This window comes from Nomascus leucogenys, chromosome 17 (assembly GCF_006542625.1).
Source record: "Nomascus leucogenys isolate Asia chromosome 17, Asia_NLE_v1, whole genome shotgun sequence".
NCBI lineage: Eukaryota > Metazoa > Chordata > Mammalia > Primates > Hylobatidae > Nomascus > Nomascus leucogenys.
Genome location: NC_044397.1, coordinates 39,389,385 through 39,459,367, shown reverse-complemented (window position 1 = coordinate 39,459,367; position 69,983 = coordinate 39,389,385). Strand labels below are relative to the sequence as shown.

The window sequence follows — 69,983 nt, the reverse complement described above, 5'->3', positions numbered from 1 at the left end:
ACCCCTGAGGTCCATCCTGAGCTCAGGGTCCAATCCCTGGTGGTCCTGAGGTTGAAGATAAGCTCCCTGAGCTGCTCACCCTTCGGGTGGCTGACCTGGCCCAGCTTCTGTCCAGGAACCTCCTTAACCCCGATCCCAAGGGGAAATGCCAGCCCAGACCCCATTCTTCCTTCAGGCCAGAAGGGCCCCCCAAAACCCAGGCCCACCCTCCCCAGCAGCCAGGCCACGAGCCGAGTCCCGCCCTACCCAGTCCAGGGTGAGAATTCCGGCCACACGCTCCTGTGATGTGGTCACGTTGGAAAAATGTTAATCAAATATTCTCCTCCGTGTTTCTTTTCTTTCCCAGGCTGAATTCCTAGAAGACAGGAATTTATGGTGTGAGAGCTCCAGTCCCCGCAGACCCACTGCCAAGGTCAACAGCACGAGGCGGGCATCCCTGCCAAGTGGGGAGTGGAGTCGTGGCTTTAGGAGTTGGTTGCACGGAAAACCAAAGTACATGCATTAAAAAAGAAAAAAAAAAAAAAAAAGAAATCCCTTCTCTCCCTCAAGTTCCCAAACTGGGGCTTAAACAAGGTCTCCCAGCATGGCCCGGGCAGGCCTCTGGTCTGGGAACAGAGTTTCCCTTGGAGACAGGGCCTGCGACGCTGTCAGGGGGACGTCCCTCGGGTCCCTGGAGGGTCTGGAAGTTGCTCCTTCTCTCAGACCCAAGCTCAGCAGCTCGGCCTCACGGGGTGGGGGGCAGGATCTCTGTGGTGACCCCACCTCTCTGGCCAACCCAGGGCAGTTGACATGAACACAACACATATCATCCTGGGCCCTGTCACCAAGGCCCCTGAGGTGGGAGCCTGCTTCATCTCATCTCCCCTCTGCCATCTTGGTTCTGGGGTCTTGACTCTCCAGAGAGCAAGCTCCTCGCAGACCTGGGCACCTAGGTCTCTGGCAGCAGAGAGACTGGGGATGATGCCTGTGGTAGCGGAGGGGAGCGGAGGGGAGGAGGGGGCTGGAGACCACCCAGACTCAAACCCAGATGACCCGATGCTGGGAAGATAGCCTTGGCCCCAGCCCCGAGCCCTGCAGGTGTAACTGAGCATCCACGTGTCACCCATCTGCCTGACACGTGCTGAGTTCCACTGTGTCCCGGGCACCTGGAAAAAGGGGAAACCAAGGCGGAGGAGGCTTCGCCACTAAGTGGGACATGGAGGAAAGACTGATGGAAAAATGGAGGTGACTGTCACGTGAGAACCAGGGGGCTGGAGGGGCTGTGGGTCCCCGGAGGAGAGAGCGGCCGCCCTGGGGCTGCAGGGGAGGACGCCGGTTTGAGAAAGCTTTCTGAAGGGAGTTGCACCCTGAGAGGGGCCAGAGTTCACCAGGCGGACACTCAGTGGGAGAGGGGGCTTGCTTGGAAGGAACATTCCAGCTGAGGCCAAAGCATGTGCAAAGGCCCAGAATGTTTATACCTTGGTAAGACTTTTCATATAAATAAATTCTCAAATCCAAAAAACAAAACGGCCTCTGGCAAGCCACATGTCTGGGTTTCTTGCTTGGAAAAGGAAGCCCTGCCCTGCCCCAAGCCTGGGGACCACGCGAGAAAGTGGGGCCTGACACCTCTCAGGTCCCTGCCCCCTTCCCTGGCAGCCACACAGACAGCACCACACCATGCACCCCCCAAGAGAGTCCTCAAGCCCTGTTCTGTCTGTCCCCTCCTCACTGCCTCACACCTCCCCACCGTCGCCTCACTCCTGCTGGGCGCCTCCTCAGACCCAAGCACCAACTCCAGCCTGTTCTCTGCCCTGTACCAGGAGGCTGGGGAGTAGACGAGGGGCAGCCTCCTGGGGTCCAGCTTCCTTCCAGGGTCTCCACTCCCTGAATGCATGGGGTAGAGAGAGTCAGAACCTCCAGCTTCTGTTTTTTGTTGTTTTGTTTTGTTTTGTTTTCCCCAAGACAAGGTCTCACTCTGTTGTCCAGGCTGGAGTGCAATGGCTCATTGCAACCTCCGCCTCCCGGGTTCAAGCGATTCTCCCATCTCAACCTCCCTAGTAGCTGGGATTACAGTCACCCGTCACCACATCTGGTTAATTTTTGTATTTTTAGAAGAGACGGGGTTTCACCATGTTGGCCAGGCTGGTCTCAAACTCCTGGCCTCAAGTGATCCACCCACCTCGGCTTCCCAAAGTGCTGGGATGACAGGCGTGAGTCACTGCACCCGGCCTGTTTTAGTTTTTAAATCTCTTTTTGGCCCTGGAGTACAGAGGTTTCCTTTATCTAGTCCCTTCTATTCCCATCATTCCTAATCCACCACCCACACCCACAGGCAACCTTTCCAGTGCATTCAAGGTGTGCCCATTCATTCATGTGTGCTCTTGTAAAACGACGATCACTCGTGGCTACTAATGGGGACGGGGCTTCCTTTTGGGGTAATGCACATGTCTCAGAACTAGATAGAGGTGAGTGTGCTAAATGCCACTGAATTGTACCCTTTACAAGTGGTTCATGGTTAACTTTGTTATGTGAATTTTACCTCCATTTCTTAATATGTATATCACTGTTTTGGAGGGGTTTTGATTTACCCAAGTGGAACTGGGCTATGGATTATATTTCTGTCTTACTCTTTCTTCTCAGAGTCTGGTGGTTTTTTTATTTGTTTTGTTTTTTTGAGACAAGGTCTTGCTCTGTCTCCTAGGTTGGAGTGCAGTGGTGTGATCCTAGCTCACTGCATCCTTGAACTCCTGGGCTCAAGTGATCCTCCCGCTTCAGCCTCCTGAGTAGCTGGGACTACAGGTGCATGCCACCACACGAGGCTAATCTTTTTAAAAATGTTTTTGTAGAGATAGGGTCTCAATATGTTGCCCAGGCTGGTCTTGAATTCCTGGTCTCAAGCGATCTTCCCACCTCAGCCTCCCAAGGCACTGGGAATACATAGCAAGACCTCATCTCTACAAAAATAAACAGTTAGCCAGCTGTGGTGGCTCGTACCTATAGTCCTAGCTACTTAAGAGGCTGAGGTGGGCGGATCGCTTGAGCCCAGGAGTTCAATGCTGCAGTGAGCTAGGTCACACTACTGTACTCCAGTCTGGGCCACAGATGGAGAACCTCTCTCTAAAAACCAAAACAAACAAAAAAGTAAGATTCTGAAGTTGCTAGAATAAATTGTGGGAGAAGATCTTTTGACATAGAAGTGAAGGACTCCTGAAACAAAACCTCAAAAAAATGCATAAACCAGAAAGCTTCCCCCGCCAGCCTCCTGCCTCACCCAGAGGAAGTGGCGTTTCCTCCCGGACGCCGGCCTGGGCGCTGCCCACCTGGTGAGTCATGGGCCACTCTCTTCCGAGGCTGGCGGCCTGGTCCGCCCTTCCCGTCGGTACCCATGAGGGAGCACAGCCTGCAATGGCCGCCTTATCTCACCCTCGCCCATGGCCCCGCAGACATGAGGTCAGGGCCGGGGATGGGATGAGGGTGGGAGGTGGGAGGGAGTGGAGGGTCAGGGAGAGGTCAGAGGTCGCTGGCAAAGCTGTTGCTGCACTTTGGAGGTGAGGGTGGGGGGCAAAGCAGACCCTTAAGGGACCCCGGCCAGGCCCCAGGGCTGGGGGTGGCAAGAGGTTCGTGTCATCACAGTGTGGCCCAGTCAGGGGAACCGGGACAGGTGCACCAGGCCAGGGGAGAGAGGGCCCCAACCCCCAACCCCTTCCAGAATCTTCTTTCCAGGGGAGAGAGCACCCCAGATTAGAATTTTCGATTTGAGACAGTCCACACCCCTATCCCTTCCAGAATCTTCTTTCCAGGGGAGAGAGGGCCCCAGATTAGGATCTCCGATCTGAGATGGTACGCACCCTCTACCCCTTCTAGAATCTTCTCTTGTTTCTCCAATGGCCCTTTGAGGCCAATCCCCTTCCGGCCAAAACACATGGCCAGACAGGAAAGCCATTGAGAGAACAAGCAAGGGTGTGTCTGTGCCCACTGGGGTGTCCCCAGAGCTCTTTGGGCATCTGTGTCTTACCCCTTTCATCATCCGACAAAGGGTGACTCAACACCAGCGCCAGCCCCGTGCCTTCGTCCCGGGAGGGCTGAGTCCTTCTGTGGCGTTGGATCTGGGTCCCAGGGCTTGCCAGTTCTGCCGATGCCTGTCACCTGGGTGCAAGCCTGTGTGTGGGCCCACATGTGTGCCTGCAGATGTCTCTGCATGTGACATGTGCATGCCAAGTGTCCAGCTGTCTATCCCCTATGCTTAGTCTCTGAGTCTGGGCTGACTGTGCTGATGGCACTTTTTCCCGAAGGTTCCTGGTAACTGGAACAAGTCAGTGTGTTCTCCAGCCTGTTGTCGGGGGTCCCTGGGCAGTGCTAGGCAGCACCTTGTGGGTGGGCAGTCAGTCAGTCAACAAATGTTTATTTGGGGGTGTATATAGGCAGTCCTGGGGGCTTGCTGTCTGGTCTGCCTCCATCCACCGGGCTGCAGGGACTGGGAATGAGGACATAGTTGTCCCCTCTGGCCGGTGTTGCTGTGTGTCTCTGTAATTGAAGGTGCACCCTGGAGCCCTTCCCCTTCCCTGGGTGCCTGGTCTGTGGGGTTTCTGTCCTGGGTTAACAGGGGGCAGGGGAACCTAATCCATAGTCAATACCTCCCTCCATCTCACTCCCCAGCAGAAAACCCAAATGTGCATGGAGAAAGAGCACTGGCCCAACTGTCCCCAAAGTATAGAGACAGATGATTAAAAGATGCATACATACATGTGCATATGATATGTATGTATACACACACATCCATCCATCCATACGCATACATACACACACATCCATACATGTACATACACAGATATGATATCACATAGAATAAAATACTCCAACTGATGTCTGAACTTTTAATTAATTTTAATTTTTTTTTTTAGTATTAGTATTATTATTATTTTTTAAGACAGGCTCTCACTCTTTCACCCAGGCTGGAGTGCAGTGGTGCCATCTCAGCTCACTGCAGCCTCCACTTCCCAGGTTCAAGCGATCCTCCCAACTCAGCCTCCCAAGTAGCTGGGACTACAAGTGTGCTCCAGCATGTGTAGCTAATTTTTGCATTTTTTGTAGAGATAGGGTCTCATTATCTTACCCAGACTGGTCTCAAACTCCTGGGCTCAAGCAATCTACCTGCCTTGGCCTCCTAAAGTGCTAGGATTACAGGTGTGAGCCACAGTGCCTGGCCTGAACTTTTAAATCAAGATTTTATTTATTTATAATTATTTTATTTATTTTATCTTATTTTTGAGGTGGAGTCTCACTCTGTTGCCCAGGCTGGAGTGCAGTGGCACAATCTCAGCTCTCTGCAACCTCCACCTCTGGGGTTCAAGTGATTCTCCTGCCTCAGTCTCCCGAGTAGCTCGGATTACAGGCACCCGCCACCACGCCCAGCTAATTTTTGTATTTTTAGTAGAGATGGGGTTTCACCGTGTTGGCCAGGCTGGTCTCGAACTCCTGACCTCAAGTGATTTGCCTGCCTCAGCCTCCCAAAATGTTGAAGGTTACAGGCATGAGCCACTCCGCCCGACCTAAGATATTATTTATACAGAGACGTGCACACAACGTACATGAACTTGCATCAAATCAAATGGGAATTTTCACAAACCACACACATTGCTGTTGACAGCACTCAGATCAACATACCAGCGCCTCTGACCCCCATTTCCCTTATTCCCCTCCCAGCCCCCAATCTCCCCCTGAGAATAACCATTGCTCTGACTTCACCATAAATTCCTTTTGTCATTTTTTGATTTGATGTAAATAGAATCCTAGATTATCTACCCTTATGTTTCAGATTCATCAAAGCTGTTGCATGATTTACTTTATTTTATATTATTTTAGCCTGTGCATTCCCACGACTCTGCCCCTCTCCCGCCGAGTTCTCAGGAGCCCACCACTGGGAAGAAAATCCTAGGGGAGGCCAGGCATGGTGGCTCATAATCCTAGCACTTTGGGAGGCCGAGGTAGGAGGATTGCTTGAGGCCAGGAGTTTGACACCACCGTGGGCAACACAGCAAGACGCCGTCTCACCAAAAACTACAGAGAAAAGTAACCAGGCTTGGTGGCATGCTCCTGTAGTCCCAGCTACTCGGGACGCTGAGGCGCGAGGATTGCTTGAGCCCAGGAGTTCAAGGCTGCAGTGAGCTGTGATCGCACCACTGCATCGCAGCCTGGGCAACAGAGCAAGACTCTGTCAAAAACAAAAAAAAAGAGAGAGAGAAGGGAAGGGGAGGGGAGGGGAGACACAGAGAGAGAGAAAGAGAAAGAAAGAGAAGAGGGAAGGAAGGAAGGAAGGGAGGAAGGGAGGAAGGGAGGAAGGGAGGGAGGAAGGAAGGAAGTGAAAAATTCTAGGGGAAGCCTTTGCAAGGAAACAAACATCTCTTGCTCTGTGAAGCTGTGATCCACCAAGACAGGAGATGGCCTCTGGGGCTTCTGTTGAGCTCACAGATCTATGCCTTGGGCAATGGGGAATAAGAGACCACAGGGACGGGTCTCAAGCTTCCCCGGACCTTCCCTCGTCCTTCCAGGAATGTGCCAAGGAAAAGCAAGCTAAGAGCAGGTGCTAGGAGCAAACAGCTGCCTTGCAGGCAGGACGAGGAGCCTCTTCAGTCTGCAGCCCTATTGGAAAGGCTGGAAGGGAGAGCTCCCGTGGATGAAGATGCAGCCTCAGACCCCCAAACTGTCTGCACCTCTCTCTAAGACAGGATGGTGTCCGTGGAACGATCGACCCGTGTGCTCCCTTCCCAAGCCCTGGGTCTGTACCAGGCCCAGGGACACAGATGTGGACCACATTCCACTGTCCAGACAACTTTCTTCTTCTCCTCTAAGGCCCAGATTGAGTGACACCTCCCCTGTGATGCCAGCTTGACCATCTGTCCCCATCCCCCCTAGATCCCTGCAGCTCCTTCTCTAGGACTGCTGGTGCCTGCGCCCGGTTCTGTTTCTTAAGTAAGAGGTGATGCCCCCAGGGTCATTCCAGGATGCAAATCTGTCCATGTCACCCTCTGTGGAAACCTCCCATGGCTCCCAATGACCTCCACAAACACACTCCTACTCCTCCGTTGAGCAGGATCTGGGCCCCCGGCCTCGTTTCTTTCCACTCTCCCCTCCCAAGCTCCCACCCCAAGCCTCGCCTGCTATTTCTTGTCTTTGTACTTTTTGGACTGGGGCCAGCTGATTGCAGTGCTCCCTGCCCACCTTTAAACTAGCAAAGTTCTCTTTGTCTTCAAAGACTCGGCTGAAAATGCCTTTCCTCCAGGAAACCTTCCTTGATTGCTCAGGCAGGGCTGGTGCCTCATCTGACCTCTCATACCCCCGACGCATGGGCCCACAGGGTCTGGGCTGGCACAGGGCCCTGGATGTGTCCTTCCATGGGGAGATGTCAGGGAGCCTTGGCCAGATGGCCCAAATGATGAATGTCTCCCAGGGATGTGCCAGCCTTTCCTCCACACTGGGCCAGCAGGTGTCAAGGCAGTGGTGAGGCTTCGGGGCCAAAGCCAACCTTGGATAGCTCCTCTGATTTGAGCTTCCTCTGAGCCCTCAACTGCCCCCCTACCAGGATCCCACAGCCCCCTAATAGGGCTCCCCACCTGCCTCAGCTCATTCTCCACTTGGCAAATAGAGAGCGCCTGCTCACATGCAGATCTGTGATGCTCCCTGCCTCAAACCCTCCATGGCTCCCCAGTGCCTCACGACAAAGTCTCGGTCTGGTTCCCAGTGTCTGCTGCCCCATCCCCAGCCCTCACTCTATCAGAGAAAATAGGGGCAGGTCCCCAAACTGTCGCCCCCTTGAGCCCTTGTCCCCCACACTGCCTCCACCTGGAGAACTCATTCTACCCAGCCACTGGCCACCAGCACTCCATAAACCATTCCTGTTCTCTCTGACTGCTCCACCTCAGTCCCCCTGCAGTACCTCTTGCCACCCGTCCTGGGCCATGAGACACTTTGGGGCACTGCTTTTCACTTGTCTATCACCCACTCCAGGCTGTGGACTCAGGGCCGAGGCTCTACTTGGCTCATCTCCATGCCTGGGCCTGGCGCACAGTAAGTGTTTGTTGAATGAATAAGTGAATGCACCTATTTTATAGACAAGGCACATGAGTCCCAACAGAGCAGCGACAGTGACTCTGGGCCACAGTGGAGTGCAGGCACGGGGCTTCTATGAGAGATCCTCCGAGGGTGTGAGCTGGTTTCTGGGCCCCCTGAGATGTGGGACCATGATCCACCCACTCCCACCTCACTCTAGGTCAGGCCCCAGCAGGGAACAGCAGACTCAACCACCCCTCTAGGACCAGGAGGAAGGTGACCCCCGGAGCCATCTTTGGGGACCTTCGAGAACACTTCTAGGGCCTGGATCACCCGGGGCACCTGTTCTGCAGAGCCAGGAGCTTCTGGACAGGCCCCAGGATAACCTCAGGGCCCCTCTCTGCCTCCAGGCGGGGCAAAGGTGGGCAGTGCCAGGAGGGTGGGGTAGGAGCCAGAGGCGTTGGGGAGAGGCCAGCCTGATTTATGAGGCAAGCAGGGATGGGATCACTTGGCAAGGTGGGCATGCACGACAGACCCTCAGAGATAAGAGCCCAGAGGTATGCAAGCGATGTAAACAGCTGGGAGTGGGCACCCCAGCTCTCCCGTACCAGCCAGAGACACCCAGACCGGGGAAGGGCGAAGCAGCCATCTCAGATGGAAGAAGGCCCCATGGCCTCCCAGGACCGGGCCTCACTCCCACTCCAGCCAGCCTGGACCCCTTGTTCCACATCATCATTTCAACCGTGCCCAACTCTGCATCCTCTCTCAAGGCAAACCTAGTCTCAGAATTTTCCCCGAGTCCTTCAGGGCCCATCATCACTGCACCAGACCAGGCCACCCCACCTCTCACCTAGACCACCGCTTCCATTTTCCAGACCTGATTGTGTCACTTTGCTGCTGGGTCCCTGCTGCCTTCAGGAGGACACCCAAGACTCTTAGCCTGGACGTGAGCCCCTCATGATCAGACCCTGCCAGCCTCTCCTCCTTTGCAGTTCATCATGGCCCTCCTTAAGCTCAGCCATCCTGACCTCCTGCACTTTCCTGAGTGTGCCCAGCACTTCTTGCCACCTCTGGGCCTTTGCAGACATGATGCCTTGGCTCTAATAGCCTTCTCTGCTCTGATCTGCTGGCGAACTCCTGTGCAACCTTCAAAACCCATCTCATAGATGCCCTCCTCCAGAGTCATTCCTGCCTCTCTAAGGTAAGGTAGGGGCTGCCTTCAGCTCCTGCAGCACCCCCATCCCAATCCAGTCCTCTCAGTCATAGTACTCAGCATTCTTGCAAGCCTGCTACTCTCTTGATGAGGGCTCTCCAGGGCGAAGGCCTCAGGAATGCCCTCTGCAGGTCCCTGACCTCCACCTTGGGCTGTTGAGGACTCAGAATCTCCAAGTTCATGGCTGGGCGTGGTGGCTCATGCCTGTAATCCCAGCACTTCGGAAAGCAGAGATAGGAGGATCACTTGAGCCCCTGAGTTCAAGACCAGCCTGGGCAACAAAGTAAGACCCCATGTCTACAAAAAAAGTTTAAAAAATTAGCCAGATGTGGTGGTGTGTGTCTGTGGTCCCAGCTACATGAGAGGCTGAAGTGGGAGGATCACTTGAGCCCTGGAGGCCAAGGCTGCAATGAGCTATGATTGCACTGTTGCACTCCAGCCTGGGCGACAGAGCAGAACCCTGTCTTAAAAAAAAAAGAATCTCCAGGTTCAAAGCTAGAGGCTCCCACCTTTTGTGAAGAGGCCCTGCGCCAAGAGGAAAAAGATCCAACATCCAACATAATCCTCCCCTCCACACACACACTCTCTGCAGTCCCCGCTAACTCAGCCCTAGGCCAAGAGACAAAAGTACCCTGGCTATGACCCTTCCTTCTGCCTCAAGTCAGGCAGATTGCTTGAGGTCATGGTCACAGCGGCCATGTGAGGGGAATGACTGGGCCCACTGACAGAGGAGGAAACTGAGGCTGGAGGTAGGGAGACATATCTACCCACGCCTATAGCAAACAGTGGGAGAGCAAGCTGTTTGACTCCCTAAAGCAGCCCTTTGTCCAGAGTAGGTTGAGGACACACCCACTCCGGGGACATACCAGCTGGTGCCTGGGCAGGACAATCGGCAAAGCATGCTCAGTCAGGGGACTGGCAGTTGCATGCAAGGACCTGGAATGCACCGCTGCCTGCCCAGGGCTAAGGACACACATGGGCAGGGTCATACCAGTTGTCCCCGTGGAGCAGGGAGATGGATGTACAAGTTGAGCGCCCTGGCAGGAGACAGAACCACGGCATGGGTTATGTCATAGGCCGGGTGGCTGCAGACCGCCTGTGTGGATGGGAACACAGCTGCGGGCCCACGGCACAGCCACGCGGCGGTGTACCCAATGCAGACCCCTGTGATTGTATGCATGGCCCAGACTCCACAGAATGTGGCCAGTGTCGCCCTGGAGGGAGAATAGGGGGTTGGGAGCAGGTGGGAGCATGTGACCCAGTCTGGGGTCCCTAGAAGCAAGCAAGTCCTGAGCACTCGTTGGATTTGGACAGGACAGGGATGTAGGAACCACATTCTACCCAGGGGGAGTCAGGGAACAGAAGCCCCTCCACAGGGGGAGGTGGAAGAGAGAGAGTCCCAGGAGTTCAGGGACCCCTACCAGAGCCAAGCTGGAGACCCTCCCCCCAGGGGCTGGGCAGACACACACAGCCCTCTGATGCCAATCACCTCTGCCACCGAGCCCAGCAGCCACAAGGCAGGACTGTGCGTGCCGCCGCAAGCCCCTGCCGCTGCAGACAGCTGTGACCCCCTCCTCACTGCCCTCCCACCGGAATGCACAACTTTGGATGGAGACTGTGTCATCCAAGAAACATTCTATGTTTTCCTTGGTGCGTGCTCTGGGAACGCGGCAAGAACAGCCGTCCACATGGCCGTTTGCATGCTTGGGCGGCTGCCGGGCTGAGGGCCACCCATGCCAGTAGTGTCCTCATTCCGGTGGGGTCTGGCCTCAGCAAAGCCACTCCCTGCACCACCTGCCTGGGAAACCTGGGGGATCATCTCTGGGGCTGGGAACCAGAGGGAAAGAATTTGCAGGGAAGAGAGGTCAACCCCCCACCCAGCCCCCAGCGCTGCTGACCAAGCACTGTCTTTGACAGAGACACCCTGGGAGACAGACGGGGTGCCATAAGCACAGCCCTCTGAGCCTCAGGCTTCCTCTCCATACAATGGGCTCTCTCAAGGCTCTGAGTCTCGGCAGTGGTGGGCTTCCTTGGGGACCCAATGGTGGCAAGGGAGAGAGTGTTAAGGACTGAGCAGCTGCCAGCCTTTCCCCCCACCACCCCTCTGTCCCTCAGAAATGCCTCTCACCTAGGCAGCAGGTCTGGGTGTCACTGAGCCCAGTGCACGAGGTGGCTGACATCGTGTACCCACCAACCAGCCAGTTCTGGATTTGCCAGCAGTAGAGCCTGCAGAGGGGGTGGCAGGCACCCCAGCCCCCAGCCCTGGCCAACCACTTGCTCTTCAGGGGTTAACTGCACACTCCAGCCCACTCCGGTTTTCAATTTGGACACGGTGGACCAAGCTTAAGGATTTGCATGTTTCCTTGAACATTTCTGGGCTGGGGCCCGAGTCAGGCGGATTGCTTGAGGCCTGGCTAACATGGTGAAACCCCCTCTCTACAAAAAAAATACAAAACTAGCCAGGCATAGTGGCACACACCTGTGGTCCCAGCTACCCGGGAGGCTGAGGTGGGAGGATTGCTTGGAGCCAGGAGGTTGAGGCTGCAGTGAGCTGTGATTATGCCACTGCAATCCAGGCTGGGTGACCAAGAAATAATATTACTTTATTTTTTATTTATTTATTTATTTATTTATTTATTTATTTATTTATTTATTTTGAGATGGAGTTTTGCTCTTGTTGCCCAGGCCGGAGTGCAATGGCACGATCTCGGCTCACTGCAACCTCTGCCTCCCGGTTCAAATGATTCTCCTGCCTCAGCCAAGTAGCTGGGATTACTGGAGTGCACCATCATGCCTGGCTAATTTTTTGTATTTTTAGTAGAGACGGGGTTTCGCCATGTTGGCCAGGCTGGTCTCAAACGCCTGACCTCAGGTGATCCATCTGCATAGGCCTCCCAAAGTGCTGGGATTACAGGTGTGAGCCACCACGCCCAGCCAGAATATTACCTTAATCAAGCCTCTAGATATAACAGCCAGCTTCTCAGAACACATATATAATATTATATATACACATATATATATATCACATATATAATATATAATAGAATTATTTATTACTCTGGGGGGTGGATGGTGAAGCTCGGCCTCCAAGACCAGCAGCACCAGCTTCCCCTGCCTGGGTGGCCACTTTACAACAGCAAATCTGGGGGTTGTCCTGGCCCGTGGGCTCCCAATGGAGCCCGAACAGTGGTTTTGACAGATGAGGAAGTCGAGACCCACTGAGCAGAGGGAGCTTTCTTAAAGCCAGGGACACCTGGTGCAGAGCCCAAGTGGGGATTGGGGAGCCCAGGGGACTTGTCCCTTGGTCTTCTGCTGAGCAGCTTTGAAGAGGGCGCATCTTCTGGGAGTTAGAGACCCAGGTTGGAATGGGCCTGTCTCTGCGTCTCTGGGCCTTGAGTTCCCTGCCATGGGGGCACAGGTGTGTATCTGGGGCCGAGGGGATACTGAGGCTATGCCCTTGGAGACTGGCTCTCTCCAGCCGGCAATCTCATTCAGGGATTCTGGGACTGAAAATCCTCCAGGGCTGGGCATGGTGGCTCACGCCTATAATCCCAGAACTTTGGGAGGCCGAGGCAGGCAGATCACTTGAGGTCAGGAGTTCAAGATCAGCCTGGCCAACATGGTGAGACCCCGTCTCTACTAAAAATACAGAAATTAGCCAGACATGGTGGCAGCCGCCTGTAATCCCAGCTTCTTGGGAGGCTGAGGCAGGAGAATCACTTGAACCTAGGAGGAGGAGGGCGCGGTGAATCAAGATTGTGCCACTGTACTCCAGCCTGGGCGACAGACTGAGACTCTGTCCCAAAAAAAGCAAAAAGCAAAAGAAAATGACCTCTCAGTGCCTAGGATGTCAGCTCCCAGGTTCAGGCCCTCAGCTGGGACCCCTGGAGCTGAGAATGAGATGTGAGGAAGGCAGGGCCTCCAGGCAGCTGGAGTCCAGGAGGGAGGCTGGGCTAGACCTGGGATTTCTGGACCCGCCAGGCCTGCCCGACCTGCCTTCCCCCTGCCCAGGGCGTCTACCTTGGCCTGGCTCTCACCCGGTTGGTGGAGGCCCAGGGGCCTGGAATCGGTCACATCCGGCCCAGCCGTCTAAACAGGCCTGAGGCCCCAGAGCCCTCCGGGCCCAAGGGGAGCCCAAAATAACATCTGAGTCAGCATCCCTGCAGACACCCCCATCCGCCTGGGCCCATAGGGAGGGGCCTAGAGGCGGCCCAGACGGGGACCAGGCCAGATCAGGCAGCCACCTGCTCTGGTGGGGCCCAGCCAGCGGCCAGCATGGCCCAGGGACATTGGGATTAGCCAAGTAGGGAGAGGGAGATTGGAGAAGAAAGAGAAGGGGGCGGCCCTGCCCGAGGTGGGCTCCAGTGTGAGAGAGACAGGGCTGTCTGCAGATGGTAGCAGTTCAATGCAGACCCCAGTCTGGGGTCCCTAGAGGCAAGCAAGTCCTGCATGTGGGTTGGATTGGGACAGGACAGGGATGTAGGAACCACATTCTACCCCGGGGGAGTCAGGGAACAGAAGCCCCTCCACAGGGGGAGGTGGAGGAGAGAGAGCCCCAGGAGTTCAGGGACCCCTACCAGAGCCAAGCTGGAGATCCTCCCCCCAGGGGCCGGGCAGACATATATAGCCCTCTGACCCCAATCACCTCTGCCACTACAGCCCAGCAGGCACGGCCAGGCCTGTCTGCCCCACACTAGCCCAGCCAGACACAAAGGTGGCCCCAGCAGAAGGGACTCTCTGCACTGAGCCATCCACGTCATCTTACCCATCCCTCCAGGTGAGCACAGCCCCCAGTAGACCCAGAGGAGCTAAGATTCCAACACCAGGGCAGGGCGGGCCTGAGATCAGGGACAGGTCCCAGGCCAGAGTCCTTCAGCATCAGTCCATGTGGTCTCGACTCCTCCCCAGAGGTGGCCGCAGGAGCGAGCTGGTCCAGGCCACACTGTGTCCTCAGGTCCCCGGGTGGGTGGCTCTGGTCAGTCCCTTTGCTTTACAACTGTGAGGTCGCCCTGCCTCCCATGGGCAAGCTGGGGCAGAGGGTGGATACCTGTGTCCCTGCTGGCCTCCCAGCTTAATCCCTCAGCTTTCCTGAGAATGGCTCTGCTGTTCTTGGCCAAGGGCCTCCGCTGAGCCTGGCACAGCCTCGGCTTGGCCCTCACCAGTGAGTGAGGGCTTGGCTGGGGCCCAGCCAGGGCGGTGGACGTGATTGAAGCCTAGAACATGGGGCCTGGCGGTCGGTGGAGGCTCAGTTGGACCCCAGGGAGTGGCTCTGCCGCAGGGTCTGGACTCACCTCCTGGGGCCCAACAGAAAAGCTGCAGGGCCTTCTCCGAGCCCACCTGGTCCAGAAAACATACAGATCCCGCTCCTTCACCCCCCTGAAACAAATCAGGGTTTTCCCACAGGGAAAGAAGCAGAAAGTTGAGAACAAAACCCTGGTTCTCCCTCCCGTTACGGGCCTTGATCGAGTCTCTACCACGTCCCAGGCTCAGTGCAAAGCTCCACGTAGAGGATGCAGAAATGAATTTTCTGTGGAGCCCCAGGACGTGGCCACACCTCTTCTTACTGCCCCAGTTTCTCCAAACGGCCCTGAGCCAGGGATCTGAGCGGGGCTGTAGCTAAGATTTTGCAGAGCAGCTATTTTGTGCCAGGCACATGCAATGTGCTTGAGCTCCCTGACTCTCTGCCACACCCTCTCTAAGAAATGAGGAAACTGAGGCTCAGGGAGGGTATCTTGCCCAAGGTCAAAGTGCCCAAAGTGGAACAAGAGGGACTTGAACTTGCGCCATGTGGACTCAGAGCCTCTGCTTTTAACCACAGGGGTGTAGTGGGAAGGGTGTGTCTGGGGAAGGGTGGAAGGTCCTGAGGCCGGCTCAGAGGGAGACAGGCAGTGAAGGTGGGCAGAACCAGGGGAGGACTGAATGGTGCTGAATGGTGCCCGAACAGTCTCCAAGGACCATCGTAGAAACCCAGGAGCCCCCCGGTCCATTTCATTAGTGATTTGTGTTTTCACATCCTTTCATTTACAGGCCTTATTTGGGGACCTCTTTCTGCAAAGGTACTTGGAGAGAAACATTACCTCAGAACCCCAGTTACCCGCCAATTTCCTTTTTTATTTATTTATTTATTTATTTTTTGAGACAGGGTTTTCAGTCTGTCACCCAGACTGGAGTGCAGTGGCACGATCTCAGCTCACTGCAACCTCCACCTTCCAGGCTCAAGCGATCCTCCAGCCTCAGCCCCGCCAAGTAGCTGACACTACAGGCACACGCCATTAAGTCTGGCTAATTGTGTGTGTGTGTGTGTGTGTGTGTATTTTGTAGAAATGGGGTTTTGCCATGTTGCCCAGGCTGGTGTCGAACTCCCGGACTCAAGTGATCCGCCCGCCTCAGTCTCCCAAATTGCTGGGATTATAGGCATGAGTCACCACACCTGGCCCCAAGTTCCATTTTTAAAAAATTTTACTATAATCCCACCCCAGGAACAGCTGGCTCACCAGATAGTAAGTGACTATCCCATGAGATGGCTCCATTAAGTCCATACATTGAATATTGGAGTCAAGGGAGAAACGCAGAACTAGGCAGACATCAGACTAGATAGGATTCACCAGCATATTCTCAACGCTCAGCACAGGAACAGAAATTAGTAGTTGCTAAATCAATATTTGCTGAATAAACAAGCAAGTACCTTTCTGTTAAATGGGTAATAGCCAAGCTTCTAAACTATCTTATTATCATTACTATTTTTTTTTTCTTTTAAAAACAGAAACTCACTCTGTTGCCCAGACTGGAGTGCAGTGACGTAGTCATGACTCACTGCAGCCTTGAACTCCTGGACTCAAGTGATCCTCCTACCTCAGCCTCCTGAATGGCTGCAGTACGGGCATATACCACCATACCCAGCTAATTGTTTTGTTTGTTTTTTGCAGAGATGGGGGTTTCGCTATGTTGCCCATGCTGATCTCTAACTCCTGGCTTCAAAGAATCTTCCCACACCGGCCTCCCAAAGTGCTGAGATTACAGGCATGAGCCACTGAGCCCAGACAAACCATCTCTGTTAATTAATGCCTGAGTACCATTGAATAAATCATTTAAACTCTACTTTGGATTAATCCTAATAAGGGATTTAGACTAGATCAGGGTCATTTAAGACACAAAGTATAGGCCATAACTCCCACCTCTTGCTCCCAGCAGACATGACCCATTGACTGTGTGATTCCCATCTGCTGAGCCTGGATATCCTCAGAATCCTTCTTAACACCACTTCTGATGGCCATTGTCCATCAAACACAGTTGGTGACGGAACCTATCTGCCATTCTGGTTGGAATGAGCTCCCCCAGCCCATTAAAGAGAGAGGCAGCAGGAGAAATCCAAGCTGTAGAGTGGGTTTAGGGAGGAGTAAGGAGGGACTAGATAAGATGCTCTTTTTTTTTTTTTTTTCTTTTTTTTTTTTTTTTTTTGAGAAGGAGTCTCCGTCTGTCACCCAGGCTAGAGTGCACTGGCATGATCTCGGCTCACTGCAACCTCCACCTCCCATGTTCAAGTGATTCTCCTGCCTCAGCCTCCGAAGCAGCTGGGACTATAGGCATGCGCCACCATGCCTGGCTAATTGTTGTACTTTTAGTAGAGACGAGGTTTCACCTTGTTGGCCAGGTTGGTCTTGAACTCCTGACCTCAAGCAATCCGCCTGCCTCAGCCTCCCAAAGTGCTAGGATTACAGGCGTGAGCCACCTCACCCAGCCAAGGCTCTTTAAAGACTCCTAATTTCAGGCTGGGCGCAGTGGCTCACACCCGTAATCCCAGCACTTTGGGAGGCTGAGAGGGGCGGATCACTTGAGATCAGGAGTTCAAGACCAGCCTGGCCAACATGGCAAAACCCTGTCTCTACTAAAAATACAAAAATTAGTGGGGCATAGTGGCATGCACATGTCATCCCAGCTACTCGGGGGGCTGAGGCAGGAGAATCACTTGAACCCAGAAGGTGGAGGTTGCAGTGAGCCAAGATTATGCCATTGCACTCCAGCCTGGGCGATAGAGTGAGACTCAGTCTCAAAAAAAAAGAGAGAGAGATTCCTTATTCCAGTCTGGGGACGCTCAGAGTTCCATGAATGGGTGAGCTTCTCCACCACCAGGAGGAGGAACACAAAAACCCACATGGAGAAAGGATGGTGGCCCCCAGCTTGCTGCCTGAATCCTAACAGGCGTTGCAACAAGCTCTCAGCCTGAAAACCACAGGCAGCTCAGAGCTTTTATTAATTCCAGGGCCTGGAGGAAGGGCTGGGGCCCTCGAAAGAGGCTGTGCAGCTGGCGACCCAGGAGGGAAGAGTTTTTTTTCCAAACACTGGGGCCACCACACTTTGGGAAGGGTGAGGGTAGACAGGCCAAGTCCTGGCTCTGGGGAGATTTAAAATGCTCTGTGTCAACGCAGGTCATAGACCTAATTGTGAAAGGTAAAACTATAATGCTTCTAAAATAAAGCATAAGAGATTATCTTCATGACCTTCGGGTAGGCGCAGATTTCTTAAACAGGACAGACAAAGCACTAACCCCTAGAGAAAAGATGGATACATTTGACTTTGTTAAAATCAAGGAATTGTAGTCATCAAAAGACAGCATTAAAAGTAAGGCAAGCCAAGCTGGGCATGGTGGCTCACGCTCATAATCCCAGTGCCTTGAGAGGCCAAGGTGGGAGGATCGCTTGAAGCCAGGAGTTCAAGGCCAACCTGGGCAACATAGCAAGACCCCCATCTCTACAAACAATCAAAATAAATGTAAATAAAGGCAAGCCAAAGATTGAAAGAAGATCTTTCTCATACATACAGCTAACTGTAGAATTGTATCAACATAAAGAACTCCACGAATCAATAAGGAAATATCAATCCCCACTTTCAAAAATGTGCATAAGACGTAAAAAGTCACTTCACAAACAAGGATAATCAAATGCCCAAAAATCGTGTGAGAAAGTGTGTGCCATCATTACTCATCAGGGAAATTAAAGTTAAAATCACACTGGGAGCCCAACACGGAGGCTCCCGCCTGTAATCCCAGCACTTCGGGAGGCCAAGGTGGGAGAATCACTTGAGGCCAGAAGTTTGAGACCAGCCTGGGCAACATAGTGAGACCCCAACTCCAAAAAATTTAAAAAGTAGCCGGGCATAGTGGTGCACGCCTGTAGTCCCAGCTACTTGGGAGACTGAGGCGGGAGGATCACTTGAGCCTGGGAGGCTGAGGCTGCAGTGAACTATGATAGCACCACTGCACTGCAGCCTAGATAACAGAGCAAGACCCTGTCTCAAAAATAAATAAAATACTCTTATGAGTTGCATTAGCAGTTGCGTGAGCAGATGTCATCTGGCAAAAGTCAACATGACAACACACACACACAGTGCCTCACATCCACAGATATGCTGTCACAGAGACACACACAGACACACTCACCCTCACTGCTACATCCCCAGCAGGCTTCAGTCTCCTCTGGGAGGGGCAGGGAGCAGCAGGAAGACCATCCAGGCTGCCCCGGTGATTTCAAGGATAGAGCACAAGGCAGAGAAAAGCAGTGTCTGCCCAGAGCCAAAAGCCAAAACCTGCATGAGGGGCCAGGGGGACCACCCCACTGAGCATGGTTCCTCCTCTGGGAGCTGGAAGGAGAGTTCAGGCAGCTGGATCTCCTCTGGATAAACAATGTAATGCAAACCCAGGGAACAAGAGCCTCAGACCCTGCAGGAGTGGACCCCGGGGTGCAGAGAAAGATGCAGACAGGAACACGTGCAGATGGACAGAGAGGGAAACAGAGATGCAGAGAGGGGTGGAGGCCAGGCGCGGTGGCTCACGCCTCTAATCCCAGCACTTTGGGAGGCCGAGGCTGGTGGATCACTTGAGGTCAGGAGTTTGAGACCAGCCTGGCCAACATGGTGAAAGCCTGTCTCTACTAAAAATACAAAAATTAGCCGGGCATGGTGGTAGGCACCTGTAACCCCAGCTACTCGGGAGGTTGAGGCAGGAGAATTTCTTGAACCTGGGAGGCGGAGGTTGCAGTGAGTGGAGACTGTGCTACTGCACTCCAGCCTGGGTGACAACCTGGGCGACAGAGCGAGGCTCCATCTAAAAAAACAAACAAACAAACAAAACAAAAAAAGAAAAAAGATTGAAGGGGATAATAGCACCACTCTGCTTGTCTGGAGATTAAACCAGTTACTATAATAGAGGCCCCTTTGTAGGTGCCTGACAAAGGGTAGGAGGGCAGTTCAGGCTGAAAGCTAAAGCCATTTCTTGCCTCCTCCAGGAAGCCCTCCTGGACTGACCCCATCTGGCACTGCTTCTGCCTGACCTCCCGCCCTAATCCCCATTATCACTTTCAGGTGGTTTTTTTTACACCAATGAATTCCCATACACAGTTCAGGGTAGGGGAACAAGGACTCCCAACAATCTGGGCTGATGGAAGAAGAGTAGGTAGCCCAGCCTGAACCAAAGAAAGGGCCGGGGACAATCACATGCCCCTTGTGGGGCATCATACTCAGACCGTCTAGTAACACAGTGTGACCGGGAAGGACCTCTTCAGAAGTCAGTGGAAGTGGGGGGCTTTTCTCCTAACCAGGATATTTTGAATATGGGCCTGGGAGGGACCCCCAACTCCGGAAACCCACCCTTCCATCCCAGGCACAAACCTAAACCAGAGAGGTTTGCTTTCAGGAGAGGGCAAGGGAAGGTTTGCAATGAGCATGCTGATGGCTGAGAAAGGAATCAGGGCATCTGCAGGTCTTAGCTCCAGAATATTCCCTTACTGCACTTGGGGCTGGGAGTAAGGAGGAGGCCCCCTCCCTCTCCCAGATTCCCACAAGCCTTCTGTTATAGGCTGAATTGTGTCACCCCAAAATTCACGTGTTGAAGTCCTCTGAGTCCCCCAGGATCTCAGAACGTGACGTATTTGGAGACAGGGTTTTTTTTTTTTTTTTTTTTGAAGCAGAGTCTCATTCTGTTGCCCAGGCTGGAGTGCAGCAGCGCGATCTCAGCCTCCCAAGTAGCCGAGATTACAGTTGTGCACCACCATGCCCGGCTAATCTTTGTATTTTTGGTAGAGACAAGGTTTGCCATGTTGGCCAGGCTGGTCTCAAACTCCTGACCTAAAGCGATCCACCTGCTGTGGCCTCCCAAAGTGCTGGGGTTATAGGCGTGAGCCACTGTGCCTGGTCCCGTCCTCGGGATTCTGAGGACCTGAACCCATTGATTGTCCCCCTGGGAGTCTGGAGGGCTTATGGGGCCAGGAGCAGACATGGCCCCACCTGAGAACCATGACCCCACCTGTGATCCAAGCTGGGGGCCCAAGACCTCAGCACCAAGCTCTTATCTGCTTGGCAGGAGACTGACCTGTGACCACCGAGGGGGCTAGGGAGGTGTGTAGCAATAGAGGTCTCCCCAGATCCCTACTCATTTTTTTTCACTCACACATTCACTCAGCTGCATTGCAGATGCTTGCTATAGGAATGATAACAGCCCTCAGGGTAGACAGAGAGAATGATGTGTAAATAGTCATGGCAACCATGCCTTTTAGACTTTTTGACAGTGCGGAGCAGAAAAACAATTCATCACAATCCAGTACACACATGCAAACACATAAACTTAAACAAAGGTGCAGGCCAGGCGCCATGGCTCATGCCTGTAATCATGCCGAGGCAGGAGGATTGCTTGAGGCCAGGAGTTTGAGACCAGCCTGAGTAACATAGTGAGATCCTGTTCCTATTTTTTTTAAATTAATTACTTAAAAAAAATTAGCCAGATGTGGTGACATGCACCTGCAGTCCTAGCTACTCAGGAGGATCACTTGAGTCCAGGGATTCGAGGCTGCAGTGAACTATGATCGTGCCACTGCACTCCAGCCTGGACAACAGAGCAAGACCCTGTCTCAAAAGATAAGAGAAAGAAGGAAAAAGAAAAAGCGTGAGAGACAGTGCTAAATTTAATCACTTGCGTTTATTCTATTCTATTCTTTTCTAGTCTATTTCACTCCATTCTATTCTATGACAGCCCATCCCATCTGAAAATCCTGTTCCTGGCCGGGCGCAGTGGCTCACGCCTGTAATCCCAGCACTCTGGGAGGCCGAGGTGGGCAGATCGCTTGAGGCCGGGAGTTCGAGACCAGCCTGAGCAACATGGTAAAACCCTGTCTCTACCAAAAAATACAAAAATAAGCTGGGCACAGTGGTTCCTGCCTGTAATCCCAGCCATCTGGGAGGCTGAGGTGGGAGAATCGCTTGAACCCAGGAGGCAGAGGTTGCAGTGAGCTGAGCCTGGGCGACAGGGTGAAGCCCTGTCTCTAAATAAATAAATAAATGAAAATGTCATTCCTGGCCCACTGAAGTGATTTCAAGCCCCACTAATGGGTCACAACCTGAAATTTGAAAGGTGCTGATTGGGTGAAGGTCCTTCATAGGAGCCCTGAGGTGACCTGGGCCGAGTAGGAAGGACCAGCGTCCTCTGAGAGTCTGTTACTGGCAGGCTTTAAGCAGGGCGGGGACACGTGGGTTCTGCGCTCTCAGAAGCTCCCTGCAGGCGGTCGTGTGGGTAGGCAGGCGGACAAAGCCTGGGTGCCTGGTCAGGGCTGCCTTCAGCCTTCCTGCTTTTACATACACCACCGGAAAGCAACTCCCTTTGGGAGACAGGAACAGGATTCAGCTCTGGCATTGACTCCTCCAGGAAGCCTTCCTGATTGCCTCTCCTCCTGCAGGCTCTGACCCTCCGTTCCCAGGACTGCAGGTGCTGGTGTCCTCTATGGCTGTCTCCCCTCCCCAAACCCAATGCCTGCCAGAGCAGGCCACTCAGGAATGTGGAGAACAGAATGAAGAAGGGAGTGGATCACCCCAGGCCCAGCAGGAGCCCCTGGCCCAGCCTCGCCTGCCTCCCACCCAGCATCCTGGCAGCTGCCCTGCCTGCCCTACAGGACCCGCCTGGCGCCACAGGGATCAGGCCAGCTGAGGGTTCCGGCCATGGGTAGAGGGCTCTGCCCAGGGCGGGGAGCAGCCGAACGTGATGTGGGGATGGAGACGGACAAAACCAGGAGGAAGAGAGCTCTCCCGACCCGGCAGTGTTCCCGGCTCAGGCGCTTGGAAGGGCTCCTGAGCACGGAGGGCTGTGGGAGGCCAGGAAGATAAGGGCTCAAGGGAGGGCGCTTGGGTGGGGTAAGAGCTGCAGCAGCTCTGCCCACCGGTTCCTAGAGCCAGCTCAGGGGAGCAGGCAGCTCAGCCCTGGGTCCCACAACGTGTGCAGCCCAGGGAAGAGAAGGCTCTGCTTTCCAGGTGCGGAGCCGAACGGAGATCATCGCTCCACCCTAAAGCAGTGTGGCTGGAGGAGTGAAATACTCTAGAGGCTTGAGCTCCAGGTCACAGTGCCTTTGGGTGACCTTGCGAAAGTCACGTGTTTCCTCAAGGATCCGTTTCCTCACCTGTGTGGCAGGATAGTTTATTGAGTCATGAATATCTGTGCTTATCCATCCTGTAACCCTCCCCTCTTGCCACTTTCCAAGCAGCTCTCCAAGTTGCAAGCAAAAAGCCGCCGGAAGTCATCTTTGAGATGAGAGTGAGTATCTTAGACTGGGAGCGTCTCCTGCCAGCCCGGAGATGACAGAATGTCCTGCAGGCCACTCCTTTGGAAGCACCTTCAGAGGTGGTCCAGCCCCGAACTTCCCAGCCTCAGATTCCAGTACAGTCCTGGGGTGCACAGGAGCACACAGGCTCCAACAAAGGAGTCAGGGAGTCAGGGCCCCTACTATCTCCAGGCTCCATCTAAGATGCCTGGATTTTGGTGGGGGGTGGAAGTGGAGGAAGACAGACCCAGCAACTGGGATGGAATTCACTGCCACCTACCCGTGTGACATTGGCTTAAATTAAATTAAACAGATCTAAGGCAGACACCAAGATGCTCTTTCTGGTGGGGCTGAGTTTATAGACAGGACTCCTAACCCTTCTGCTTGTTAACTGGGATAATAATATCCCCACTGGAAAACGGAAGTGTGCTTTGTAAACGGTCAAGTGTCAAACAAACGAGAGGCGTGCTCTGGACTCCTCCATCCCGGGTCCCATGGGAAGGGGGTGCACAGAGCAGGGCCGGCTCACAATGTTCCCCTCCAGATGGCAACAGACAGCCCGTGAGGCACTGTAGGAACAGCACAGGGCGGAACAGCCCGTCCGGGACACCCACCTCCCCACCCCCGGCTCACACTGGCCAAAGATCCAGACTGACAAATGACTCAGACACACAAACACCCGGGGCTAAGAGGAAACATGGCATGGCCCAGAGGTTGCGGGGCGGGTGGCGGGGGGCAGCACTCACAGGGACAGGGCTTTCTCCTATGCCTACGCCTACGCCCAGCCATGATCAGTGGCCTGAAATGGTGTCATGGACCCCCTCCCATGTTTGAGCACTTGCTGTATACCAAATTCTTACAGATACGTTTGTACTCTTAAATGGTTATGAAGATCCTGTCTTCATAGGGTGAAACCAGGGATTCTAGGGGTTAATTACTGCTGATGGTACCATCCTTCGTTATTATTAGATAATCTGGCCAAACTCATACACTAATCAATATCAGTCCCCATCACAACCACAACAACAACTGCTGACCCTTCCGAACCCACTCCCATCCTGGGGGGTTGCAGAAGCACCAAGTTCCAGAATTTCAGCCTCCCTCCCACAACGTCCAACGCACCCCCTTGAAGCACAGCCTGTCCTTCTTCTGGGCTGGCTCTGTGTAATGAAGGGACACCCAGCAAATGGCCCAGACCCACGGGCATTCGATCTATTTTCCGCTGCAGTCCCTTTACCTCTGACACCTGTGCCCGCGCCAGACCCCTTCCTTTCCTGGCCGGCCATCTGAGGGGTCCCTGGTGGCCTCTGGGAAGAGAGGAGCTACAGAAGTCCCTTTCATTTTCCAGCTGCGGTGCTGGCTCTGGGCCATTGCTGCCAGGCACCCCACAGTAGGTAGTCGCCCTCTCTGGCTCGGTCACCAGCACAAGGGCAGGGCCTCTCCTTTGGGGCTGCTTGTCACGGGTGCCCCTTGCCAGCCCCCAAGGACATCCCTCCTTCTCTGTCCCTCTCCCCCATCCTCAAGCCCAGTCCCACTTTGAACCTCTGCATAGCAGGATCCAGATTCCCCTCCAAGCACTAGCTCTGGCTGGACACGGTGGTTCACGCCTGTAATCCCAGCGCTTTGGGAAGTCGAAGCGGGAGGATCACCTGAGGTCAGGAGTTCAAGATCAGCCTGGCCAAAACAGAGAAACCCCGTCTCTATTAAAAATACAAAAATTAGCCAGGCATGGTGGCACATGCCTGTAATCCCAGCTACTCAGGAGGCTGAGGCAGGAGAATTGCTTGAACCCGGGAGGCAGAGGTTGCAGTGAGCCAAGATCATGCCACTGCACTCCAGCCTGGGCAACAGAGAAAGACTCCCTCTCAAAAAAGAAAACAAACCACCAAAAAAGAACTAAAGCTAGCTCATCTCACCAGTCCTTTACGGTCTAAACCAGTGCTGTCCCCGGTAGCAGCTGCTGGCCACATGTGGCTAATGGAGCACTTGAAATGTGACAAGTCCAAACTGAGACGTACCCTCGATGCAAAATACACACCAGTTTTAAGACCTGGTACAAAAAAGAATGCAAGATATCTCAATAATTTTTATTCTGATTGGATGTTGAAAGGATTATGCTTTAGATATGTTGTGTTAAATGTATTACTAAGAATAGTTTTATTTATGTTTTCTTTTATTTCATATGGCTACTAGTAAATTTAAGATCATAGAAGGGGCTGGACGCGGTAGCTCACACCTGTAATCCCAGCATTTTGGGAGGCCGAGGCGGGCAGATCACCTGAGCTCAGGAGTTTGAGACCAGCCTGGCCAACATGGTGAAATCCCATCTTTACTAAAAATACAAAAATTAGCTGGGCGTGGTGGCGGGTGCCTGTAATCCCAGCTACTCGGGGGCTGAGGCAGGAGAATCGCTTGAACCCGGGAGGCAGAAATTGCAGTGAGCGGAAATCACGCCACTGCACTCCAGCCTGGGTGACATAGCGAGACTCCATCTCAAAAAAAAAAAATCTGAACTTTGTCTGGATAGCGACTGAGGGTGTCTGAGCAAAGCATGACATTCTCAGAGCCATCCAGAGACTGGGAACTCTGTCCTTCCAAAATGGGTGCACCCAGAGGAGCTGGAAGATAGAGATGGCCTGTGGGTGACTCATCTGGTTGCCCCTTGGTAGCACTGAGCCAGGCAACAAGCGGGCAAGGCTTGTCAATGATAACGGCAAGACCAGCGATCACCAGGCAGCCAGGTGCACCCGGTAGCCCTCTGTGGGCAATTCTGCATGTATGACCTTATTTAGTCATACAGCTAGGCAAGGAGGTGACACTAAGCAGTTGAGCACTGATGGGGTCTTGAATGGACAAGTAAATGAATGAATGAATGGATGGTGACCGATGACTGTCATCTCCAGTTCTTACATTATGTATTGCATGCATCAGACTACATGGCGCGGATATTCAGTGTGATGGATTTGATTGTGAATTGAGGCCCCTTTTGCAATCGCATTGCATGTATGTTCGTGGAGCTCCTGCAATGAGCAGAGGCTGCTAAGCAGAAGCAGCACACAGGCTGGGGGCAGGACACAGGGCCCCGGGCCTTGGGGGAGAGGTCGGTTCCAGCCACCTTAAGTCTATTCCTGCGAGTGCCCCTCCACACCCCTCCTGGATCCCCCCACTGCAAGCTCTCTCCCCCTGGCTCCGGACTCTCTCCCTGTCCTGGAATTAATAAAGACTCTGTGCAGACTGCGGTTTGCAAGTCTGAAAGCTGGTTCCTGCCCACGTCACTGCCTAGAGAAGAGAGGGGTCCAGCTCCCCACAGTACCCCCTGCCTTCCTCCTTCCCAGGAAGGGGGAGGCACGCAGATACACCACTGACTTCCCCTCCCCTGCAGCAGGCACATCCTGGGCATCGAGCTTGAGACCCTGCCCCTGAGCAGCCCCTACCCCCACCAACAAAGGGTGGCTTGGGGGGGCTTTCACAAACCCAGCATAACCTCAGTCAGCTACCCTCAGAGCACCCCCAAATAAACACATACCATAAGTAAGAGCTGTACACTGGCTGCGCGTGTACATCTTCAAGACAATTCTCCCAGCATGCCCCTACCTTCCAAAATTCCAGAGCTGCTCGCTCCAAAGACCCAGGGAAAGGGAAGGGTTTGTCCAGGGTCCCGGGGTGGCCCTGTATAGACTGAAGCCTGATAGCTGTCCTAGAAGCAGAACACTCGCAGAGCGAGTGATGACACTCATGGTATTGACACCAGTCCTAGCACCAGCTGAACACAGAGCATTTTTGATCTAGCAGAAATACAGGACCACGTTGTATTTGTCTTTGCAATAATCTCTTAGCTAGGAATACTGATCACCCATAGACAGATGAGGAAACTGACACTCTGTGGAGAGGTTATCCCACCAGAAAGGCTAGAGCCGAAATTTACTTCTAGGTCCACCAATGCCTGCCTTTGACCAATGCCTGCATTTGACCTTTCCACGCCAGGCCACCCCTGCTGGCACTCCAGACTGCCACAGTGCTCCTGCCTGCACAAGGGGCCTTTAACTCATCCCTCGGAGCTATCGTGGTGCAGGGAAAAGCCCACAGGCCATGTGGCTTCCATGCTGTCCCCTGACCAGCTGTGACCTAGGACAAGGAACAAGTTTCCCTCTCCTATTCTCTAGGTCTCACATTTCTTCTCCACTAGCAGTAGTGGGAAGTGAGGGGTGGGGGACGTGACCCTCCCCTTTTCCATCCTACACTCCAACCCCAAAAATCCCCCAGGGTCCCCGTCCAGCTCAGTCCTGGGGGCAGAAATGCAGAGTTCTCCAGGAATGTGATCCCAGCTGTTTCAGTGTAGGCCGCCCCCTCCTGGCCACCAGAGGAATGTCAGCCTTCCCAGAGGGGCCGGGAGAACAGCAGTCCAGAAGCTCCCAGACTGGTGTGGGCGCTAGCTGTGCTCAGCGTGGGGATGGGAGGGGACCCGGTGATAATGAGAAGCTGGGCTGCCTCTCAGTCTGTGGGGGGCTCCCACCTCCCTGTTCCCCCACAGGGCACCTGGGGATCCAGCCTGATTTTTGACAGACCCTGCAGCCTGCATGGGGCTGGGTATGGGGCTGTGACCTTGACCCATGCAGAATAGAACCCTGTGTGTTGGGATCCTCCATGTGCTCCAGATGCCCCTGGGGACAGCACCAACATGGCCTTAACTCCCAGGCCATTCCCCTGCCTCTAGCCCCCTGGCATCTGCAGGCATCCACCCCAGACCTACCCAACGCCTCCTCCCCAGCTTCAGGCGGGAGGCTGAGACCTTGGCCCCTGCAGAATGCAGCCCTGTCCAGGGTCCCCTACCTTCCCCCAGATCCCTCCCAGAGCAATACCAACCCGATCCTACCTTCCAGGCCATTCAACCTGCAGGCCCCCGGTCTCTGTAGACGTCACACCCCCCGAACCCCCAGACCTGCCCAATACCTCCCCTCCCCAGCTTTGGGCAGAACCTGTCTCTAGCCAGGCCTGGGGGTGCTGGGGACTCTGGAGGGCCAGGGTGGGGGCTGAGGCGCGGGACAGCTGGCCCGTGTCCTCACACTGGGCCCGGGGCCCAGCCGGAGGGGCGGGGGCCTGGCCACTCGGGCCTTGGCTGGGGCTGGGATTTTTGGCCTGGCCGCCAGGCCCTCCCTTCTGCTTCCTCTCCTGAGGGCTGTCCTGGCAGAGGCCCCCCTCGCTCTTTCTGGCGGGAACAGGGCCAGCAGCGAAAGAACAGTCGCAGAGGGAAAGCGGGAAAGAGATGGGGGAAAGTGTGTGTGTGTGAATGTGTGCTTGTGTGCATGTGTGTGCGTGTGTGTGTCAAGGAAAAAAGCTCGCGGTCCAGCAGCCCGGGCCTGGGAGGCTTGTGAGCCGGGCCTTTCGTAATTGTCCCCTCCCCGCGGCCCCCTCCCCCAGGCCTCCCCCCTCTCCCGCCCTCCCGCCCGCCCTCTCTCCCTCCCTCTTTCCCTCGCAGCCGACGAGGCAACAATTAGGCTTTGGGGATAAAACGAGGTGCGGAGAGCGGGCTGGGGCATTTCTCCCCGAGATGGCGGGTCTGACGGCGGCTGCCCCGCGGCCCGGAGTCCTCCTGCTCCTGCTGTCCATCCTCCACCCCTCTCGGCCTGGAGGTAAGGGCCCCTCGCCCCTGTCCCCAGCGCTGCCCACAGCTGCGGGCCCTTTGGGCCAGGTGACTGGACGCTCAAGGGGGAGACCTTCATCCCTGGGAACTGCAAGGGGTCCCAGGAGGGAGCCCCTCAGCCACTGGGTCCTCGGAACTGCCCCTCCCAGGAGCCAGCCCTGTGCCCAGGAGGAACCTGTCAAACAGACACTCTCGACTCAGAATTGTCCCAACCCGGCATCCAGGCTTTGCTGCCCTGCGAGGGCTGAGGGGGCCCCTGCTCAGGTGCCCGGGTGCCCGCCCTGTAGGGGGATCAGAGCATCCTGGGGGAGGGCCCAGTGGGAACCCCTGGGTCTGGAGACACCACAGTCTGCACACCTGTGGACACAGCTGGGGTGCACACCAGCCCTGGGGATAGGGAACCTGGTCTTGATACCAGCTCAACCGCAGTGAGCTGTGTGACCTCAGCAGTTCCTTGAACCCTGGGAAGCCGGGACCCCCTGTGAGGAAGGTCAGGGCTCCGCTGAGGATGGGTTTGCAGTTTGGGAAGCTGCTGCTGTGTTCTCCCTGCTGAGGCGGGCAGGGACTCCTGGTATGCATTGGTGTGTGTGTGTGTGTGTGTGTGTGTGCGCGCACACACGCAGGAACGAGCGTGCTGTGTGCTCGTGTGTGTATGTGTGCATGCACAGGTGTGCATGTGTGCAGATGCCCGGCTCTGTCACTGAACGGGGAAGGGATTTCTGGAGGGGTACATATGTCTGTTCACAGGTTCATCCTTAGGCAGGTGTATGCATATGTTTGGAGGAGGTATATGAAGCTGCTCCTCAGCGTGTACAAAAGTCTGCCACCTGACAGACATGTAGACATGTACACATGTATACACGGGCGATCTGGCATCCAGGTGTGACACTAGTGTGGACTGTCACTGTGTGTGTTATGGAATGTGTGCATCTGTGTGTGTGAATGTGTGTGCGATGTGGCACGCAAGCATGGAAAGACAGGCTGGAGAAGGTGTCCGTCTCCTGGCAGAGGCAGTGTGGCTGAGACAGAGGCTGCAGTGGATCCTGGGGCACTGCTGGGCCATCTGCTATGTGCCCCAACCCAGGCACAGTTGGTTATGGGGTTTGAGGGTGCCCCCTGTGGGGCTGCTATGCCGCGGCCAATTGGGGAGGACTGAAGATGCTCCCCAGGCATGGGAAAAAGGAGGGCATTTGGTAGGGGGGTCTGGGTGGAGTCTGGTTTCCTTGGGAGTCCTCCTTGCCCTGAGAACCAGACGTTGAGTGGGGGGCAGGAGGGCCACAGGGTGGAGTCAGGGGCCTGGGCAGGAGCTGCAGCTGTTTCCGTGAGATTGAACAGCTTCCTGTACAGGGTCCGCTGCTGGACCCGGACGAGGCCAAGGGACATGGGTACCCACAGGCGACGCCCAGCAGGGGCAATGAGCCAGGGCCTGAAAGCAGCAATCCCAGGTCCGTCTCAGCCTCCTCCCCAGGTGTAGCCCCCAAACACCCAGCCACCCTCCTTCCCAGATGGGCTACCACCTATAGGGTGGCAGTTCATCATCAAGGAACCTTGAGAATTAGAAATTATTATCATCACTTGACAGACAAGGAAACTGAGGCTCCGGCAGGCTAAGGCAGTATCAGCCAGCTCTCTGCCCCAGGTCAAGGGGCAAGGGGGTTAGGAGTGAGCTAGCAGGCAACATTTGGGGAGGGGAAGGCTTGGGGCTGAGTCCTTTAAAGCAGGCATGCCCTAGGCAGAATCAGCTCTCTCCTTGTGTCCTCAGTGACACTGCTAAACGCCCAGCTGGCCTCGCACTTTGCAGAGATCAATCTCAGCTCTGTCCCAGGTGGCTGGACTTGCTAGGTCCAAATAAGGGGTGTGTGAACTCATGAGCTCGTGTGGGGATTTGCACAGAAGTGCTACTGAAGTCTGCAGAGGTCGGGGAGCCAACGCAGGGAGTGGAGCGCTCAGTCACATGCTCACCGCCACTCACCTGGCTGTCCTGGGGGAGCCTGGCTTCTCCCTCAAGGAGGAGGGTGTCACTTACTCAAGTTCAGCAGCTCCAAGGAAGGAACCCTGTTGCGGGGGTGGGGGAGCAGGAGGAGGGGACAAGCCACCCAGCCCCCCGGCTGTTTCAAAAGTGAGCATGAGAAATTAACCCAGGGATAATTCTTCCCTATCCCCCAGAAATAGTATCAGGGATTTTTTTTTTTTTTCCTGATTTCAGAACTTAAGATGGTTTGGAACAGAGGTTTCCTTTTCTTTTATTTTCCTTTTTTTTTCTTTTATCTTTTTTATTTTTTTTAATTGAGACAGGGTCTCACTGTGTTGTCCAGGCTGTTCTGAATTCCTGGGCTCAAGTGATCCTCCCACCTCAGCCTCCCAGAGTGCTTGGATTACAGGCATGAGCCACTGCCTCTTTTTAAATATTTTTTTAATTATTTTTTTCCATCCTTAAGTAGGAACAGGGGTTTTCAACCTGGCTATCTATTAGACTTCCCACCCGAGAATCCCTGCTTGCTTTGGTTGGAGAGGGGCCTGGACACAGACTTTTCAGGCTCCCCAGGTGACAGTGGGGTCACCGGGGCCAAGAAGCACTGGTTTAGAGGTCGATCCCGCTCTGTGTGTCTGCCGAGGCCCCGGTATGAGGGCAAATGTGCCCTGTGTGGGAGGGGACAGAGTCACCCAGTGGAGGACAGCTTGTTTTTGAAAACCCTTGGCAGCCTTCTGCATGCAAACAACAAACAGCTTCGTGTAGTCTTATCTGCTCCCCAAGCCAGCCCCCTGGACTTTGGTTTGGCAAAGCCCCCTGCCAAGGCCGGCTGGCTCCAGGCTCGCTCCCAAACAGGCTGCTTCCAGCTCTTTGAACCTGGAGCCCAGGACCCGGGCAAATGGCCCTACATGTGACTTGGGGTCAGCTGGGGGTCCCAGACCAGGCACTTCAGCTCACTGGTTCTCCATTTCCCTAGCTGCAAAATGGAGAGAAACAGCCCTGCCTGAAGTATCTCCTAGGGCCAATGAGAGGTTCCAGCAATGTAATATCTGGGGAAAAAAAAAAGCATAAAATAAAAGGACCGTGGGAATGGGCATTTTTAAAATAATCTATTCTCTTATTCAGAGTCTGCTAATTTGGGCTCATGGATCCTTGTAATTAGTGCACATTGCTAAGGTTTAATACTCCCTCTCACTACTTACACCATGTTTTGTCTAGTGGAGGGGCAGCTAATGTGTAAATAGATGTGCAATGATGAAAGAAGCAGACAGGACTGTTGGGGGTGGCCAGAAGGAGCCTTGGGAAATCCAGGAAGGCTTCCCAGCAGAAGTGACATTTGAGTTAGACCTAAAGAGAAAAGTAAATGGGGCCAGGTGCAGTGACTTATGCCTGTAATTCCAGCACTTTGGGAGGCCCACGTGGGCAGATTGCTTGAGCCCAGGAGTTTGAGACCAGCCTGGGCAACATAGGGAGGCCCCCCGTCTCTATTTAAAAAATAAATAAATGAATATTTAGAAAGAAAGAAAGAAAGAAGAAAGAAAAGAAAGAAGGAAGGAAAGAAAGGAAGGAAGGAAGGAAGGAAGGAAGGAAGGAAGGAAGGAAGGAAGAAAGAAAGAAAGAAAGAAAGAAAGGAAAATGTTGGAGGAGCTGTCCGTAGATGAGGGATAAGTCCCAGACTAAAGGCTCTGGCAGGCAGAACTGAAGAGACAGAAGAGCAGATTCTCGATCAGAGGAAGCCCTGTCTGCAGTTAGTGCTGACAGCATCTGGAGGTGGTGATTCTCCCGTCATGGGAGGTATGCAAGCAGAACACGAAGGATGTTTGCGGAAGGAGGTCTAGCCCAGGCCAGAAGACTATTATGATCCCTGAGAGTCTAGGATCGTGATCCTAAGATGCAAGAGACAAGTTCCACCCTGGGCTAGTCAGTGAAACATGCCAAAACCACATAAAACAAGACAAGTGTTCTCCAGGCCAACTGCTTAGGGCCAGCTGAGCAGCACAGTCAGGGAGAGCCGTGGGCTCGGGAAAGGCAGGCGGGAGAGTCTGAGCTCAGCCCTGGTGCGGGGGTAGGGCTTGGACAGAGGCAAGGACATTCCTGGCAGGAGAAACGGCTTGTGCCAAGGAGTGGAGGGAGAAGTGAGGATGCCCCACGGGGCCTGGGGAAGCAGCTGTTACCTTTTCAAAGCCCTTTCCAATTTCCAGCTGCTGTCTAATTTTATTCTCACCTCTCTCACTTGCAGAAAGGCAGGAATCCTTCATAGCCCCTAAACCTTCTCCGTTTCCTCATTGCAAAATGGGGATTAAAACCTCGGGCTCCCCAGGCTGTCACGGTTCAGGCGTGAAGTTTGGCAAATGCCACCATCATCAGGATCTGAACGGTGGGGGTGGAGAGTGGGAACAGAGGAGATCTGGAGGAGGGGAAGCTAAATCTTCCCCCCAGAAAGTTCCTGGGGTACAGGAGGGCAGAACCCCAGGAGAAAGGAAGTCAGGGTTCAGCCAGGCCCGGGGGCTCAACAAGCCCAAGGCAGGGGGACTCCCAGGGCAGATGGGGATGTAACAGGTTAGAGCCGGATTCACAGACAACCTCCCTGCCACCCCTCCACTTAATTCACCCATCATGTATTGAGTAACTACTGTATACCTGGCCCTGGGCCACGGACTGTGCAGTGAAATGGGAAAAAATGAAACGTAAGTGCCACTGTCTTTTTATTTTTAAGCAATTACTGTTTGCCAGGTCCAGAAGAGGACATAGCCTATTACTTGAACCCTTTTACAACTTGCAGCAACCTTGCAATCTCACAGCAACCAAGTGACTATCTGCCCCATGTCACAAAAAAGGAAACCGATGTTCAGAGAGGTTGAGTGACTTGCCCAAGGTCACACAGATGGTAAGAAGCAGCGAAGGCAGAATTAGAAGCCAGAGGGGTCTGTTCTGAGCGCTTTGCTCTTCTCCCCACCTCCACCACACTGTTCCCTGCAGTCTGCTCTGGAGCCGGAGAGTAGAGAGGAAGGGAGAGAGGCACGTGAAGAACAAGGGAGACGGGGAGAAAGGGGAGGAAGGAGAGAGGCCGAGGCAGAGAAAGACGCATAAGAGACTGTTGAGAGCTAGAGGCCAGAGCCAGGGAAGGCATCAGAGGCCCGAGGCGGGCCATGTGTGTGCTTGGCAGCGGATGACAGGGCCCAAGTGCTCCTTCCCAGCAGGCCCAACCCCCCTGGGGCCACCACTCCGAGCCCTGAGGTTCTGACCAGATTACTTGCACACTTCAGGCCTGGATTGCAGTGCCTGAGGAGCCACAAGCCCTGGGAGGGGGTGGCGCCGGGGTCTTGGCTCGGGTGGCTGTGACAGCTCCACAGCCCTGACCCTGCTGGGCTGCAGCTGAGGCTGACAGGGCCCTGGGGCCAGCAAGCCCAGCTGTGCAGCGTCGCCAGGCCTCAGAGGCCAGACGTCTGGCCGCAAGGCCTCCTTGGACACATTGCAGAGACACCCGTTCCCCCAGCCCCGCCCATGCCCCACGGGGCTCCCGGCCCCTTTCAGCAAAAGCAGTGAGGGAGGGCTGGGCTGGGGCGTTGGCAAGGTGGCTTGTCAAGCTCAGGGGGGGCCTTCTGAGGTGGAGGCAGGGCCCCCGGTTTGGGACCCGATCTGTTGCCATGGCGATGGCTCAGGCAGGGTCTGGATCCAGCATCACAGCGTTCCCCAGTGAGAGCTTCACTGGTCCGTGGGGACTGAACTCGTGATCCTGCCTGGCCGGTGAATTCGCTTTTCCTTAGGAAACTATTCACTGTGCTCATTCATGGCGTCCCCCTGCAGCCCCGGCGCCTCCTAAGACAGCCGGTGTCAGACGGCCAGAGCCCCACCCAAGCTCGGCTGCCCAGTGGCTGAGGACGCTGACCTCACGCCGTCCTATCAGTGTGGGAATGGCTGCATTTGTGCTGGCAGCTGCACCTCCTTAATGCTCGTTGTATCAGCCCGGCCTGCCCTTCCCAAAGCTCTGGCCTCTACCCGGCAGCTCAGCTCGGGAAGGGAGTGGGCTGCCTGGTGAGAGGTGCTCAGACCCAATGTCTTCCACCCCAGGCCCTCTCCCTGACGCCAGGGAGAACCAGGTAACACAGCAAGAACCATCATACTCCAAGGACTGGCGGCAGGGTGCAGGGGCCTGTCATCCCAGCACTTTGGGAGGCCAAGGCAGGAGGATCGCTTGAGCCCAGGAATTCCAGACCAGCCTGGGCAACATACTGACACCCCATCTTTACAAAAAAATCAATTAGCCAGATGTGGAGGTGCACACCTGTAGTCCCAGCTACTTGGGAGGCTGAGGCAGGAGAATCGCTTGAACCTGGGAGGCGCAAGTTGCAGTGAGCTGAGATCTTGCCACTGCACTCCAGCCTGGGTGACAGAGCAAGACTCTGTCTCAAAAATAAAGGACTGGCCTGAGCTTGAATCCAGGCCCCGTCTCTTTCCAGCTATGTGGCCCCAGGCATGTCCCTTAACCTCTCTGAGCATGATTTCATGTCTTAAAATGACAGTCTGGGAGCGGTGGCTCACACCTGTAATCCCAGCACTTTGGGAGGCTGAGGCAGGCAGATCACTTGAGGTCAGGGGTTCGAGACCAGCCTGCCCAACATAGTGAAACCCTGTCTCTACTAAAAATACAGAAATTAGCCGTGCGTGGTGGCATGCACCTGTAATCCCCAGCTACTCAGGAGGCTGAGGCTGGAGAATCGCTTGACCTGGGGAGGCAGAGGTTGCAGTGAGCTGAGATTGCGCCACTGCACTCCAGCCTGGGTGAAAGGCCAAGACTCCGTCTCAGTCTCAAACAAAACAAAATGATGATAGTAAGCCCTGCCCTTCCAACTTCACAGGCCGATTTCAAAGAGCAAGAATGAGAACACATTTTGTAAACAGAAACTGCTCTGGAGACAAGCAATGTCATTATTGCCATCAGCATCATTCTTGTTTCCATGTAATTGTGGGTTTTGCCATTGAAAGTAATGGCAAAAACCGCAGTTACTTTTGCACCAGCCTAATAGTTCTGGCTCCTGGAGGACTGACTCTACCTGTTTCCTTTCAGGGGTCCCTGGGGTCATTCCTGGTGGAGTTCCTGGAGGAGTCTTTTATCCAGGTAATGTACATGAAACTTCCACACACCCAGGTCATGCAGATGATGATGATGTCCGTAATAGATGCACATTTTGACACTAGGTAGGAACATTGACACACCTAGCAGAAGTCACGCCCACTTAAAACTGCAATTAACAAGACGCTGATTTACAGCTATTAAGAGCATACAGGCTGGACATGGTGGCTCACGCCTGTAATCTCAACACTCTGGGAGGCAGAGAAAGGAGGATTGCCTGAGGCCAGGAGTTTCAGACCAGCCTGGACAACATAGTGAGATCCGCCCCCCCCACACACACACACAAATTTAAAATTAGCCGTGTTCTACGTTGAGAAAAATGAAAATGAAGTATAGAAATTAAAAAAAAATTAGCTGGGCATGGTGGTGCATGCCTGTAGTCCTAGCTACTAGGGAGGCTGAGGCAGGAGGATCACTTGAGCTTAGGAGTTCAAGGCTACAGTGAGCTATAATCGCACCACTGCACTGAAGTCTGGGTGACAGAGTAAAACCCTGTCTCTAAAAGGAAAAAGGGAAAAAAAGAAAAGAAAAATCAAAAGTAATACTTTCAATACTTAAAAAGTATTTGAGGCCAGGCGCGGCAGCTCAAGCCTGTAATCCCAGCACTTTGGGAGACTGAGGCGGGCGGATCATGAGGTCAGGAGATCGAGACCATCCTGGCTAACACGGTGAAACCCCGTCTCTACTAAAAATACAAAAAATTAGCCGGGCGTGGTGGCGGGCGCCTGTAGTCCCAGCTACTCAGGAGGCCGAGGCAGGAGAATGACGTGAACCCAGGAGGCGGAGCTTGCAGTGAGCCAAGATCGCACCACTGCACTCCAGCCTGGGCGACAGAGGGAGACTCCGTCTCAAAAAAAAAAAAAAAAAAGAAACCCCAAAAAAAGCATTTGAGTGTACAGAAGTGACATGGAAGTGGGGAGAGACACCAGCACTCCCCCACATACACACTGGCACTGGACTGCTGGCCAAGCAGAAGAGGAAACTGAGGCTTGCAGAGGGCAGGGCTTGCCCAAGGTCACATAGTTAGGCACAGGTGGATTCAGCCATAGCTGGGGGTGGCAGCGGGCTTGCCTGGCAGGAGTACCGATGCTCTCTCTCTCTCTCCTTCTCTCCCCCTACAGGGGCTGGTCTCGGAGGCCTTGGAGGAGGTGAGCTCAGAAACCATACTTGTTCCTTACTGAAGGGGCCTGGGTTTCACCCGAGCCACACGCATCCTCAGACCTGAGAACCCTGGGAGACCCGAGCATCAAGGACTCCCTCATTTCACAGACAGCATCCAGGCCAGGGGAAGAGGCTTCCTTGAGAACCAGAACCCATTGGCCTTCCCAGTCCCTCCCCTAGACTTTATCCCTGGTGCCCTCTGCCTTCCTATTTCTTCTTCTTTTTGTGGGGGGGAGGGGCGGGGGGACAGAGTCTCGTTCTGTCGCCCAGGCTGGAGTGCAGTGGCGCGATCTCAGCTCACTGCAGCCTCTGCCTCCCAGGTTCAAGTGATGCTCCTCCCTCAGCCTCCCAATTAGCAAGGACTACAGGCACGTGCCACCACACCCAGCTTATTTTTGTATTTTTTCTAGAGACAGGGTTTCATCATGTTGCCAGGCTGGTCTCGAACTCCCAACCTCAAGTGATCTGCCTGCCTCGGCCTCTCAAAGTGCTGGGATTACAGGCGTGAGCCACCTTGCCCGGCCCCTTGCCCAGCCCCTTCCTATATCTTTTGATCCTCAAAAACCTCCCTGCCAAGCCAGCTGAGCAGGCACCATCTTTTTTTTTTTTTTTTTTTTTTTTTTGAGACCAAGTCTTGCTCTTGTCATCCAGGCTGGAGTGCAGTGGCATGATTTCAGCTCACTGCAACCTCCACCTCCCAGGTTCAGGTGATTCTCCTGCCTCAGCCTCCTGAGTAGCTGGGATTACAGGCACGTGCCACCATGCCCGGCTAATTTTTGTATTTTTAGTAGAGGCAGGGTTTCACCATGTTTGCCAGGCTGGTCTCCAACTCCTGACCTCAGATGATCCACCTGCCTCAGCCTCCCAAAGTGCTAGGATTACAGGCGTGAGCCACCACCCCCAGCCCATCATCCCCTTTTGAGGCTGAGACTCTGGGACTCAGAGAGTATAAACCACGAGTTAGAAGTAGAGCTAGGTTCCCAGGGGCTCCAAGTCTGAAGGGGAGGACTTGGGGCGTGAGATTCCACACTGCCCACACTTTGCCCGGGACGGGGGTTGGATAAGTAGTAGATGGATAAGCTGGGCCACCCCATTCACTATCTTCTCTTCCCTCCGCAGCGCTGGGGCCTGGAGGCAAACCTCTTAAGCCAGGTAAGACGCAGGGCCTCGAAGCATTGACAGACAGCGAGGGAGCTGGGGAGGGAGGAGCCTACCCAGCTGGGAATGGGACAAGGAAACCAGGAATGGGACAAGGAAGCCAACGGGCAGGAGGAAGGAGGGAGGTGTGGACACCGATTAGCCTCCCAAGGATGAGTAGGCTGGGGCCAGGTCCCAGGACTTCCAGGAACAAGAGGCTGGAAGCAGCTCCATGTCCTCCCTGTGTGAGGGCGTCTAGCATCTACCCTACATGTGCATGTGTGTTCACCCAGCTGTCCAGAGACTCCTCTCTGCAAAGGAGAGGCTGTTAGAGGCAATGTCAGGGATTGCTCCGGTTCCAGTGGCCTCCAAGCCTTACATGACCCTCGGGAGCTCAGACACAGATCCTCAGCCCCAGACTTCCCCTGAGTGGTCCCCTAGCCCTTGACCCCAGACCAATACCCCAGATCGCCCTGACCTTGATTCCATTCTGAGCCCTTCTCCTGACTCCAGACGGAGCACTGGTCTCAAGCCGAAGCTTAACCCCAGCCCAAGCCCTGAACCTAATCCCAGGCTGAACCCTGACCCTGCTGACCCTGGTGCCACAGGACCCCCAATCCTGGCCTCAGGCCAAGCCCTGACCCCAAGCCCAAGCTGAGCACTGACCCTGGCTCCGGATAAGCTCCCCTCCTAATCTCAGGCCCCTTCCAGCTGTGTCCAGACCATGGAGTTTTCCAGTAAGAAGGTGTGGCCGGATCTATCCTGGCCTCACCCAAGGGGCTGGGATCTGCCACAAGGGTCCACTCTCAGCTCTGGGGAATGCACCCCCAGGAAGGAGGGTGGGGCAGGTTCCTCTGGGAAATACTGGCGGATAAGGAGCAGGTGGAGGAAACAGCGTCTCTCTCCAGATTGATGGCCCCTCGGCATGAGACACTCCACATGTGACTTTGGCCGCCCCACACCCTGAGCTGTGTTGCCCTGGCTCAGAAGCCCAAGTCTCCAGGACACAGTTTAGATGTCCAAGAGCTCTTATGAAATCCTGATCGTTGATAATCCAAGTGCAAATGAATCTTCAAGACCCAGATTCCCCTGCGCTAAAAGTCCATCTGGGTTGTGAAACACCAGGGCTAGGGCCAGGAGAGGCGGGAGAACAGGGTGCCTGGGGTCTACAGGGCTCTACAAGGCCAGGAGACCCTGGGAACTTGCCACTTATCCCCACCAGCACCTATACCCTGTCTTCCTGGAGCAGGTGAGGGTTCTTAGCAGGGTCTTTGATGGTGGAGAGAGGACAGGGGAGATGATAGTGGCGCAGAGGTGTGGAGGTAGGTGTGTGCTTGGCCTAGAAAACCCACATTGAGGAGGTTGTGCCTGCAAAGCTGGAGGGTACATTCATTGATCCCACTAGCAGCAAGAGACACATAGCAGGTTGTGGTTAAACACCAGAGGAAAGACAGACAACTCCCTATGAAGTTCTAGGATGTGTAGTTGCAAAAGTGAAGCTTTTGTTAATGAAAGATTTAGGTTAGACTTCTGAAAGAACTTCCAGCTCAGGGTGAAGGAGTCAATCCAAAGGAAAGTCAGCGCATCTCCTTCCGATAAAAAGGGCAGTGTTTCCAGGCAAGGGGCTGGATTCCATGACCTCCCCGAAGACTCAGGGCTGCAAAAGGGTCGGCAGAGCCCCCATGGCACCCCCCAGGGAAGCCCCCACATCCTGGCTGCCGGGACGTCCGGGCCTGCCCAGGCAGGATGGAATGGAGCACAGGCAGCGCGTGTCATGCTTGGGAACAATTAATCCCTTGGTGACAGAGGGTGGGTGGCCTGGCAGCTGCTTTTCCACGTGGGCGCCACCACGGGTCCAAGCTGGCCCTGCCCTGCCTCAGCTCTCAGCGGGGGACTGGGCAGCTGGAAGCCTGCACACCGCACACCCTGAGCACTAGCCAGAGGCCAGCCACCCACTGAGAGGGGCACGGGCAAGGACAAGAAGGAGCTGGGAGCACCCACTCTGCGCCCTGAGTAGGTTGCACACACTAGGTGCTTTCTGCACACGTGCTCACTGGTCGCGGGAAAGCAGGTGATATAATGGCCATTTTGTAGATGGCGAAAACTGAGCCTCATCGGAGAGGCAAATTGACCTGCTTGTGCTCATGGAGGCTGAGTAGCAGCAGCAGGGTCTGAATCTAGAACTCTCTGACTCCAGAAAGAAGGAGGTTGGAGCTGGCCAGGTCCCTGGACTCCCAGCTGTGGTCAGCCTCTCCCCGCTTTCTCCACCTTTCCAGGTGCTGGAATCTTTGGGGCATTTGGGGCAGGTGAGTGCAAAGGAAGGAGGGCAGGCAGAGACGGAAGTGGTCAGGCCACAGGACAGGACGCTTAGGCTGGGATCATGGGAAAAAGGAAGATGGCCCCAGAGAAGCCGCCTGTCCCCGACTGCAGCCCCAGCCTCTTCTCACTTCCTGTGCAGCCCTCAGCTTCCCCTCCCAGCCCCTCTGTGGACAGGAAAGGTCTGAGCATGTCCCTTGCCCTCTCAGAGCTCAGGAAACAGGCCTGGCTTGAGAGAAGCGACTGCCAGAGCTGGTGGGGCAGGGCCCGGGTGCTGGGAAGTGACTCCTGCCTGATCACCAGGCACTCCCGCCCGGAGGCAAAGATGCTTCTTATGTGAGGCTGGCTGAGTTTCAGAGGGGTCCAGCTCCCACTAGTAGGAAATGAGGGACGAGGAGTGGTTAGTAACGGAGACCACACCCAGGGAAAGCCAGGGGGGACTTCTCCAGGGTACAGCAGGCTCCATGTTTGGGATCCATCCCTGGAGAGGACTCGCCCCTGAGGCTCAGGACTAGCACTTGTAGGAGAGATCATCCCATAATTGGAAACAAACCTGGCATGGTTGTGAACTCTGACCTGATGGCCCATTGGTCCTGGCCAAGGCAGTGGAATGTCTCCCGGAGCGGGAGACGAAGCGATTGGGCCCAGATGTGGGGAGGAGAGAGCCAGAGGGACCCATTTGGCGTCTCATAAACATCTTAGCAAGGAGGCTCCTGAGCTGCAGGGCAGGCTGGATGGAAAGACAGATGGGTAGTGGGGACACAGGAGTTCCCTGATGCAGGTGAAGGGGAGGGGACTGAGTCAAGAGATATCTGCAAGGAAGCAGAAGAGAGACCTCACTGGCCTGGGGTGAGGTCTTGCTCATGGACTCTGCTCTGTCCCGGCCCTTGCTGAAAGCCCTGCTGAATCCTGTTAGCCAGCAGGGCTTCTAGGAGAAGCACAGGCCTGGCCCAGGCTTGTTAGGGATCGGAGCAATGACACCTGCACTGCACATAGTAGTCACTCACTAAACTACCGGTGGATGCTATTTTATCAGGATCGACCCTGAGCATCACAGGCTTAGGGACCCGCCTAGGGACCTGAGTGGCTGATCACAGCACTGCCCTAATTCCAGGAGACCTTTCCCACTCCAGGCCTAAGAATGCTGCCTATACTCCTTTCTCTGTTTCCTATCCACAGGTCCCGGAGGGCTTGCGGGCGCTGGCCTTGGGGCAGGTGAAAGATACCCTTTGTGGGGACCAGCCCCTGAGCTCAACCCAGGGCTGGTATGCAGCACGGTCATGGAACAAGGGTGCAGGCCAGGTTCCGTTCTGGGCACTGATGGGGACTGATGCTGATACCAACTGCCCCAAGCAGCTGCCCAGGACATGAGGAAATCACAGCAGAGTACCTGGGTTCCTTTATAACATAGTAGTGAAGGCTGCATGGAGGAAGCCCCATGGACCAAGGAAGCCCAAGGGAGTCGCTTAACTCAGCAGGGGTTCAGGAAGGCATTCTAGAGGAGGTGGGTGGGGAAATTTGACTCCAAAAGGTCCATGCAGTTTTCAGGAAGGCTGAGGCGAGAGGATCACTTGAGCCCAGGAGGCTGAGGCTTCAGAGAGCTATGATCATGTCACTGCACTCCAGCCTGGGTGACAGAGAAAGACCTCATCTCTGTTGTTGTTGTTGTTGTTGTTGAGACAGAGTCCTACTCTGTCACCCAGGCTGGAGTGCAGTGGCTCAATCTCAGCTCACCGCACCTGGTGCAGTTGATCTCAGCTCATCACAACCTCCACCTCCCGGGTTCAAGTGACTCTCGTGTCTCAGCCTCCCAAATAGCTGGGATTACAGGTGTGCGCCACCACACTCGGCTAATTTTTGTATTCTTAGTAGAGACAGGGTTTCACCATGTTGGCCAGGCTGGTCTCGAACTCCTGGCCTCAAGTGATCCACTCACCTTGGCCTCCCAAAGTGCTGGGATTATAGGCTCAAGCCACCGTGCCCAGCCACAAGACCCCATCTCTAAAGGAAAAAAAAAAAGAGCCATGCAGTTTTGTCAAAGCTGTCTGACACATTAACCTCGGCACAGAATCTAGTTCTGGTACTTAGGCACGGTGGCTCACACCTGTAATCCTAGCACTTTGGGAGGCTGAGATAGGCAGATGGCTTGAGCCCAGGAGTTTGAGACCAGTCTGGGCAACGTGGTAAAATCTTGTCACTACAAAAAATACAAAAAAAAAAAAATTTGCCAAGCACAGTCGCATGCACCTGTAGTCCCACCTACTTGGAAGGCTGAGGCGGGAGGATTGCTTGAGCCTGGGAGGTTGAGGCTGCAGTGAGCCAAGATCGCACCACTGCACTCCAGCCTGGGTGACAGACGGAGACCTTGTGTCAAAAAAAAAAAAAAAAAAAAATCCAGTACTGGTGAGCAGTGCTCGCATCAATGTCCTGCAAGCATTGATGTCTGGCAGAGAGCGGAAGAGCCTCCAATGTGCTTCCTGAATGGGGCACGGCCAGGCAGGGCCAGAGCGTAGGAGTCTTCATAGGTGTGGTAGCTCAGGACCTCACCCCATCCTCCCCTCCGCAGGGCTTGGCACCTTCCCTGCAGGTACCTTTCCGGGGGCTCTGGTGCCTGGCGGAGTGGCTGACGCTGCTGCAGCCTATAAAGCTGCTAAGGCTGGTGAGTGGTGCTCTTTGGGACATGCCACAAGCCCTCTGGCTTCCATGGGGCCCTCCACTTTGCAAAGAACCTTCCCTCAACTCAGGCTTGGGAGCCAGGTGGGTGGGATTGTCAGTTGCAATCTACTGGGGCTCAGGGAGGCAGCTAGCTGTGCCCAGTCTGAAGGTGAGTTAGTAATGGGGCCAGACCTCAATGCTGGGCCCTCAGCATGCATCCCCAGGCCCTTCTGCCTCCCCACTGTTCCTTATGCAATGTCTCACCTGTCCTGGCTCTGCAGGTGCTGGGCTTGGTGGTGTCCCAGGAGTTGGTGTTGGTGGCTTAGGAGTGTCTGCAGGTAGGATGGCTATCCCTGAATTCCCTGGGTCAAAGTTGCAGGCCTGGGTGGAGCCAACTCTGATGCAGCCCCTTCTGTGCCAGGTGCGGTGGTTCCTCAGCCTGGAGCCGGAGTGAAGCCCGGGAAAGTGCCGGGTCAGTGCGGAATCCCCGGGGCTGGAGGACAGAGGGCAGGGAGGGGCAGAGGGCAGGGAGGAACAGAGCCCTCTCCACACCACTGCACTTGGGGAGGAAGGGCAGGGCCTGGCTTCAGTGGGGCAGAGAAACTAGCCAGGCTGGTGCCTGCATCTGTGAAATGGGGAGGAGGGCCTGGCCCTTCTCCCAGGATCTTGGGGTAGAAAGAGACGGACCGGCTCTGTGGCAGGCTGTTGGGCGACAGATGGGGAAACTGAGGCTCAAAGAGGCGAGTCAGTGTGGAAGGGCCTGCAGCGAGTCCTGGCAGAGCTGGGGGAGCCCCGTGTCCTCTGACTCCCCATCTGGTACTCGTTCTGCTGCACCAAGCCCTTTAGGAAGTGACTTCAGGTTAAACAAAAGACTGCCTGAGTCTACACAGCAGGGAGGGACATCTGGAAGCTGTTAGCCAGAGGTGGGCTGGCCCAGCCATGTAAACAGGCTCCAGGAGACGGAGATAAATCCACACACCGAAGAGTTTGCAGATGACTTCCGAAACTCGTGGGAGGAGGGTTGTGGCCACCCCACGTCTGTCCCTGGCTGCCCCTGTCGGGCACAGAGGCTGTGGGTTTGAGGGCCTTGGAGATGCCTGGGTGGGAAGGGCCGGGGAGGGGTCCTGGAGGCTGAGCTGCTGCTCATAACTTTGCTTTCTTTTGGCCACAGGTGTGGGGCTGCCAGGTGTATACCCAGGTGGCGTGCTCCCAGGCGCAGGTGAGGGCAAGGAGGGAAACAGGGACTCTATAGGAAGAAAGCAGCCAGGACGCAGTGGCTCATGCCTGTAATCCCGTTGCTTTGGGAGACTGAGGCAGGAGGATGGCTTGATGCCAGGAGTTTGAGACCAGTTTGGGCAACATAGTAAGGCCCTCGTCTCTACAAAAAAATTTAGCCAGGCATGGTGGTGTGCACCTGTAGTCCCAGCTACTCGGGAGGCTGAGGTGGGAGGATTGCTTGGGCCCAGAAGGTCCAGGCTGCAGTGAGCTATGATGGTGCCACTGCACAGCAGCCTGGGTGACAGAGCAAGATCCTGTCTCAAAACAAAGAAAAAGAAAAAGGAAAAGAAAAGCAGCCCCCTCAGCCTCCCTAGTACCTACCTCGCCTCCCCGAAAAGCAGAGGCCACCAGAAGCCCTGGGTCCTGACCTGAGCCATTTCTCCAAACTCCAAAGCTCAGGCTAACAACAGACATAAGGTCCCTGTCAGTCCGTTCATCCCCTAAAGGTCAATCAGCCTTCCTGCACCCCACCCAAGCCCTGATCCCAGGCACAGACCATCATCACAGCCCGAGGCGGGCTCCCGAGGACAGAGCCCAGTGTGACCAGCTATTTCCCAAAAGCTGTGAGTCACCAAGGGGCCACCCAATGAGTCTGCCCTGCAGGAGACCCTAAAGAGCTGCCCCTCACCCTCCTTTCCCCTGCCAGGGCCTGACCACCCCACCCAACATGTGACCTCCTGAATTCCCCCAAAAGCCCAGATTTAGGCTGTTTTGTGGGATTTGCTGACAGAGTGGCCCTTCCTCCCTCTCTCCCCCGCTATGCTGAAAGCCAAGGCTGCCCAGCCCCAGGAGAGACAGGAGAGGTGGAAGACGCTGGCATGGTCCCAGCTGTAGCTGGATGGCTGCTTTGGGGGCCTGGGTTATGAGCGAGAGCCCCAGAGAGCACGGGCCTCCCTGGTCTATGGGCGAGTGGCACCGCGCAGCAGCTGTCCCTCTCTTTACCTTTTCTGCGGAGGGTGGTCGAGACGGCTTTTGTGATTAACTCCAGCATAGAGATGAGGCTGACTGAGGCACAAGCTCACATGGCTGGGAAATAGGATTAAAACTCAGATCTTCTGACCTTGAGCCAGACAGGGAAGGAAAGTCAGCACTAAACAGGTCCTTTCTCCACCCACCCCGTGAGCGGTGCCTGTCACTGACAGTCGGTCCCAAGGGAGGTCAGCTGGGGGACCCAAGGAGGGGAGGGGTTCCCAGCAGGGCCTGCAAGGCCTGCCTTCTACACTCACTGCTTTGTCCCCCGGCAGGAGCTCGGTTCCCCGGTGTGGGGGTGCTCCCTGGAGTTCCCACTGGAGCAGGAGTTAAGCCCAAGGCTCCAGGTATGCAGCTGTCTGGACAGAGGGCTGATGGCAGGGACTCTCCAACCACCTCTGGCCCCGGGTGTGAAATGGGGTGGGATCCTGGACTGGCTCAGGGCCCTCTGGGTGACACCTTTTATGTTCCAGCCCTGGGCAGCCTAGTGCTGAAAAACCTCAGAGTGTGGCTGGGCACACTGGCTCACACCTGTAATCCCAGTATTTTGGGAGGGTGAGCTGGGAGGATCGCTTGAGCCCAGGAGTTAAAGACCAGCCTGGGCAACATAGCAAGACCTTATCGCTACAAAAACATGATTAAAAAATTAGCTGGACGTGGTCACACACACCTGTGGTCCCAACTACTCAGGAGGCTAAGACAGGAGGATCTCTTGAGCCCAGGAGATCAAGGTTGTCGTGAGCTATGATCACACCACTGCAATCCAGCCTGGGCAACAGAGAGAGACCCTGTTCCCCCCCCCCCAAAAAAAAGAAAGGAGGGCCAGATGCAGTGGCTCATGCCTGTAATCCCAGCACTTTGGGAGGCCGAGGTGGGCGGATCACTTGAGGTCAGAAGTTCGAGAGCAGCCTGGCCAATATGGTGAAACCTCGTCACTACTAAAAATACAAAAATTAGCCAGGTGTGGTGGCGGGCGCCTGTACTCCCAGCTACTTGGGAGGCTGAGGCAGGAGAATCGTTTGAACCCGGGAGGCGGAGGTTGCAGTGAGCCAAGATCATGCCACTGCACTCCAGCCTGGGCAACAGAGCAAGACTCCGTCTCAAAAAAAAAAAAAAAGACTGGGCGCAGTGGCTTACACCTGTAATCCCAGCACTTTGGGAGGCCGAGGTGGGCGGATCACCTGAGGTCAGCCTGACCAACATGGTGAAGCCCTGTCCCTACTAATAATACAAAAATTAGCTGGGCGTGGTGGCCTGCACCTGTAATCCCAGCTACTTGGGAGGCTGAGGCAGGAGAATCGCTGGAACCTGGGAGGCAGAGGTTGCGGTGAGTTGAGATCACGCCATTGCACCCCAGCCTGGGCGACAAGAGCAAAACTCCATCTCCGAGAAAAGAAACCCCAGAGTTCATGGAGGGCAGCATGCAATGACTGGTCTGGGAAGAACTGGCCATTCCTTGGGCCTCCTGGCCCCTTGGTGCTATCTGGCCCGGTGTCCACAGTGCCAGGGCTGCAGTGACAGCTTTTTATCATTACAGGTGTAGGGGGAGCTTTTGCTGGAATCCCAGGTGAGGCAAGGCTGGTGGGAGAAGCAGGGTGGCCAGCCAAGCAGAGGCTCTTGCCTTGGGAGGGGTTGGGCACCCAAGATCTCATCCAAGCCTGCCCAATTTCCCCCATACCTGCAGCGCCAGGCCTTGCACTGGCTGTAGCACAAAGTGGCACCCATGCCAGGCCTGCTCCCCCCACTGGCATAGCAGCCCAAAGTCCAAAGGAGTCCAGAAAACCCTCCAGCCTGTGCCAAGGGCTGCAGGCCCGAACTGGGGCCCAGGCCCCAGGAGGGAGAAAATCCTGTAGCTTCCTGGAGGAAGTGGCCTGTCACTGGGAATTTCTCAACTGACCCAAGATGGAGATTCAGGGAGTCCCTTGAAGCAGGATGGTTTCTGGATGCTGTAGCAAGCTCCTTCTGTCTGAGCAGAAAGTGCAGTGGGTGGCGGAGGGTTTGGAAGGGGCTTCTGGGACCTGAACTTGCTCTCTTTATTCCCACAGGAGTTGGACCCTTTGGGGGACCGCAACCTGGAGTCCCACTGGGGTATCCCATCAAGGCCCCCAAGCTGCCCGGTAAGTTAGAGGGACGGTTCAAGATGCACCACTCGGCCGGGTGCGGTGGTTCACACCTGTAATGCCAGCGCTTTGGGAGGCTAAGGCCGGCAGATCACTTGAGGTCAGGAGTTCAAGACTAGCCTGGCCAACATGGCAAAACCCCGTCCCTACTAAAGATACAAAAATTAGCCAGGTGTGGTGGCACAGGCCTATAATCCCAGCTACTGGGGAGGCTGAGGCAGGAGAATCTCTTGAACCCGGAAGGCAGAGGTTGCAGTGAACTAAAGTCGCTCCACTGCACTCCAGCCTGGGTAACAGAGTGAGACTCTCCTCCAAAAAAAGAAAAGAAGAAAAAAAAATGCACCACTCACTGCGCCTCCCTGCACAGAAGTCAGCCTGGGTACAGGTGTCTCTGGTGGCAGGGAAGGGGTATTGAAGCCCCTGTATGGTCACCAGCCAAGGAGAGCATGGGAAAGTCATCTGCAGCTATTGGACTCACACACACACGCTCATGCACAGAGACTCATAGTCCCAATCTGAAGCTATTTTGCTGATGGAAAGGAACACGGTTCATTGGAAAGATCCCTCTAACATCCACCCACTCGTGCTCCCGCCCCTACCTCTGCAATCAGCTTAGACAATAAGATGCTTTCCACTGAGGAGGGGGCGTAAGGAAAATACTCAGACTCCAGGGCCATGATGGAGCTTGAATTTGTAGGGGGATGAGTGTTCCATGGGCCTCGGGGGCAGAGGTGTCCTCTCCCTCCTCCACCCAGTGCCTTTGCTCTCCTGGGAGCAGCTCAGGACCCTGATGTGGGAGGTCTCAAGCCTCAGCACCTGTGGGGGCAGATCTGTCCACCCAGGTTGGTGGGAGCCCAGCAAGGCATGGGGCAGCCCCTGAGTTTGCTCTGTCCTCTCTCCAGGTGGCTATGGACTGCCCTACACCACAGGGAAACTGCCCTATGGTGAGTGAGACCCTTCTAGACTGTGGGCTTCCAGCTCTTTCCCTCTCCAGAGTCCTAGCAAGGGTGCTGTGCTTCCAGCCCTGGGCCAGGAGAGCACCTCGCTGGGGCAGGGTTGAGGTCTTGGAGTGGAAATCTCAGAAGGAAAGGGCATGGAATTTGGACTCAGCATGGGTCTCCATCCCTGCCCTCCCACCTATCAATAATGAGACCTTAAGTGAGCTGTGTTGCTTCTTTGAGCCTCTGTGTTCTCATCTGTAAAATGGACATAACAATTCCATACATGTGTTTGTATTTATTTTCACTCTGGCTGGGGGTGACAGGTGCAGACTCAGGACAGCTTGGGCCCCGAGGGAAGAGCAGGGGGAGGGGGAGGGCAGCAGTGGTGACGTCTGCACAGATGACCATCAAGCCTCTCTGTTTTGCAGGCTATGGGCCCGGAGGAGTGGCTGGTGCAGCGGGCAAGGCTGGTTACCCAACAGGGACAGGTAAGGAAAGCCTCACGTCACTTCCAGCCGAGGGAGCACTGATCTTCCAGGCTCCAGAGCCCTGGGGTGGGTGAGGTTCCCTCCTGAAAGTGGCAGCCCACCCTGCATCCAGACCCTGGTCCAAACCTGGAGCAGGATCCTGGGGGAGGAGTGGGGCAGCTCTGTCAGCCTCTGCCTGCTCTGATGCTCCCATGTATACCCACAGGTCAGTGGATTGGCTCTCTCAGGGCTGGGAACAAGTGGGCTCTGGAGATACAGGAGCACTGTTTCAAGGTCTCTCCCCTCTGCTTCCTTCCCCCAGGGGTTGGCCCCCAGGCAGCAGCAGCAGCGGCAGCTAAAGCGGCAGCAAAGTTCGGTGAGTGCCCCTGGAGTCCCCACCTGGTGGCCTCCAGCCCCCTAGCCTCTCCATTCCCATTACTATTGAGAGCCTGCCTCCAAAGTGGCCCCTACTTACCCCCATTTACTCAAAATTTTCAACACCACCCATCTACCTATCCCTCCCTCCAACCATTCTTCCATGCATCCATGCATCCATTCATCCTTCCATCAATCTATTACTTTCTCCATCCCTCCCTCCATCCATTCCCATTCCTCCATGCATCCATCTATCCATCCATCCATTCGTCTACTCATCTACCCATCCATGCATCCATCCACTCATCCATCCATTCATTCATCCATCCATCTCTCCCTCCATCCATTCATCCATCCATCCATCCATCCATCCATCCATCCATCCATTCCTCCATGCATCCATCTATCCATCCATCCACTCATCTATCCATTCATCTACTTATTTACACATCCATGCATCCATGCATCCATCCATCCATCCACTCATCCATCCATCCATCCATTCATCCATCCATCTATCTATCCATCCATCCATCCATCCATCCATCCATCCATCCATCCATCCATCCATCCATTTCTCCATGGATCCATCTATCCATCCATCTGTCCACACATCCATCCATCCATTTATCCATCCACCCACTCATCCATCTATCCATTCATCCACCCATCCATCACTACCTCCCTCCATTCATCCATCCTCCATTCCTCCATGCATCCATCTATTCATCCATCCATCCACTTATCCATCCATTCATCCATCCATCAATCCCTCCCTCCATCCATTCTAACATCCATCCATCCACGCATCCATCCATTCCTCCATGCATCCATCTATCCATGCACCCATCCATCCATCCCCTCATCCATCCATCCATTTATCCATCCATCACTCCCTTGCTCCATTCATCTATCCACCATCTATCCATCTATTCCCCCATACACCCATTCATCCATCCAACCATTCTCCATGCATACATCTATCCCTCCATCCATTCCTCCAGGCACCCATCCATCCATTTCTCCATGCATGCATCCATCCTTCCATCCATCCATCCATCCATCCACCATCTATTCCGCCATGCATCCATTCCTCCATCCATTCCTCCATGCGTCTATCCTTCCATCCATCCATTCACCCATCAATTCTTCCCTCCATCCATTCTTCCCTCTATCCATCCACTCATCCATCCCTCCATGCATCCATTCCTCCATGCATCCATCTATCCATCCGTCCATCCATCCATCCACTCATCCATCCATCCATTTACCCATCCATCAACTCATCCATACATCCATCCATCAATCCATCCATCCATCACTCCCTCCATCGATTCTTCCATCCATCCATCCATCTGCCCATTCTTCCATGCATCCCTCCATCCATTCCTCCATGCACCCATCCATCCATTTCTCCATGCATGTATCCATCTTTCCATCCATTCATCCATCCATCCATCCATTCATCCATCCATCCATCCATCCATCTATTCCTCCATGCATCCATCCACCCATCCATCCATTCCTCCATGCATTCTTCCATCCATCCATCCACTCATCCATCCATCCATTTACCCATCCATCCACTCATCCATCTATCTATCCATCCATCCATCCACCCATCAATTTTTCCCTCCATCCATTCTTCCCTCTATCCATCCACTCATCCATCCATCCATCCATCCATCCATCCACTCATCCATCCATCCATCCATCAATCCATCCATCCATCCATCCATCATCCCTCCATTCATTCCTTCCATCTCCATCCATCCATCCATCTGCCCATTCTTCCATGCATCTCTCCATCCATTCCTCCATGCACCCATCCATCCATTTCTCCATGCATGCATCCATCCATCCATCCATCTATCCATCCATCCATCCATTCATCCATTCCTCCATGCATCCATCCACCCATCCATCCATTCACCCATGCATTCATTCATTCATTCATTCATTCCTCCATGCATTCATCCATGCCTCCTTCCTTCCCTCCCTCACTGCCTCCTCCCACCCATCCACCTCCTCCCACCCATCCATATCAGAGATCAGGGACAAACAAGAGTTCTCATAGAGAATACAGCCACTGTTGTGGGAGTCAAGAAATGGGAGGCAGTTTTTTCTACCTGAGGAAAGTTAAAAAGGCTTCCCAGAGAAAGTGACATGTGATTCAGGCCTTAAAGATGGAGCTTACCATGTGGTTAAAACAGGAAAGAGGAGGCCAAGCAGAGGGAATGGGTACCACGGTGGTTAGAAAGATAATTTTAGGTGGTGCATATATAAGCATTTAAAATATTTAATAGTTATGTATCAATTTAATGTGTACTATAAAAATGTTAACTCATTGCTCAGGCCAGTGAGCTCTTGGCTAGCATGACTGCAGATGGAACGTGGTATTCCTGTGCCCATGCAGTGGGTGGAGTGGGCATCTGTCCCCTGCCCCAGGTAGTGCCCACCTCAGGGTCAGACCACTAGGGCTGAAGTCGTCCTTCATCCTCAGCCCCAGGGAAGCCCTTTCCTTATCTCCCCACCAGCCCGAGAGAGCGAGAATGTGGGGAGAAGCCTGGAGCTGGGCCTCCCAGTGGAGGCCCCGCAGGCCCCCCTCCCAGCACCCGAGGCTCCTTGGCCCCAGCGGCTGGTGGGGACGGCTGGAATGTGGGAGCGGGAGAGCAGGGCTGTGAGGGGCTGCCAGAGCCAAGCAGCCAGGCGCTTGGATTACAAACTTGGCTGCATCTTCGGAACACAGGGAGAGGAAGTCTTGAACATTCCTGCAGGGGCCCCTCTGGCCCAGGGAGCGGCCACTTGTGGTTTCTCAGTATGTGGCAGTGATTAGAATGGGATTTGTCTGAAAACATACAAGTCCCTTAATGAGCGTGTTGAAATGGACACTTTGGGGGAGAGTCAAGGAACAGTGGAGTGGGGTGGGGGCCTCCCCAGACAGGCCCATCTGGAGACACCCGGGCCCCGTTCCTGGATAAGATCACACTGGTGAAAACGCCGGCATCTAAATGGCCATCCTGCCTGTCCTCAGGAGGGCCCTTGGGAAACTACATTGCACTGTCCCCATCTCAACAGGTGCTGGAGGAGCCGGAGTCCTCCCTGGTGTTGGAGGGGCCGGTGTTCCTGGTGTGCCTGGGGCAATTCCTGGAATCGGAGGCATCGCAGGTAACATCTGTCCCAGCAGGGGGCGGGTGTGTCCTTGAAACGGCCACAGGGCAAGGACCTCACCCTCTGTGGCTGTGTTTTCAGGCGTTGGGACTCCAGCTGCAGCTGCAGCAGCAGCTGCAGCAGCCGCCGCTAAGGCAGCCAAGTATGGTGAGTGCCTCCCCGGGTGGCAAGCCCACGGCTCAGGCCCCTGCATAGAACTCGGAGACCCTAGCCCTAAAGCCAGATGGACTTGGCCTTTGTCCCTTCCCAAATATGCATTGTTCATGACTCCTTACCTTTGCTCCTTCTGATCACTCTACCTGAGATGCCATCTCTATTGTTTTGCCCTGATTAACTCAGCAGACGGAGGGGACCCTGCAGAGGGGACCTGGCTCCTCCCACTCCATCCCCGCCAGGGCCAGCCCACAGGTGTCTGCTGCATCAACTAAATGGGTGCCCAGTGGCGAGAATTCTGACTGTGCTTTAGAAATAGATCACATTTGAGCTATGCACAGTGGCTCACGCCTGTAATCCCAACAATTTGGGAGGCTGAAACCAGGAATTTGAGACCAGCCTGAGCAACATACTGAGACCCCAACTTTCCAAAAATTATTTAAAAATTATCTAGGCATGGTGGCACATGCCTGTGGTCCCAGCCACCTGCGAGGCTGAGGTGGGAGGATTGCTTGAGCCTAGTAGTTCAAGGCTGCAGTGAGCTATGATCATGCCACTGCACTCCAACCTGGGTAAGTGAGAATTTGGTTCAAAAAAAATGATGAGTAGGATCCATGCAGAGGAAATGTCAACCCACCTGCAATCCTGCACTCAGGACCAACTGTCACTTCCATACTCTACTAACCACCCTTCGAGCCCCTCTGAGGTTCCCATAGGTTAGGAGAACAATACTTTTTCTTCCACAGGAGCTGCTGCAGGCTTAGTGCCTGGTGTCCCAGGAGCTGGCGTTCCAGGTGTTGGTGTCCCAGGAGCTGGCATTCCAGTTGTCCCAGGTGCTGGGATCCCTGGTGTTGGGATCCCAGGTGCTGGGATCCCAGGTGTTGGGGTTCCAGGTGAGCTGGGCTGTGTGTGTGTGTGTGTGTGTGTGTGTATATATATAAGAGAGAAACACTGAGACTATTGCCAAAATTTTTGCATTCTCCCTAACACCATAACCATCTGCCCATACCCTTGACCACGTCTCATCCCCTCATCTTCTCTTCCTTGGGCTATACCAATCTCCTAATTAGCTTCTAATCAGTATCATATTTTCCAATTGACCTTCTGGCTATCAGTGTTCTCTGGGGGGCAGGAACCATGTCTTTTTCAACTCCATGTTCCTAGCCCTTAGCTGAGTAGGTGTTCAGTTTATGGTGGATAAAACGGTAAGTGGGTGGATAGATGGATAAGTGGATAAATGGGTGGGTGGATGGATGAATGGGTGGGTGGATGGATGGATGGGTGGATGGATGGATGGATGGGTGGATGGGTGGGTGGGTGGGTGGATGGATGGATGGATGGATGGATGAATGGATAAGTGGATGGATGAATGGGTGGATAGATGGGTAGGTGAGTGGATGTGTGGGTGGATGGGTGGGTGATGGATAGATGAGTGGATGGATGGGGGCATGGATGGATGGGAGGATGGATAGAAGAATGGATGAATGGGTAGATGGATGGGGGATGGATGGATGGGAGGCTGGATGAAAGAACGGGTGGATGAATGAGCACATGGTTGGAGGGGCAGATGAATAGATGGGTGGGTGGAACAGTGGGCAGGCAAATGCAAAATGGATGGTTGGCTAGATGGTTAGACGAATGGATAGATAGGCAGATAGGATAAGTTGGCAGATAGATGAGTGGACAGAGAGTTAGGTGGTTGAGTGGGTGGATTGAGATCCAAGGATAGACAGACAAATGGACAGTCGGGAGCGGTGGCTCATGCCTATAATCTCAGCACTTTGGGAGGCCAAGGTGGGCGGATCACCTGAGGTAAGGAGTTCGAGACCAACCTGGCCAATATGGTGAAACCCCATCTCCACTAAAAATGGAAAAAAATTAGCCAGGCATGGTGGTGGGTGCCTGTAATCCTAGCTACTCGGGAGGATGAGGCAGGAGAAGTGCTTGAACCGGGGAGGTGGAGATTGCAGTGAGCTGAGATCGCACTATTGCACTCCAGCCTGGGCAACAAGATTGAGACTCCATCTCAAAAAAAAAAAGAAAAAAAGATAAATGGACAGGTATAGAGGTGGGTCATTGGGTAGATGGATGATGGGGGTGGCTGGGTATACAGATGGGCAGGTGGGTGGACATCAGTGCATAAATGGATGTGTAGCCAACTCTATGTTGGCGTGAAAGGAGATGGCCCAACACACAGATGAGTAGACAGAGGGGTACATACTACACAGCTCTCCTCCAATCTCTCCTGAGCATTTGTGTCCCTCTTGGTCTCTCCAGGTGTTGTGTCACCAGAAGCAGCTGCTAAGGCAGCTGCAAAGGCAGCCAAATACGGTGAGTGCTATGCTGACAGCTCTGCCCCACCCTGTCCTGGCCTTTACTTGCCAGAACTAAAGGACTCTCCTCTACTTGCCCAGAGAAGGGAAGTGACTTGCCCAGGGTCACCGAGCAAGTCACCAGCAGGCCTCAGGACCATGTCTCCCCCATTTGTCTCCCACCACAGGGCCATGGGGCTGAGTGGTGGGGAAGTCCCAGGATGGCATTCCCAGTGGGGACAGTGACCCTGATCCTCCCTGCTCTGGCCAAGGCCCTCTCAGAGGAGCCCAAAACTGCCTGGGGATGTGGATTCTGCCAATAGTCTCTCTGCATCCAACAAAGGGGGTCTTCCCGAAGTGCTCAGAGAGGAGAGGGGCCGGAGGAGGACTGAAGAGTGTCAGTAAAGGCTTCATGGTGGGGCTGGGTGCAGTGGCTCACACCTGTAATCCCAGCATTTTGGGAGACCAAGGTAGGAGGATTGCTTGAGGCCAGGAATTAGAGACCAGCATGGGCAAAATAGCAAGACCCTGTCTCTACATAAAATGTAAAAATTAGCTGGGCATAGTGGCATGCGCCTGTTTGTTCCAGCTACTTGGGAGGTCGAGGCAGGGGGATTGCTTGACGCCAGGAGTTTGAGACCAGCCTGGGCAACATAGCAAGACCCCACCTCTACAAAAAATAAAAAATAAATGAAAAATTTTAAATTTTTTTTCTTTTTCTTTTTCTTTTTTTCTGAGATAGAGTCTCACTCTGTCACCCAGGCTGGAGTGCAGTGGCACAATTTTGGCTCACTGCAATCTCTGCCTCCCAGGTTCAAGCAATTCTCATGCATCAGCCTCCCAAGAAGCTGGGATTACAGACATACACCACCATGCCTGGCTAATTTTTGTATTTTCAGTAGAGATGGGGTTTTGCCTTGTTGGCCAGGCTGGTCTCGAACTCCTGGCCTCACATAATCCACCTGCCTCGGCCTCCCAAAGTGCTGGGATTATGGGCATGAGCCACTGCACCCGGCCAAAAAAAAAATTTTTTTTTTTTTTTTTGAGACGGAGTCTTGCCCTGTCACCCAGGCTGGCGTGCAGTGGCGTGATCTCTGCTCACTGCAAGCTCCACCTTCTGGGTTCAAGTGATTCTCCTGCCTCAGCCTCCCATGTAACTGGGATTACAGGTGCCCGCCACCATGCCCGGCTAATTTTGTATTTTTAGTAGAGATGGGGTTTCACCATATTGGCCAGGCTGGTCTCGAACTCCTGACCTCAGGTGGTCCACCTGCCTCAGCCTCCCAAAGTGCTAGGATTACAGGCATGAGCCACTGCGCCCGGCCCCACATTTTTTTTTAAAGGCTTCATGGTGGAGGCTGCTGGGGACCCAGGCATCCCAGTTTTCTGTCTTTTATGGACAAGGCCTGGGGGAAATTTACATCCTCTTTCCCAATCCATCAGCATCCCTCAGAGCCCACCCAGCCTCTCTCACTGAGCTTCTTTTCTACTTGGCTCCCTTCCCTCTGCAGGGGCCAGGGCCGGAGTTGGAGGCATTCCTACTTACGGGGTTGGAGCTGGGGCCTTTCCCGGCTTTGGTGTCGGAGTCGGAGGTATCCCCGGAGTCGCAGGTGTCCCTAGTGTCGGAGGTGTTCCGGGAGTCGGAGCTGTCCCAGGAGCTGGCATTTCCCGTGAGCCTTAGTCACATCTGGGGACATGGGTTGAGAAGGGATGGAGGCTTCTTGTCTGCTCGGCTCTGCAGGGGCAGTGGGGACTGTAGATCGGGGTTGAATGTGCTCAGGGAGGAGTTGGGGGAGAAGAAGGGAAGTCGTATCCATGCCTTACAGGGCAGAAGAGCTTTAAACACGGCTTGGAGGAGACCCAGGCAAGCCTTCTGAGGGTCTCTTTCTTTCTCGTTTCCTTGTAGCCGAAGCTCAGGCAGCAGCTGCCGCCAAGGCTGCCAAGTACGGTAAGTGCCCCTGCCCTTCGTGTCCCCAAGCCCTGCTCTCCCGCGGGGCTCAGGGTCCAACCTCAGGGCAAACTGGCTCCCAGGCCTCCAGGACTGAAATGGCCTGGACCAAGGTCACGAGGCCCCTGCCCCATCTTCCAAAGCCACACTCCACTCTTACTGTCCTTTTCAGATGCCCCCTGTTAGGACTGTTGGTGACCTGCTCATCACCCCACCCCCCAACCCCCACCCCCAGAATTGAAGGTGCCTGGCCGGGTTGGGTGGCTGACGCCTATAATCCTAGCACTTTGGGAGGCCGAGGCAGGTGGATCCCTTGAGGCCAGGAGTTTGAGACCAGCCTGGCCAACATGGTAAAACACTGTCTCTACTAAAAATACAAAAATTAGCTGGGCACGGTGGCGGGCACCTATAGTCCCAGCTACTTGGGAGGCTGAGGCAGGAGAATGACTTGAACCCAGGAGGTAGAGGCTGCAGTGAGCAGAGATTACACCATTGCACTCCAGCCTGGGTGAAAGAGCAAGACTCCGACTCTAAAAATAAAAAAATAAAAATAAAAAGAATTGAAGGTGCCAGGAAGCCATTCTCTTCTTCCCCCGATTCTCCCACCCACCCTTGCTCCCCCAAAAAGTGAGCACTGGGAGGGGCGAGGCTGAAAGTTCTCCACTCCCCCAGGTGCTGCAGGAGCAGGAGTGCTGGGTGGGCTGGTGCCAGGTGCCCCAGGTGTAGTCCCAGGTGTGCCGGGCATAGGAGGAGTGCCAGGTGAGCTGTGTCTCCAGCCCAGAGATGGGTTTGGTTTGTCTCATGGAAGGGTCCCTGGAGTTGACCAAGGTCGACTGCACCATTTTACAAACGGGAAGACTGAGCCTAGAGATGGGAAGCAGGGAGGGGTGCGAAAGACCACTCCCTCACCCCTTCTCTTCACACCTCCAGGAGTGGGGGCCCCAGCAGCTGCAGCTGCTAAAGCAGCCGCCAAAGCCGCCCAGTTTGGTAAGTCCCCTTCACCCCCGCCATCGGCTCACGGAGAACTGCTTTCTCCTGTGCCCTGCTCTGGGGTCTGACTGCCCAGCTCCCTGTTCCTTTCCACCCCACATTCTGGGGTGGGCTCTCCTTAGACCTTTTGGCCCACTTATGAATGACCTCTAGGAGTGTGGGTGACGTTTCTGATTAGGGAAGCAGGGTGAGCAGTGTGAGCCTCCCTGTTCCTAAAGCCCCTGGTGCCTCCCAGGCTATTGGGGACCTGACCTCATGCTGAGCTCCAGCTCCCCTTGAGGGACTCCAGTTCTCCTCCTTCTCCTTCTCCTTCTCCTTCTCCTTCTCTTTCTCCTTCTCCTTCTTCTTGTGCTCCTCTTCCTTCTTCTTCTTTCTTCTTCTTTCTTCTCCTCCTCCTTCTCCTTCTCCCTCCTCCTCCTTCTCATTCTTCTTCTCCTTCCTCTTCTTCTTTCTTCTTCTCCTCCTGCTTCTTTTCCTTCTCCTCCCTCCTCCTCCTTCTTCCTCCTCCTTCTTCTCCTCCCTCCTCCTCCTTCTTCTTCTCCTCCTCCTTCTTCTCCTCCTCCTGCTTCTCCTTTCTTCTCCTTCTTCTTTCTTCTTCTTCCTCTTTTTCTCCTTCTCTCTTCTTCCTTCCCCTCCTTCTTCTTCCTCTTCTTCTTCTTCTTCATCTGCTCCTTCTTCTTTCTCCTCCTTCTTCTCTTCTCCTTCTTCTTTCTTCTCCTCCTTTTCCTCCTTCTTCTTTCTTCTCCTTCTCCTTCCTTTTTCTTGAGATAGGGTCTAGTTCTGTCACCCAGGATGGGGTACAGTGCCACAATCATAGCCCACTGCAGCCTCAACCTCCCAGGCTCAAGCAATCTACCTGCCTCTGCCTCCCAAGTAGCTGAGACCACAGGTGACCACCACCATGCCTGGCTAATTTTTTAATTTTTTTGTAGTGACAGCGATCTCACTGTGTTGCTCAGGCTGGTCTCAAACTCCTGGGCTAAAGCGATCCTCCCGCCTCTGCCTCCCAAAGTCCTGGGATTACAGGCGTGAGCCACCACACCTGGCCTGCAGTACTTCTTGTTCTCCATCTCTTGCTACATTTGAGGGCCACCCTGACAGCCCCAGGTGCCCACACTTTTCTGAACATGGCAAATTGTGGCAGCACCAATTGTAGAGCTCAACTGTTATGTCAAGCCCTGGGCATGGGGTCTGTAGGCCTTGGCCCTAGGGACCTGTGGGCTGAAAGGTCCAGATCAGAATCTCTAGGACTGAATAGGCCAGAGGGCATTTCAACTGCAGGTCTGCTGAGCCCCAAATTTTCACACAGCACTCTTTATTATTTGTTTATTTGAGACAGGGTCTCACATTGTCGCCCAGGCTGGAGTGCAGTGATGCCACCATAGCTCACTGCAGGCCTCAAACTCCTGGCTTAAGCGATTCTTCCCCTTTAGTATCCCTAGTAGCTGGGGCTACAGGCACATGCCACCATGCCCAGTTTAAAAAAAAAAAAAAAAATTTGTATGCGATCCTCCCACGCTGGCCTCTCAAAGTGCTGGGATGACAGGCATGAGCCAACATGCCTGGCCTACAAACAATCTTATAGAGTTGATTTTATTTTTCCCATTTTACAGATGTGGAAACTGAGGTTCCCGGAGCTTAAGTAACTTGCCTACAGTTGCACAGCTAAGCGGTGGCTGAGCTGAGATTTGAACCCAAAGCCTTTCTGTCTTACGAAGCCCCTTATATAATGTGAATCTGCCTCCATCAGCCTCAAATCTCCAAGGGGTCCTTGTCACTGAAAAGGTTAAGAACTCCTGGCCAGATGCAGCAGCTCACAACTATAATCCCAGAACTTTGGGAGGCCGAGTCGGGTGGATCACCCGAGGTCAGGTATTCAAGACCAGCCTGGCCAACATGGTGAAACCCTGTCTCTACTAAAAATACAAAAGATTAGCCAGGCATGGTGGTGCACACCTGTAGTCCCAGCTACTCAGGAGGCTGAGGCAGGAGACTCGCTTGAGCTCGGGAGGTGGTGGTTGCAGTGAGCCGAGATCACGCCATTGCACTCCAGTCTGGGCGATAGAGTGAGACTCTGTCTCCAAAAAAACAAAGTTATGAACTCCTGAGCCTGCACACACTTCATATTAGGGATGAGGAAGCTGAGGCCCAGCAAGGGAAAGTAACTGATCCAGGATCACACAGCAAATCTATGCCAGGGCCGAGGCTCCAGCCCTCTTTCCATAAGCTTCTGTCCTCTTTGATCGGGCCTTGGTTAATGATCAGCTCTTCTCAATCTTGCAGGGTTAGTTCCCGGTGTTGGCGTGGCTCCTGGTGTCGGCGTGGCTCCTGGTGTCGGCGTGGCTCCTGGTGTCGGCGTGGCTCCTGGAGTTGGTGTGGCTCCTGGAGTTGGTGTGGCTCCTGGAGTTGGTGTGGCTCCTGGCGTTGGCATTGGCCCTGGTAAGTTTCATGACTCAATGAGCCTGAGGGGCCCCTGAAGCCTCCATGGGCCCTGCCTCCATCTCTAATCCCCTCTCTCTCCCTCCCCCAGCTGCAGCAAAATCTGCTGCCAAGGCGGCTGCCAAAGCCCAGCTCCGTGAGTGCCTCGCCCACCTTTCTCTCCTCTCCCCAAAGATCCCAGAGCTGGTTAGGGGCAACGGCCAGGGAGGAGGCTGCTGCTTGGATCTGGGCCCCTTCCTTTGGGACTAGGCTCAGCTCCCTGGGCACGACACCTCCTTAGGGGCATGCTCCCTGCCTGCTGTCGCCACCACTGCCCTCTGTCTGCAGGAGCTGCAGCTGGGCTTGGTGCTGGCATCCCTGGACTTGGAGTTGGCGTTGGCGTCCCTGGACTTGGAGTTGGTGCTGGTGTTCCTGGCTTCGGGGCAGGTGCAGATGAGGGGGTTAGGCGGAGCCTGTCCCCTGAGCTCAGGGAAGGGGATCCCTCCTCCTCCCAGCACCCTCCCCAGCACCCCCTCACCACCCAGGGGTGCACAGTAAAATCCTTGTTAGGTTCTCCTAAGCATCTGGGGAGGAGGGCAGACCAGGCCAAGGGACCCCAGGCTGCCCAATTGTAGAGTATCTGCCTCCTCAGTAGAGGGGTGGCAGGGCTCCAGACTGAGAAAAACCCTGCCCTCCACCCAGGGAAGGAGCAGGTAGATCAGCCTGGCTCCTCTTCAGCAGTGCTCTGTGGCCAGAGGACCACTAGGAACTCCAATTCTTCACCGGCTGGTTACTGAGCCCTGCTCTGTGCCCAGCCTCAGGCAGGCCATGCTAGGCCTGGGGAGAGAAGGAGGGGGCAGACGGAAGGCGGAGGCACTGTTCAGCCCCAAAGCTCTGTGCCTGTACAGCTTCAGGGCTTTGAGGAAGCAATAGAGGCCAAGGAAGTCAGGGAGGGCTCCCTAGAGGAGGCGGCAGAACTCCCAGGCACAGAGCTCTGCTCCTGACCACCCCCCAACTTTTCTTTCTCCCCAGTACCTGGAGCCCTGGCTGCCGCTAAAGCAGCCAAATATGGTGAGTGCACCCCACAACCACTTGTGGCTCCCTTGCCACCACACCATCCCTGACAGCACAGGACTGGGGTGGTCACAACAGAAAAAGGCAGTTTCGGCCAGGCGCGGTGGCTCACGCCTGTAATTCCAGCACCTTGGGAGGCCGAGGGGGGCAGATCACCTGAGGTCAGGAGTTCCAGACCAGCCTGACCAATATGGTGAAACCCCATCTCTACTAAAAACACAAAAATTAGCCAGCCATGGTGGTGGGCGCCTGTAATCCCAGCTACTCAGGAGGCTGAGGCAGGAGAATCGCTTGAACCCAGGAGATGGAGGCTGCAGTGAGCCGAGATCACGCCACTGCACTCCAGCCTGGACGACAGAGCGAGACTGTGTCTCAAAAAAAAAAAAAAAAAAAAAAAAAAAAAAAAAAGAAAAAGAAAAAGGCAGTTTCTAGGACACATTTATGACAGTTTAAAAACCTGGCCCCTGCCCACTAAATGCTTATGGTGACTTCAACCCCTGTGACCACCAAAAACACCCTTGAAATCCCAGTTGCCCCCCAGGAGGCAATTCCACCGTCCCTAAGCTTGCTCTGACCCTGACAGTTTCATGGTCCCTGCGTCCAGGAAGGGACTGGGCCTGCTGTGGGTATGAGGAGTTTGGGCAGTCTCTGCCTCCACCCCAGCTCTCTGGCCCGAGCAGAGGAGCTGGTATTCCTCATCTGGGCACCCCCAGCCCCCGCCCGCCCGCCTTCCTGTCCTGCCAGCAGGACTGCTCCCGCCACAAGCCAGCCCAGAGGACGTGGCAGTCCCACAGCCTCTGCACTTGGCGCTCTGGCAGCCCTGCCTGGCCAGACCCACGCTGTCTGTAGCCCCTGCATTCCTGGCCTCCTGTGAGCAGAGTTGGGGGGAGGTGGAAGACTCCCGCAGGGATCCACCAACCAGCTGGGCAGGTCCACTTGGGGCCAGTTTTGACCTCGGAAAAATCCTGGCTTCCTCAGCGCCGACCCCCAGCGGCCCTGGCCTCCTCCCCTGCTCACTGCTGACTGCTTGGCAGGCCTGAGTCAACAGACATTGCCTGGGAAACAGAGTGACGTCACGTGGTGGAGCCGCGAAGGGCGCAGGCTCCCTAGCCACTTCCCGTCCCTGAAGCCCTGAGCACACTGCTTAACCTCTGCTCTGCCTCAGCGTTCTCATCTGCAAAATGGGAATGACAATAGTGCCTACCTTTCCTGCTGCAATGCACAAAAAATGGACTGCTAAGTGTGAAGCACTCAGAATGTTAAGTGCCTGCTGTAGGTACTATTGCCGTTGTTTGTGTGTTTGTTTTGACAGAGTCTTGCTCTGTTGCCCAGGCTGGAATGCAGTGGTACGATCTTGGCTCACTGCAGCCTCCATCTCCCGGGTTCAAGTGATTCTCCTGCCTCAGCCTTCCAAGTAGCTGAGATTACAGGCGCCCGCCACCACGCCTGGCTAATTTTTGTATTTTTAGTAGAGACAGAGTTTCACCGTGTTGGCCAGGCTGGTCTCAAACTCCTGACCTCAGGTGATCCACTAGCCTCAGCCTCCCAAAGTGCTGGGATTACAGGCGTGAGCCACCGCACCGGCCTACAAAAGAACTTTTAAGGCCAGGCACAGTGGCTCACACCTTCAGGAGGCTAAGGCAGGAGGATCGCATGAGCCCAGGAGTTGGAGGCTGCAGTGAACTATGATTGTACCACTGCACTCCAGCCAGGGTGACAAAGCAAAACCCCATCTCAAAATGAAACAAAACAAGGACTGGACTTCCTGTCCACTGCTCCTCCACTGTGTCACATGGCGCCTGCCACCTGTCTGCTTGCCTTGTGTCCCTGGGGCAGGGAGACCCATCGTTCAGAAATGGAACACTCATTTTCCCTCCTCTCCCCGCAGGAGCAGTAGGGCCTGGGGTCCTTGGAGGGGTCGGGGCCCTCGGTGGAGTAGGCATCCCAGGCGGTGTGGTGGGTGAGTTGAAAGCCCAGGAGGGGCGGGGTGGGGAGGGAATCTAACCAGTACAGAGTCCCTCCCTGAACTCGGTCTGTGTTCCCAGGAGCCGTACCCGCTCTCCCTGCTGCCGCAGCCAAAGCTGCTGCGAAAGCCGCCCAGTTTGGTGAGCACTGGGTGGAGGTGGGAGATGCCGCCAGGCCCCCAGGCCCCCAGGCCCCCGGGGTGTGGGAGGAGCTTCTGACCAGGCACTGTAGACTCAGACTCCCTGCCCCAGACACCTCCTGGCCCCACTGTGCCATTAAAGGCCGGGGGAGAGCTCAGGCTCCACCTGGGTCCCTAGAGGACACCTCCACCCTCCACAGGCTGAGGCTTCAGTCCCACCTTTCTGACCAGCGGAGTCTAATGCTCAGCTGTCTCCACAGGCCTAGGGGGAGCCGCTGGGCTCGGAGGACTCGGAGTCGGAGGGCTTGGAGTCCCAGGTGTTGGGGTCCTTGGAGGTGAGAGTTGTTCTGAAATCAGTGAGTGTGTGGGGTGTGCGTATGCGAGACAGAGATGGAGACACAGACAGAGACTTTCTTTCCCACCCCTGCCACGTCTTTGCTCAAGATGTCCTCTTGGCCAGGTGCGGTGGCTCATGCCTGCAATCCCAGCATTCTAGTAGGCCAAGGTGGGCGGATCACTTGAGGTCAGGAGTTTGAGACCAGCCTGGGTGACATGGTGAAACCTCATCTCTACCAAAAATACAAAAATTAGCCAGGGGTGGTGGTGGGCACCTGTATTTCCAGCTACTTGGGAGGCTGAGGCCAGAGGATCGCTTGAGCCCAGGAGGCAGAGGCTGCAGTGAGCTGAGATGGTACCACTGCCTTCCAGCTTGGGCAGCAGAGTGAGACTCTGTCATATTAAAAAAAAAAAAGAAAGAAAAGAAAAGAGGCCAGGCATGGTGGCTCATTCCTGTAATCCCAGCACTTTGGGAGGCCGAGGTGGGCGGATCACCTGAGGTCAGGAGTTCGAGACCAGCCTGGCTAACATGGGCTCCAGCGACTCCAGCAATGTCTCTACTAAAAATATAAAAATTGGCCGGGCGCGGTGGCTCGCGCCTGTGATCCCAGTACTTTGGGAGGCCGAGGCGGGCAGATCACGAGGTCAGGAGATCAAGACCATCCTGGCTAACACAGTGAAACCCCGTCTCTACTAAAAAATACAAAAAATTAGCCGGGCATGGTGGTGGGCACCTGTAGTCCCAGCTACTCGGGAGGCTGAGGCAGGAGAATGGCGTGAACCCGGGAGGCGGAGCTTGCAGTGAGCTGAGATCGCGTCACTGCACTCCAGCCTGGGCAACAGAGCGAGACTCCGTCTCAAAAAAAAAAAAAAAAAATATATATATATATATATATATATATATATATATAAATTAGCTGGGCATGGTGGCACATGCCTGTAATCCCAGCTACTCAGGAGCCTGAGACAGGAGAATCGCTTGAACCCAGGAGGCAGAAGTTGCAGTGAGCCAAGATCACACCGCTGCACTCCAGCCTGGGCAACAGAGCAAGACCTCATCCCAAAACAAAATAAAAACAAGAAATGTGGCAAACGGGAGCTGGGGCTATCCGTTGCCGCCAGGGTCCCAGTCCTCCTCCTCTCTTCTCTCTTTCAACCCACCTGACCACTGCAGTGGGAGTAAATTAGGAGAATGATGGTTATGCCAATTGTCCAAGAAAGAAATCAAAGCTTGGAGAGAAATTGCTTTCCCTAAGTCTCCACCATCGTGGCCGACCTTGTGTGGCCGTTTCCCCCTTTCTTGGGCTATCATTGTGTCTCTCCCTGTAAACCAGCCTGCATAGCTCTTCCTGTGAGTGCCACAAGACCGGACACACAGTAGGAGCTTAACAATTAAGACTTTTGGGGCCGGGCATGGTGGTTCATGCCTGTAATCCCAACACTTTGGGAGGCTTAGGTAGGTGGATTGCTTGAGGCCAGGAGTTCAAGACCAGCTTGGACAACGTAGCAAGACCCCCACCACCACCATCTCTACGAAATATTTAAAAATTAGCTGGGCGTGGTGTGTGCCTGTAGTTTCAGCTACTTGGGAGGCTGAGGCAGGAAGATCACTTGAACCCCGGAGTTAAGGGCTGCAGTGAGCTATGATCGAGCCACTGCATTCCAGCCTGGGCAACAGAGCAAGACACTGGATAGATGAAAGAGAGATGGGGGGATAGACACTGGGAGGATGAGTCCATAGGCAGACGGTAAAGGGTGAGTGGGTCAGAAGACAGGGCTCAGACAGGCACAGTGGCTCACACCTGTAATGTCAGCACTTTGGGAGGCCGAGGCAGGTGGATCACCTGAGGTCAGGAGTTCGAGACCAGCCTGGCCAACATGGTCAAACCTGTCTCTATTAAAAATACAAAAATTAGCCAGGCGTGGTGGTGGGTGCCTGTAATCTCAGCTGCTCAGGAGGCTGAGGCAGGAGAACCGCTTGAACCCAGGAGATGGAGGTTGCAGTGAGCCGGGATCACGCCACTGCACTCCAGCCCAGGCGAAAGAGTGAGACTCCGCCTCAAAAAAAAAAAAAAAAAAAAAGGAGACAGGAGACAGGGTCTGACAGGTGGCAGTGGCATTCCTGAGCCGTCATGTGCCTCATCTCCCCAGGTATATCTCCAGCTGCAGCCGCTAAAGCAGCTAAATACGGTGAGTTCCCCTCTGATGCATTCCTGCCAGTGGCCTGCACCCACTGCCATGCCCATCACCACCCTCCCCCAGCCCAGCTCAGGCCTCCCTCTGGCTCCCCCTACCCCTGAAGATCTTGTTTAGGACATTCCTTACCCCAGAACCCAGCAGGGATATCAGGGCCTCTTCCAGATGGGGGTGCCTTATCCTGACCCCACCTGCCTCTTCTCAGGTGCTGCTGGCCTTGGAGGTGTCCTAGGGGTTGCCGGGCAGTTCCCACTTGGAGGTAGGGGCGGCCAGCTCTGCTAGGTAGTCCTCAGCTCTGTCCCGATCTAGAGGGGGCCTGTCTGTCTAGCAGTGGGGACTCCCAGAGCCCATGTCCACACAAGGACAGGAGACTGGGGCTGGCGAGGGCACTTTAGGATCGCAGATGTACTGGGCAAACGGGCAAGCTATAAGGTTGGGGACAGTGCCAGGCTGAGCTCAGGGTTGAGGCCATGAGGTGCCACGCCTGGTTGCTAGGTGGGGGCATGTTGTGTTGAGAAAGCCACTCTGGCTATAGTGGGGGGGATTGGCTGGGCGTGGTGGCTCACGCCTGTAATCCCAGCACTTTGGGAGGCCTAGGTGGGCAGATCACTTGAGGTCAGGAGTTCGAGACCAGTCTGGTCAACATGGTGAAACCCAATCTCTACTAAAAAAAAAATGCAAAAATTAGCCAAACGTGGTGGACACCTGTAATCCTAGCTACTCGGGAGGCTGAGGCTGAAGAATCACTGGAGCCTGGGAAGCGGAGGTTGCAGTGAGCCAAGCTCGCACCACTGCACTCCAGCCTGGGCGACAGAGCAAGACCCCATCTCAAAAAAAAAAAAAGAAAATAAAATATAAAAAATTATATAGTGGGGGGGATGGAGAGGAGGTGATCCCAGGCAGAGGGTCTTGGGTGAGCCAGTGCAGGCAGAAAGTGATGAGGCTGGAGTCAGTTTCCACCCCTACCAACCCACCAACCTGAAATCTCTCCTGCAGGAGTGGCAGCAAGACCTGGCTTCGGATTGTCTCCCATTTTCCCAGGTATGCCAGGCTCCCTGCCCCTGGGCCCTGCCCTGGAGCGCCAGCCACCTCCTCCCTCCTCTCCTGTGTCATCTCCTGCTTAGAAGGGCTGAGCCAGCACCCAGGGGTGGACCCCACAGCCTCAGGTCACACGAGGCTGGACCCCGAGCTGAACATAGAGCATCCCCTCCTTCTTGCTGACCTCTTACAAACACAGGGAACATTCGCTTTTTAAAAACACATTTCGTGGCCAGGTGTGATGGCTCACACCTGTAATCCCAGCGCTTTGGGAGGCCGAGGAGGGTAGATCGCCTGAGGTCAGGAGTTTGAGACCAGCCTGGCCAACATGGCAAAACCCCGTCTCTATTAAAAGTACAAAAATTAGCCGAGCTGAGACTGCACCACTGCCCTCCAGCCTGGGTGACGACAGAGCAAGACGATTGCGTCTCAAAAAAACACCAAACAAACAAAAACAATTTCAGAGGCAGGTGTCTGTTCCTGTCTTACTCTCTGCTCACTGCCACCAGGTGGCGGTAAGGAGCCATATCAGGCTCAAGCAGGGGTAGGAACTACTCCGGGCCGCGCTACTAGACAATGGTGCCTTACCTAACACAGACTGATGCCTTGAAACAGGGTTCACCCATCAGACTATTCCCAGGAGTGGGTAGGAATCCTGGGTTTGAGTCCCAGCTCAGACACTATGTGGATAAGACCCTCTCTCCCTCTACTGGGCCTTGATTTACTTATCTGATGCCCTCTAAGATGTATGGGTCCACCCCACTCCCTGAGAGGGCCATCTCCTGCAGACACTGACTCTCCCTTCATCCCATGTTCCTTGATGGAGCTGCTCTTAGCCTTTCCCCGAAAGGCTTCTTGGAGCAGTGGAGCCAGGAGCCAGTACCAGGCCCTGTCCTTCCCCAGCCAGGCCCCATGACCTGCCCCCTTTTCTGCGAGCGTTGGTTTCATCCAAGTAATATCTTGGGGGCTTCTCCCACCCCATCTGTCCAGTGGAAGTTGATGGCATGGATCAGGTCTGAGTTTGGCCTGGGGCCGCGACTTGGCTTCTCGTGGCTTCTTGGAGCCTCCATTCAAGTGGGTCAGAGCAGGCGGGCATTAGAGCTGAAACTGACAGGGGCCGGACTCACAGTGATGTGCACCTCCTCCCATCCAGGTGGGGCCTGCCTGGGAAAAGCTTGTGGCCGGAAGAGAAAATGAGCTTCCTAGGACCCCTGACTCACGACCTCATCAACGTTGGTGCTACTGCTTGGTGGAGAATGTAAACCCTTTGTAACCCCATCCCATGCCCCTCCGACTCCCCACCCCAGGAGGGAACAGGCAGGCCGGGCGGCCTTGCAGATCCACAGGGCAAGGAAACAAGAGGGGAGCGGCCAAGTGCCCCGACCAGGAGGCCCCCTACTTCAGAGGCAAGGGCTGTGTGGTCCTGGCCCCCCACCCTATCCCTTCCCACCTAGGAGCTCCCCCTCCACACAGCCTCCATCTCCAGGGGAACTTGGTGCTACACGCTGGTGCTCTTATCTTCCTGGGGGGAGGGAGGAGGGAAGGGTGGCCCCTCGGGGAACCCCCTCCCTGGGCTCCTCTAAAGATGGTGCAGACACTTCCTGGGCAGTCCCAGCTCCCCCTGCCCACCAGGACCCACCCTTGGCTGCCATCCAGTTGGTACCCAAGCACCTGAAGCCTCAAAGCTGGATTCGCGCATAGCATCCCTCTTCTCCTGGGTCCACTTGGCCGTTTCCTCCCCGCCAATCGCTGTTCCCCACATCTGGGGCGCCTTTGGTTTGGAAAACCACCCCACACTGGGAATAGCCACCTTGCTCTTGTAGAATCCATCTGCCCATCCGTCCATTCGTCCATCCGTCTGTCCATCCATGTCCCCAGTTGACCGCCTGCCACCACTAGCTGGCTGGATGCACCCACCATCAACCTGGTTGACCTGTCATGGCAGCCTGTGCCCTGCCTTCACCCCCATCCTACACTCCCCCAGGGTGTGCGGGGCTGTGCAGACTGGGGTGCCAGGCATCTCCTCCCCACCCGGGGTGTCCCCACATGCAGTACTGTATACCCCCCCATCCCTCCCTTGGTCCACTGAACTTCAGAGCAGTTCCCGTTCCTGCCCCGCCCATCTTTTTGTGTCTCGCTGTGATAGATCAATAAATATTTTATTTTTTGTCCTGGATATTTGGGGATTATTTTTGATTGTTGATATTCTCTTTTGGTTTTATTTTTGTGGTTCAGTGAAAAAAAGAGAGAATTTTTTTTTTCTGATCGGGGAGCTGTATCCCCAGTAGAAAAATCATTTTAATCACTCTGATATAACTCTGGATGAAACACACCTTTTTTTTTTAATAAGAAAAGAGAATTAACTGCTTCAGAAATGACTAATAAATGAAAAACCTTTAAAGGAAACTGTGTCTTAGCTTCCTTCATATGATTTAATTTGCCTTCAACTTGCTGGCCTGGATGGGGATCAGGGCTCTGCTTCAGGGAACCTCCACCACCCACAGTGTATTTGAGAGGTTGCCAACCAAAAGCCCCTGCTGCCGGCTTCTGGGGCATCGATCTTTCTCCAAGTTTGGCTTGTTCTTTAACAATGAGGCCAGGAGTCTGAGACCCACCTGGACAACATAGCTGTCCAGTGAAGAATCACTTTGTACCCCATAGCTACAAAAAAAAAAATTACCCAAGATTGGTGGTGGTGCATGCCTGTGGTCCCAGCTACTCAGGAGGCTGAGGTGGGAGGATCGCTTGAGCCCGGGAGTTCGAGGCTGCAGTGAGCTATGATTGCGCCACTGCACTCCAGCCTGGGTGAGACAGCAAGATCCTGTCTCAAGAGAGAGAGAGAGAGAAACAGAAAGAGACAGAGAGGAAAGATGGCTGACCTAAGAAAATGCAGAAGACAGTCAAGGGTAACCATTTTCCTCTGAAACAGTCCCCTCTGAGGAAGACCCACTCTCATGTGTGGCCCATGTAAGGCCATTTGGCTTGAGAAGTGTAAGAAGTGACAACCAGCAGCAGGTTCAGCTTCACCCTTACTCAGATGCACCCATACCCATTCTGGCCCTTCCTCCTCCCCTTGAGGCCAGAAATCCATGGGGCCCAGGAATGTGTTCACCTGCAGCCCACATCCCTACCTCTAGACCATGCTCTGGATACCAGATACTGGAATTCCCTTCCCCAACCACCAAGCCCACTTCCAGGGCTCACTCGGCCTCAGGCCTGTGCCGTCCTCCTGAGAGTGGGCTCCTTGCTGAGTGTGCACACCTCT

At 54.6% G+C, this 69,983-nt stretch overlaps 1 protein-coding gene across 1 annotated transcript; it reads left to right on the top strand.

Moving 5' to 3' along the window:
* Positions 1-28,303: 28,303 nt before the first annotated feature.
* On the top strand, positions 28,304-68,894 carry ELN (elastin). Its single transcript, XM_030796806.1, has 33 exons — positions 28,304-28,442; positions 35,494-35,544; positions 37,840-37,872; positions 41,353-41,388; positions 42,740-42,832; positions 43,110-43,166; positions 43,250-43,300; positions 44,000-44,047; positions 45,351-45,422; positions 46,613-46,642; positions 47,121-47,192; positions 48,098-48,139; positions 48,565-48,624; positions 48,926-48,979; positions 52,057-52,146; positions 52,231-52,296; positions 53,049-53,195; positions 54,580-54,633; positions 56,126-56,284; positions 56,521-56,562; positions 57,235-57,321; positions 57,493-57,549; positions 59,836-59,991; positions 60,083-60,127; positions 60,319-60,417; positions 61,003-61,041; positions 62,933-63,004; positions 63,090-63,149; positions 63,409-63,483; positions 65,636-65,674; positions 65,886-65,939; positions 66,677-66,721; positions 67,872-68,894. Exons 1-33 carry the CDS (start codon positions 28,361-28,363, stop codon positions 67,913-67,915), a joined length of 2,211 nt encoding a protein of 736 aa, XP_030652666.1. The 5' UTR covers positions 28,304-28,360; the 3' UTR covers positions 67,916-68,894.
* The last annotated feature ends 1,089 nt before the right edge of the window (positions 68,895-69,983 follow it).

Excerpts from the sequence above, each read along its gene's own strand:
- ELN (XM_030796806.1), top strand. The coding sequence starts at position 28,361 with ATGGCGGGTCTGACGGCGGCTGCCCCGCGGCCCGGAGTCCTCCTGCTC. Across the intron at positions 47,193-48,097 it reads CAAGGCCCCCAAGCTGCCCG|GTGGCTATGGACTGCCCTAC; the intron begins GTAAGTTAGAGG and ends TCCTCTCTCCAG. Across the intron at positions 52,297-53,048 it reads CGCTAAGGCAGCCAAGTATG|GAGCTGCTGCAGGCTTAGTG; the intron begins GTGAGTGCCTCC and ends TTTCTTCCACAG.